This window comes from Equus quagga, chromosome 2, assembly GCF_021613505.1.
Source record: "Equus quagga isolate Etosha38 chromosome 2, UCLA_HA_Equagga_1.0, whole genome shotgun sequence".
Taxonomy (NCBI): Eukaryota; Metazoa; Chordata; class Mammalia; order Perissodactyla; family Equidae; genus Equus; species Equus quagga.
The window spans coordinates 42,103,144-42,175,232 of record NC_060268.1 but is presented as its reverse complement, the minus strand read 5'-3'; the positions used below and the strand labels follow the sequence as shown (position 1 = coordinate 42,175,232).

Here is a 72,089-nt window from a genome sequence, read left to right as displayed (position 1 = left end):
AAAGGCCTCATTCAAGAAGGTGCCCACTACTAAGGGCAGTGTTGGATTTAGAAACTGAGCTACCTCAGCTAAAACACCAAGCAGCTCGCTGTTTAAAAGGAGGCTGATGAGTTACATCCAACCCAACTTCCCCACCCTCACAGGCCTAGAATGTGACTCTACTGTCGTCTGCTTCCAAGTACAAAACCCAAAAAAGACTCCGCAGGCAAAGGCTCGGAAGAAACACCTCAGGGTCATTTTCACAGCCTGTGGGCCTAATTCCAAAGTACGGCCCGGCACATGATCCAGCTTACGGCGAATGCTACATTTGAGCACAGAACGGCTGACCTTCCGTTTAGGGTCAGAAATCGGCTAATCTGTTTCTCAGACCAGCTCCACAGAAGCCGAGCAGATAGATCAAATTTAACTAAAAAGATGCCAGGCGCCGTCCCTTCTCCAAACGGAAATCTTGAAGACACGCTGACCACCGCGCACCGAGGACACAGCGCCACCTGCAGCACCCGTGGTGCAGTTCATCACAGCCCTCGTCCAAGGCAGCCTCGGAAAAGCGGAAACCAAGCGGGAGAGCACGCACAGGGCGGAAAGCATCTAACCTCAGCTTTAAACTTGGCAGATAGTATGTTTATTTGGGGGTGGAAAGAAAGAAAAGCCCTATAACAGGGAGGTGGTTGGGCTGATTGGTTATAGGCGTGTCTGTTTTCTTTCTTGCTTGCATTAGGCTACCACCATTGAATTCTGACATGATTTTTTTCTCCAATATTTGTTGCAAGAACTCACCAAGGAGTAAAATCAATCAGAAATAACTGTCAAGAGCAGTTGACATTGAAATCTGACGTGAAACAGTCAGTCGATCATCTGCCATCTCTGAAATTTGGAAAATGAAACCCTAGCAGAAGGGGCTCCAGAAGCTGGCACTGGGTGTGATCCCACTGAGGGTTCTGGAAGGGCTGCTGCAGCCTTCTTCTGCTAACTCCTGAAAGTCCACCGTCTTACCTCTCTCTTGAGTCCATCTTCACTGGTTCTTTTATTTATGTTTTAATTTGAACTGATCAAGCATCTACCATGTGGTACAAGCAGAGAAAAGATAGAAGGGGAGAAACAAAAATAAAGACGAGATTAGCCCTTAACCTCAAAAACTTGGGCCATGTATAATGCCTAGCATTATTTTATCACTTTAATATAATGTGCTGTTATCTACAGATCCATGTTTTCTACTGAGTTTTATTTGTTCAGAGAAGGAAAGGATCACTGGGTCTCGGGAAATCAAGGAGGACTTCATGAGAAGGAGAAAAAATCTTACTTCTTCAAATTCAAGCTCAAATGTCAACAGGGAATGGCATGTCAAACAGAAGGAATGACATGAGCGAAGGCATGGAGGTAGGAAAGTGCTAGATGTTCCCTACGTAAAATAGCACACACAACTACACACACACACACACACACACACTCACACAAAACCCCACTCTGTCTCCTTATCCTGCTCTGTTCTTTCTCACAACATTTATTATCACCTGATTGCTATGTATTCCTGTAATTACTTTCAGTCTCTCCCCATGACAAGCCACAAGACAGCAAGAACTTTGTTTCATTCATTGCTGTATTCTCGGTGCCTAGTTCAGTGTCTGACACGTTGTAGCTTCTAGATAAGTAAGGAGGCAGGGAAGGAGGGGAGAAAGGAAGGGAAGGAGAGAGAGAGGAAAGGAGGGAAGGAGGAAGGGAGGGAGGAGAGGCAGTGCTGAGGGCATCTACTGAGAAACAAATGAGGGAGTCACAGGAAACTAGACGGCCAGGGAGGAAGAGTGTGGGTGTCTTGAATGCCAGCTGAGAAGCTTGGATTTTGTCCTGCTTCTTCAAAGCTACCAGCTTGATCAAAAGATAATGACAGTAGCTAAACTAAGATTTTAAGAGGTTAATCTGGTGAAAGTACAGGAGGAATTTGAGGGGAGAGAGATTGGAGGTGAAAGAAGCAGCTACATTAAAATAAATAATGCTAGTGATGGGTTAAAACCATTAGATAAAATGAGAAGTTATGAGACCTTAAAGATATAAATAAAGTAATGAATAAATAAGTGGGGAAGAAGAGAAAGCTCTTCCTTAAAGTAGAATGCTAACTAATAAGTGTAAATGGAATGATGGAATAGAAAATCACCATTTGATGTCCACCACGGAGGGAGTCATCAATAATTGCTAAGACTGGTGAGTCGAGGTTCGATGAGGAACAGGATATTGGTGTAATTTCAGAATATCTCCCCACAACATACTTACTAATCACAATGGGGAAAATGGTGGCTTTATGATGGAGAAATCTGACAGAAACCAACTTGACACAGTGATCGAGGTTATAACCAGTGGTGGGAAGAATTATCATCAGGTGACTGCTAATGTGACCGTACAAGAAAAGGACAGCTTCATATCTGTGGGATTTCTGCCAAGAATGCAGGGCGGGAGTGTGGTCATGAGGACACACTGGACAGACCCAGGTTGAAGATCAGCCTTCAGAATGAGAAGTCAGTACTCTGCAAATCTTTCTAGGTCATGCAAGACCGGGAGATACTGAGGAACTGTTTCAGACTGAGGAGACTAAGGAGCCATGACAACTAAATTCAGTGTGATCCTGGGCTAGACCCTAGACCAGAAACGAAAACATAGTGGTGTTGGGACAGTTGGAAAAACTTGGATGGAAATGTATCAATATTGATTTTTCTCATTTGGAGGATTGTATGGTGGTTATTTGGGAGAGTAGTTTTTGCGGGGGAAAGACCCACTGTAATATCTGGAGGTGTTGAGGAATCATATCTACAGCTTGCTCTTAAATAGTTAAGGGAAAACAGACTGGGGCTAGCCCAGTGGCACAGCGGTTAAGTTCACACACTCCTTTAGGCAGCCCGGGATTTACTGGTTCGGATCCCAGGCACAGACCTATGCACTGCCTCTTAAGCCATGCTGTGGCAGCCGTCCCACATATAAAGTAGAGGGAGATGGGCATGGTTGTTAGCTCAGGGCTAATATTCCTCAAAAAAAAAACCAAATAAAACATAATAATAATGACTGCTTATAATAACAAGGTTTCCATTTCAATTACCTCAGATGGTAAATGTAAAGCCCCTGGCACATGGTGAATCCTCATTACAAGCTAATTGTCTCTCCCAAGAAAGGGAGGAAGTGTTAAGGGTGTGTCTACGCGCTCTGTCCAAAATAAAGACTGACATCACAGAAACTCTCTCTTCAGCGTCTGAGGCAAGGCCACACAACAAGAGCAGTGAAAATACCAGGTATACAGCAATGTGCCAGAATAAGGAGAGATCTTTTTGGATTACAAAGCACTTTTGAGTTCATTATCTCATTTTATCCTCACAGTACCCCAGGGAGACAGGCAATTATCATTATTGTTGCTGTATTTTATATATTATTATTACAGTTACTATTATGAAGAAATTGCAGTTCAGAGACCTCAGAGTAGGGATAAATAAATAATAATTAAAATGATGGTTTACCTTTTCAGGGAGAGAAGCAAGATTGTACTCGTAATTTGCATGCACACACATACACAACCACAAGCCTAATATTCTCTGGACCCCAGAGGCATCTCTCAGGACCCAAAGGAAAATGCTATGATTGTGTACTTGGCCTCACTGTGGAGCCGGTCCAGCCTGACCTTCATGTTCCTGAGAATGGGTTCTAGGATCCTATATATCTATAGCTCCACATCTCTCTGGTTTCTACCTCTGCACCTTCGCTCACACCATCCCTCTGCGCAGACCCTTCTCCAACACAGCTGCTCGTTCAAGGCCTTTAGTCCTGAGCTGAGGTTGGGAGAATGCGTCTACAGAGACCAGAAGGGGCACAAATAAAAGAATCAAGAAAATTGTCAGACACTGTATGATATCACTTCTATGTGGAATCTAAAAAAACAGAACTCATAGAAACAAAGAGTAGAATGGTGGTTACCAGGGGCTGGGAGGTGGGGGAAAAGGAAAGACGTTGCCCAAAGGGGACAGACTTCCAGTTAGAAGATAAACCGGTCCTTGGGATTTAACGTACAGCATGGTGATTACAGTTAACAATACTGTATTATAGATTTGAAAGTTGCTAAGAGAATAGGTCTTAAATATTCTCACCACAAAAATGAAATAATAATTATGTGAGGTGACACAGGTGTTAGCTAAAGCGATGGTGGTGACATTTCACAACACATAAGTGTATCAAATCAACACAGTTGTACACCTTGAACTTACACAATGTTATATGTCAATTATATCACAATAAAGCTGGAAAAAAAAGTCAATGTTACAAAAGACAAAGAAAGGCTGTGGAAATGTTCTAGATTAAAGAAAGCTAAAGAGACATGACAACTAAATGCAATACCTGACCCTAGACTGGATCCTGTCCTAGAGGGGAAAATGCTATAGAGGACATCATTAGAGCAACTGATAAAATTGGAATATGGACGGTAGGTTAGATAAAATATTGCATCAGTGTAAATTTGCAAGGTTGACAACTGTACTGTGGTTATGGAACAGACGATCCCTCTTGCAGTATTTAGCACACCTACTATCGTAGTTTAGTATTTAGCATAATGTGGTATTTAGGGTTAAAGGCCATGGTGCCTGTAACTTAGTGTTAAAGTATTCAGGAAAAACTGTACATACACACATATATATAATATTTATAAATATATGTGTATATATACATGTATATAAATGTACATATGTCTATATAAATATGTATGTACAAATATTCCAATATTTCTCCCATTTAGAGAGAGAGGAAGAAAGACAAAGATCATGAACGATAAAGTAAAGGGAGTAAAATGCTCCAATAGGTGAATCTCAGCAAAGGGGATACAGCTGCTACTTGCATTATTTTATGTTTGCAACTTTTTGTAAGTTTGAAGTTATTTCCAAATAAAAATTGGGGGAAAGAAAAAGAAAAAAATTGGTAGTGCTGGCTCCCACTGCCCGGTTCTGGAAGAGCAAACGGACAGGAAGAATTCGGGTGTGTCCTTGGCACCTTTTCTGTACCCCACCTTTGTGAACAATGACAATAATTTACACTAAAAGAGCCGATGCTCCTGTGCTTCTCAGGCACGGTTTTACACACCTTACATATATTAACACATTTTCTAATGACTCACATACGATTATCCCATTTGATATCATGAGCCCAATATTATAAATGAGAGAAGAGTATAAACAAGCAAGCCAGTAACTCTCCATGAGGAAGGGGAGTCACCTCGGGCAAGTCGTGGAGCCAGGGCTCATGCCTGCCTCCTTCTGCTCTATGTTCCATCCTCTTTCCACCCTCCCAAACCTGGCAGAGCACTCAACTTACCTCAAGAGCTTTTGAGCTTTCTTGCAGAACCCTGCGACAGACCAAGAGTTGGGAGCAAGGGGAAACTAGGGAGGAAAATGGAAAAAGAGGAAGACCGGTGCCTTTAGATTATCTTAGGCAAAGGAGAGCAGCTGCTCCAGACTTTAATCCTAAGTGTTATCAGGGTAAGAGAGGAAGCTCTTGGTAAGTGTGCAAGCTTGCACACATACACACACGATATGGCTTGCTGTACAAAGGCCTCTCACAGCTGTCCAGTTTCACCCCATATGGTATTGATGACCAACATCCTGATTGTATAAGACTCCTAATTCAAAAATTCTGCCTCGTCACACCAGATGTAGCATAATTTCCAGTTCCAGAAATGTGCTCTTCCTACGTACAGCTTATATTCCCAATGCCGCCTGTCTCTTCAAAAAAATACATACATGCATGCATGCATGCATAAGGTGTTTATGTGGCTTTTTACAATTGTCAAAATACAGCCTGAGTTTTCCCCAAAGGAAAGCCTGGCCCACATGACAATATAGAAAAGGGAGGAGCGCCCTCTTGTGGCTCTGGACCGACTTTGTCTCCTCCTAGCCACGCGAGCTGAGCAAGTTGCTTCTCTTTAAGCTGCAGTAACAGGAAAATGCCCTCCCATACGGTAATCGTGAAGATTAAATAAGAAATTGGATACAAAGTGCCTAGCCAGGTGTCTGCCTCCAAGAACTCAAAGTTGTAGGAATTAATATGATTTTGATTATGATTGTGTTTATGATTATGATTATGGCTGAGCAGATTCGCCTTGCAGGAAATGGGAAGGCGAGGGAGCGCGGCGCGGTCCCGGTGTGGCGTGGGGTGGCGGGGAAGGTGGCTGGAGAGAGGCCCGGGGCTCCCCGGGGCGCGGAGTTGGGGGCTCCTTTACTGAGCGCTTAGGCGCTGCCAGTTAATCAGGCGCAGGCGGTAAACACGCACAGCCTAGCATTACTTCAAACCAAGGTTTCTAGGAAGAGCCCGTAAATGATCAGGGAGGTCTGGGACCCAGCAGGGACCCGGCAGGTTTCCGCGGCGCGCCGGCCCTCCAGTTCTCCTGCAGGGGGCGCCCGCAGCACCGAGTTCAAGAAAGAGCCAGGCGCGCTCCTCTACGGGCTCCCCCTCCGCAGGCGGTCACTTCGTTGCTTCTGTCACAGAGCCCAATGACAGACTCTGTGAAGCTGAAAAGGCTGTTGTTGGCAGGTGCTGGCAGGTATCCCTGGTGTCAGCAGGCATCCTGGAGAAGCTGCAGTTCCCCTTCCTACGCAGGATGCTTTGCAACTGTCCAAGAGGCCCCTCCTGAGAATTCAAGCTCCCTTTGACTCTAAGCTCTTCTAAGGCTGGAACCCACCTTACTCGCCTGAGGACGCCCAGCAGCCGGCCAGGCCCGGTGCATACATACTTGTAGAATGAATAAGTAGATTAATGTTAATAGTGGAGAAGACAGGGTGTGTCCACCTTCCTATCCTTGTAGTAAAAATAGGTTTTTAACCCCAACATCTCATTGGAGAATCACCAGCCCCCCACTCTCAGTCCATGTGGCTCACTTAGGGCTGACCCAATCCTCTCCCCCAAGAGTGGGCACGTGATTGGTTCAAGAAAAGTCACAAATCCAGCTTGGACCATCAGTTCTCTTCCCAGATTTCTACCATTTTAACAATCAGAAAAGAGGGAATGTGGGCTCTAAGGACCAGGTAAGCCTAACCCTGCCTAGGGCCACTTTGTCAACTCGTGAGGTAGTGTACCTGAGGAAGAAACCAACACAGAGAAAAGCAGATCAAAACCAAAGAGAAAGAAATTAAGCCTCTGGATCCAACTATGCCTGATCTCCTTCCCAGACTTCCAGATACATAAGCCAAGATATTGCTTTTTTGCTACTTGGAAAAAATGAGACAATTTGGACTAATACATTCCTCCTTTTTCTCCAGAGCAGAAACACCACAGCACTGAACTGAAGGTAGCCTTCCAAAGTAATCCTGATGTCAATAGTTTTTCCACAACACTATGAGAACAGACTGAGGTTCAAATCCTTGTTCTGCTTCTCATTGCTACGTGATCTTGAAAATCTTTCATGGCTTTTGACAGTGAACATATAGTTCCCACTCACAAATGATGGCCCTTTTCTAGATTTATAAATTGGATTCTAGAAAAGTTTCATTTTAACCACAATCATTTAAATTACTGTATTGTTTTTACAGTTATTAATGTTTAAGTACCTACAGTATTGTATTCACACATAAAAACCATAAGAAGGCATTCCTTGCTTAGAAGACAACTACTAATTAGTCAGACATAAGGTGGATTAGCAGGATGTAAGGATGGATTTACAAGCAGGACTGTTACCAATTTGGAAGAAGTAAGCTAATAAAATCAGCTTTGCTGGAGTGAAAAGGCACACGACCAAGGTCTTTGAGTCTCATTGTCTCTCTTTGTTCAAATAAGGAAAGTGTCAGGTATGGGAGAGTTTTCTGCCACCATCTTGTTAAATTTCAGGGCATGGTCCCCAGTCTGCGGTAGGGCATCTACTGTGGGAGGAAGGGCCCTTACAGACCGCTGAGACAGTAAACAAGGTAGGGAAGGAGGCCTCGGGCTGGTCAGCAGTTGTCTCAATGCCCTTTCCTCACATCCTCCCATTGCCCTGGTACAGGATTAGGTGACCTCTCCTCTTCTTAATGAGGCCCGTCCCCAGGTGCACCCCTTTCTCTCCTCTCTCCACTCTGCCTCTCACCACCTCTCCCTCCAGTCTGCTCTCCTCGCTTCATTGCTTTCCTCCAGGGATCTCTCTGCCATTCCCAGGACAATGCATGCCAGCAGGGCTCTTGGGCCAAAGTGATTGCCAACGTTTTCCAATTCGTGGAAGGTCTCCTTTAAACCCACCAAAGGAGGATTTACACCTGCTTTAGCCTGCTTTAGCTGATATCCACCAGCCATGCAGAGATCTGTTCATCCCAGGCTTGGAATACCAATTTTTTTATGTCAAAAGTACTTGATGGTTTTACTCCAAGAATATCACGGAGTGAAGGAGTCTGAGTAAAACCTCATGGGGGCAGATGGCTGCGACTCCACAGTCCGCAGGGGTTTGGGAATCTAACCTCCTGGCAGTGCCTCTCTTCCTGTCCAGAATCTTCTCTCCTGCTCCTCTCCCTCTCCATAAGTGGCACTGTCATCCATCACCGTCACCCAAGCCTAGGAGTCAACCCAGCTTCCACGTCCCTCACCACTTACGAGTCATCCCAAAGCCCTGGGCTTGTGTATCTCTGTCCCTTCTCTACTTACCTCTGTATCGAGGAGGAAAGCTGAGAAAAAACGACCAGTTTCCTTTAGAGTCTGCCAGTGAGGGAAGGGCTCTTGCCCCGGATTGAAGGCAGAAGAGAAGCAGCGGTCCTTTCCGCTCTGGCAGCAGGGGTCACACATGTCTGCAGACGCGAGCTGGCAGAGGCTTGCAGGCAAACACCTACTTGGATGTGGCAGGCAGCTGAGATCCATGGGCCAGTCTTCCTGCAGTTTCTGCAGCATCCTGATCTCCTGAAAACCAGCACTAGCTTTCCATGATGTCAATCTCCCCAGCGTTCCTAGAGTTCTAGCCGTACCCACTCCCCAAACTTCCAGGAGTCAGCAGACTTACTTCGTAAAGGGCCAGCTAGGGAATGTTTTAGGCTTTGAGGGCCATGTGCAGTCTCTGTCACAACGGCTCAACTCTGCCATCGCAGTGCAAAAGCAGCCCTGAAAAATACGTAAACGGAGGAGCGTGGCTGTGTGCCAATAAAACTTTATTAATTAAAACAGCCAGTGGGCTGATTTGGCTCACAGGTCATGGTTTGCTGACCTCTACAATATTTAATTCCTTTTTAATCAAATAAATTAGATATATCTAAATAAAATCTAATCTAAATATGTATATTAAAATATATATGTGTGAAATATATATATAAAATATATATATTTTTTTATGGTGGGCCGGGTCAGAGGACCCGCAGGCACAGAGCCGGCCATCGGGGTTGGGAGCCCTGGAGCTGTTTGCACCCTGCGGCGCACCGGGGTGGGAGCAGGCAGCGGTCGTCAGAGCCCTAAGGAGACGACGTGCGGAGTGGGGCTCCACCAACCATCTGTGCTGAAGGGCCCTGTTGGGGGGTTTTGTTTTCATTTTGTTTGATTTTTTTTTTTGGAAATCTAATTCTTCTCAGACTAGTACTTTTGTAAAATACAATAAAAAATTATTAGAAAAAAATGAAATTTGAAAACACACACATAATACAAGCCCAAGTTTTTTTTTATTAGATTCAACAGATATAAAATATCTGTCACACTGCTATGAAAGTGCATAAACTCTTACTCTCCATTTCTGTTCTTATCTCATCATGTAGCCAAGACAGCCCTGCAGGGAGGGAGCCAGAGGAGTTAAAGGCCCCACCTTTCTCCTTCCTCTCTCCCATCTCCTACTAACAGCCTCCACTGGCCAGACCCAACCAGAAACCAGAAAGGAAGAGAAATGATTCACACCACCCACGCCGGTCAGCTTCCCAGGGCAGAGCACAGGGTACAGAAGGTGGAAGGCGGACCTGGAGGAACAAAGAGCAACGTAAGAAATCCCAACCCACAATCCTCCGTAAGCCCCTTTCCTACCCTGTCTTGCTGTGGTCCAATATTCTATCCATACCAAATTACCCATAGTTCCAGCATCTTCCCACCTCCGTCCCTTTGCACATACTGTTCCCTATGCCTAGAAAGCTTCCATTCTTCTGCTCCTGGCCAAGTCTTGCTCGTGTTTCAGGACCACAGAGGTAATAATGGTTTGGGCTGCTCAGAACATTTTTCTACCAATCTCCTTCTTTTGGTACAAACCCCACTCCCCCAGATATGAAATGGGCATATGGCCAAAATTTAGCTGGTTAGTTCCGTTAACAAATATTCACTGAGAACTCACTATGTGCTGTTCTAGATTACACGTGCTGTTCTAGGTACTACTAATACAGCACTGAACAAAAGAAGACCAATCCCTGTGCTCATTCAGACCAGGGACTCACATTTATTTGTATACTGGGTGATAATCATAATCCTCCCCAGAACTGGTCTATGGACATTTAGAAAGCAAAGTTCTTTTTTTTCTTCCAGGGAGGCCAAGCCAGGAGGACATGCAGGGAGCCCTCTCCCCAGGCCATAGTGAGAAAGCCTGTCTGTCATAGAAGAGTGACTCAGAGGGAAAAGAATTGAGACTGAGATGAAAAGAGAGAGCATCTTGATTATATTATTTGACTCCTAGATCTAGCCAAGCCTGAAGTCTACCCCCAAATTTCCCAGTCACAGGAGTCAGTAAGTTCTCCTTTTCTGCTCAGGCTTATTAGGGTTAAATTTCTGTCGCTTGGAACCAAATGAGTCCTGGGTAATACAGGGACTCAACTCGAACTTTACCTTCTTCTAGATGTTTTCCCTGAATGCCTGGTGTAAGTCAGTGGCATATTCTGAATGCTACAACCACACAGAGGTGGCACATCTATCGTGAGACTTCACATAAGTAATCGAACAGAGCTCACTGAGGACAGGGGCTTGCCTCTCTGAATCCCCAGGGCCTTGTGTATATTAGATGCCCTAAAAATGTTTGTGGGAGCAATTGATATGGAATTCTTACAGTCATTGGGCCCCTATAACCAATAGTATATCCAAAGTATGTGTCTATCATATGTATTTATATACCCTGGAGAGAGAGAGATTGATTGAGATCAAGAAAGCTTGACTACAAGGGGCCTTCTGTGATCTCAACTAACCAGAATCCACACACCTTGGGTCAGACCAGCTGCCCACAGGACCCCTCCCATAAAGGAGCCCCTCGGTTTCTATGAGATACTTCATTACAAGTTAACAAGGAAGCAGCCAGTCGATTTTCAATTGACTTGGGCAATTAATTTTAGCTTATACTTAGAACAATGCTTGGTATTCAGTGGGCACTAGGTAAGAACCCTCACAATAACCCACTAAGGTAAACATTATTATAATCTCAATTTTATAGATAAGAAAGCAGGGACCCAGAGAGTTTCAGTGACTTCCCCTAGGTCACACAGCCAGCGAGAGGCAGATCTGAGATTCTAGCCCAGGCAGGCTGGATCCAGATCCGGACTCTTAGCCACTACCCCACATTGGTTAATCTGTAATGCTGGCAGTTTCCCAAGTCTCCAAGTCTGTTGAAATGAGGCAGGAAGATGGGGTGGGACCAAGTAATAGAATCCACATGCCTTCCAGTTAGAACAAGCATGTTGGAGGCTCCTGTCGTGACCCCATTTCTCCCAGACAGGCAGGAATTTCTTGTCTAAGGAGAAGTTGTATTTTCTGAGTGCTTCATTCGACTGCTGGAGTTAACAACAACAATGATAGCTACAGGCTAGGTGCCAAACTGCTAAAAGCTGTACCTCGTTTCATTTAAAGCTTACATCGACTCCGTGGCATAGGTATTATTACCCACTCTACAGGGAGAAAGTGGTGATGAAAATGCTTGAGTTGGATGGTATGAGGCGCTGTCGGTGGGAGAGCCAGGACCCGAATCCAGGTCTGTGGCTCCACATCCTGTGTTCCGTTGGGCTGTCCCTCAAGAGGATCCAAACCCAGCTCATGCCAGCATGGCGCCAGAGTTCCTGCCTTTCGGCACCTCTGTCCCCCTGTGGGTGTGGGAATGGCCCCGAATTGTACCTGAGGGATGCAATCGCAGGAGCTCTACTGTGTGCCAATATGGAAAGTCATAGCTTAATTCAGGGTTCTTCACAGCACGCTCTACTCCGAGGAAGGTACTTTTTAAAAATCAATATTGGGGGAGAAAACTCTTCCGTATTTCACCATCTGTCTTTCTCAACTGTCTCTTGTGACCTTTCTCCCTGTCTGCTCAAAGTGTTAACCTTGACTTTCTGCAGCAGGGGGAAAAGCAATCTCCTTAGCTAGTTGGCAGTTAACCTAACCAGAGAGCCCTGGTTTTTATCATTCCATTCAGAAAGCCTCATCTTACCCAAAGCATGTCTCCTGTTCCTTCCCTGCCAGAAACGATCGCAAGGAGCCCATCCCGAATAGAAGCTCCATCTGTGCTCTCGGTGTGAAGAGAGGATTTTGTTTTAAAATGAGACTGGAGTTATCCAGAGCACTGAAACAATCAGAGGAGCTACTCTTAAACGTTGCATTACAAAAAGACACCTTCCTCAAAAAGAATAAGATTCCACGTCTTTGATAATTTTAGTCATAGGATCACTGTAGGATTATGTGAGAAAAGCATCCGGTGCCAACCGTATCCCAATAACCGACTAGGCACATGGCACACATTTGTTACATTAATTAATTAGTGGTCTGCGCTCCTTGAGTAATTACTCACCCATCTCCTTCTCCTCTCTACGACCAACCACCGTGTCTTCAACACATATTAAGTATAAACCACAAAACACGACTTACAGTATGATCTTATTTGTTTTCAGGAACTTTACATGTAATAATGTTGGGTCGATAGAGAAAGAGACACCAAGATGTTTTAGTTGTTATAACTCGGTGATGGATTTGGAGTGATTTGTATTCCTTTTGTTTATCTCTGTTCTCTAAATTTTCTACAAAAGTTAGACATTAAAAAAACACACTAAAAATGTTTTCAATACCAAAAAAAATCTGCTAACTCTGAAACCCAGTGTTCCCCCTGCTGACTTAAGCCTCACTTCTCTCCCTGTACCCCAGTGTCCCTAAGCTGCCACGCCAACTCTGTTATTACACCCCCCAGCTCACCCAGGGCTGACACCAAGGCAGGATGTCAATTTCTGGGAAGCAGCTCAGAGGACAAGGGGCGGGGACTGGGGAGGGATTTCCCAAGTCAGCAGTCCTAGCCCAGTGTCACTTCTGGACTCTGAAGGCATCAGCCTCCAAGTCTGAGCCCTCCGCAGGGTGGGACCCACAGCTTCACCCACCCCGAGGCTCCACCCTTGGAGAAACCACCCACCCTTGTCCCTATCCTGGTTTACCCCCTCTTCCTGCTGCCAGCTCCTAATAAGGAGGCAGTCCCAAGGGAAGACCTCTCCCTTGGCCAACCTCACATTTGTGGTTAAGGGGATAAGCTTCAAAAGCCAAGCTTTTCTGGAATTCCAGCACATTTCTGATCTTCCCCAGCTCAGAGGAATGAAAGCTGGAGACCAATGTACTGGCCAATAGTGGTTACTGCTCCCTCCAGCCTTGGCAATCAATTCTGCCCAGCGTCACGTGAACCCAGAAGCGATTCCCTGATGCTTGAAGTTTTGTTCAGAATGCATGATCATAAACAGACCCAGGAGGCTCTGGTTCACCCCATGAGGGATTTTAAAGTCTCGACCCGGAGCCTCAGCTATTCCCAGAATCACAGCCCCATTCTCTGAAAATGCAGAAACCCACCTTGTGGGCACTTTTGTCCACATCTACGGAGAGATTCATGGCTAGTTATTCCCAGGACTTCTTGGACCTTGCAGAGGAAGATCAATGGGGCAAATAGCCCCTAGCTCTCCCTGACTCACATGCCTGTGAGAGTGAGCAGCCCACCAGGAGCCAGGCTACAGTGGCTCAGACAGGAACTCGGTAAAGGCAGAGGGACCCAGAGAACAGGGCGGAATCATCCCACCTCTGCTTGTTTCATGAGCATCGCAGGAAAGCAAACAAGATGATGAGCAGCTTTTGTAGCACTGCTCTCCCATTCTAGGACTGGGGAGGGGGGAGGGGGGTGAGTGTGATCGCTAGAGTGGTCAGTATCATCTATTTTCCAAAGAGGGCATTTCGGAGAGTGAAAGGGGGCGCTATTAATAGCTATGCCACGATAACCGATGTTAAATAGGAATATCCCCGACAAACCAGGATATATGGTCACCTGGAAAACATCTTCCACTCCTATTGCCAGGTTAGGGGCGTGCTGCTAGGGTGGTACCCTGTTCTTTCCCAGAATGTATGCCACTAAAGAAACTCTACTTTCCAAATCAAACCAAGGCCTGCTCCAGCAAGCTCCCTGGCATCCCAGGAAAAGAAGGAGAGGAAATGATCCCAGGAACCACAAAACGTGGGCAGGTCCTTGTCTGTCTGGTTCACCACGGCACCTCCTGGTTCAGGATAGTTCTTGGAAGGTAGTAAGTATGTGTTGAATTAATGAATGAACGCCTGAGCAGAGTCTCTCAAGTCATCAGAACTCCAGGAAACCAGAGAATTGGTTTCTTGGCAAGAAGAAACTTGGCAAGACTTGGCAATCCTAGGCAACACTGTTACCTAAACTCCATAACAATTTAGGTTTCTTGAACTCCAAACCGTTATAAAAATTGAAGGCATTGCGTAGACTGCCATCCATTTCCCTTTGGTGGAGTTTATAAATTGACATGAAATGTATGAAGCTTTAAAACACCAGATTGAACTGAAACTGTAAGCTTCTACAAATAAGCTGATTGGGAACAAATGATTTCGAAGCCACTGCTGAACTTCAAATAAATGGAAACTATTTTCTGCAATATTTCCAGTGTGAACTCATTCAAAATGTTATTGGCCAAAATTGGGACTGAATCAAGCAAACGTTTGCCACATATATCAGAATTCCTCTAACCCCATTCTCACCGTATGTTTGTCCTCTGAGAAGCAGGTGCAATGAGAGAATTAGATTTGCAAGAGATTTAGTGGGGGAAATGTCTGTGAAGGCTGAAGAAGAAGGAACAGGAGAAGGCAGGGAGCGCTTCAGACCAGATGCAGGTGAGACACCTGGGAAAGGAGGAGGGGGGAGGAGGGAGGAGCTGGGAGAAGGGAGGCTTGGGGAAAGAGAACCTCAGAGGTGACGCAGTTCTAAGAGAGTTTCAGCCAGGCTGATGGGGAATCCTGGAGCCAGTCGCTGGATAGAGGAGTCCCACATCCTACAGGAGTGGGCCAGCACTAGCACCCCACTGCGTCATCACTGATTGGAGAAAGCACGAGCTCAGCACAAACACAGTGGTGGAGCAGAGGGCCAGCAGCGGGATCTCAGTCTGTGGTACCTCCCCAGCAGGAGCTCTAAGCAGTGTGTGCTCAGGGCTCTCACACACTGTTTGAAATAATATTCTCCCTGGAATGACTCTTGTTTTCTGTGAATCCAAGCAGGCTCTGGTGAAATTATGCCAGCTATCACTTGAATACTTATAGGAGGTAATAGGCACACTATCCCACTGCCACCATCTTTTCCCCCCCAAGTGCTGTAACTTTTCATTCCACTAGTCAAGATAAAGTTTTCTCATAGACTCTCAATCAATGACAAGTTTTTATTTAAAAAATAGAAGTCCATCCTTTCATTTGGATATTTCTGAAGAACCGAGCTCATCCTGGGCAACCCGCAGGGTGGCTATCCAGGTACTCAAAAGGGAGGCATTTGGTCACCATGATCCAGCAGTAAACTCTTCATGGGTTAGGTTTTGAGTTCTTAATGCTGCTCCTGGTCAATCAGTGACTGTGATTTTTATCCAGACGCCATCCAAGGAGAGCAAGCGTTGAACCATGCTTAACTCATACCCAGATGGAACAACTTCCGCAGGAAGGCTGGTCCTCCCCAGTAACCCCTGCAAGAAATGACATGGAAAAGAGATTTGCCTCAGAAAAGGTGGGGGTGACTTCAGCCAGCAGGATGTTGAAAGGGAAGGCAGACTGCTCACAGAGCATGATTATTAGCACATAAAGCAAGATTTCTTTAGTGAGGTAGAAAGATCCCGTGACAAGGAAGGGACATCCTGCTTTGGGTCCTGGCTTTGACACTGACTTGATATGTGAGCCTGGATAAGCTGACTCAGTTCAAAAACCTGTATGAAGCCTCTAATACATGCAAACTGCAATCTTCTCTACGCTCATTTGCTCAGAAGTTAAGTATATGTCAGGGTTTCTCAACCTCAGCTCTACTGACAATTTGGACTAGATATTTTTGTTGTAGGGACTGTCCTTGCCTTGTAGGATGTTTAGCAGCATCCCTAGCCTCTGCTCACTAGGAGCTAGTAGCATCCCCTCCAGCGTGACAACCAAATATGTCTCCAGATATTGCCAAATGCCCCCTGGGGGGCAAAATCACCCTGGTTGAAAACCAGTAGTGTAGATATCATGAATTACCTATCTCACAGGGGTTTGGAGAAGTCAAATGAGAGCTTTATTTTTTGGAACAAAGAAGAGGAATTATTAATTTTTATTACTCTATTTGCTTATTGAATGCCTACTATGTAGCTGTGTTTTATGTGTTATCTCATTAATCCCCATCCTGTGAGGTAGGCAATGTAACTTTCATTTTATAGATAATAAACCTAAGCACAGAGAGTTTAAGCAACTTGCCCTAGAACACACAGCTAGTAAATGGCAGACACATGAGTCAAACACAGGTCTGACTGCAAAGCTTATGCTTTTAATCACTGTTTTATTTTTCTTATAATAAAAACAAAAGTAAGGTAGCAGATGAAAAAGTATGTGACATGTGAAAGTGATTTACTATGATTATTATTATTATTTATCCAGTAGCTAGAGAGAGCCAGAACATGGAAGACAAAAGGCATGGTCACTGCCAATAATGTAGAGAAGAGGCCGCGTCCCCTGTGGGTGGTAGATGTGCCACAGCCCTTCCCTCACCCAGGCAGCCTCTTCCCACCAAGTCTGGCTGAGGCTTCAGAATCCTTCGCAGGCTGCCCTTACTAATCCGTGAGAAATGGGACAGCAAGGTGGATCCCGTTTGTCAGTCCTGCTTTGGGTCATGGTTTCTCCCAAAGCTGGAAGGCGCCCTCAAAACAACCACCCTGCACAAGTGGGTGCAATATGCTAAAAGGCATCCTCTACCCCAGGCGATGCACTTACCTTAGCATCATGTTCCAGTACAGGAATGGCATCATGTCGGCCTTCATGAAGTACATGGTAAGTCGCTCTTTGCTCTGGTCAAAGGGAAAGGTTTCCAGTGGCTGACCGTTGTAATCAAACTCAGCAAGAATCACACGGTTGTAGCCAGTCACGAGGGGACACGATGTGTAGCCATCATACTAAAATTGTAATGGGACTGAGTTAGAAAGTGGCTTTTTTCATAGTATCATATAGACACTTTAGAACTTATTATTTACTCTGAGAAGTTGCAAGTTTTTTCTTTTTGCATATTCTAATATTTTGTACAATGAAAAATGGAAATTATATAACAAAAAATATACTAATGGCAAAAATCACTGCCTGTAGTACAGAAACTAAGAAAGTGGCAAAACCCTGTTTCCATGCAGAATGGAAGACAATAATTAGCACAGTGATTCTTCCAAGGCACACAAACCTTCTTCCTTGGGGTTTGATTCTTCATAATCAGAGAAATTGTTCTGTCAAGTATTCCTGACTGGGCAGCTATAAGAGAAATGGAAAAGTCAGAAAAATATAAGCATCCAGATTTTCCATGAAAACTAATTTGCAAATAACTTTCACAGGAACCAGTTAAGAAAGCTCCATTCCCCATCCCTTTAGATTTAACTAGACCATGACCCTTCTTACCACTCAAAGTTCTGGCTGCCCGAAGGGGTTCTTCAGTACACCAAAGGCCCTCACAGATGTCTCCTTAAGTTTGAAACTGAAAAGCCAGCTCCCTCTGGCAATTTTGAACGAGGGGACTAGAAGGGTGGTCCTCCCCAACCCTACCCTGCCTCCTCCTAGGGGTCGATGGTGTCAGCTTGGACTGTGTGCCCAGCATGCCCTAGCCATCTGGGATGTCCCTGTGTCCCTATTCAGACAGCCTAGCTTGGTAGCCCCAGGTATATCCAATTAGGCAACACACTGAGCTTTCCTCTCTACTGGACTGCTCTGTCTGAGGCTGGACCAGATATAGACAGACGGACAGATGGATGTTTTTAGTCTTTGATGGCAAGAGTGGGAGACTGCCTTTTTCCTTATGAAAATTTTCAAACTCTGCAGTTCTTGTTTCATCTATCCCATCATACATGAGTTTTCTTTTTTCTTAGAGTATTTTTAGAGCAAATCATAACAATTCACCCATAAATATGTCTGCGTATATCTCTAACAGATGAGGAATTTTTTAGACACAAACACTATAGCATTTTTACATGCAAAATACTACAATAATTCCTTAATATCATCTAATCCTAGGCTGTGCTCAATTTTGAATACTTAAACCTGCCCTTTTACAAATACAAGCAGTTTGTGTCTCCAGAGGTGGAAGACTGGATTTACTTTTGAGGAAAAATAGGTTACCTTTATACTGTAAAATGATCAGTAAAGTGGTTATTTTGCAATCCCTGAAATCAGAGGTCAGCAAATTTTTTCTGTAAAGAAAAATTTAGACCTTGCAGGCCGAGAGGCAAAAATCAAAGATATTATGTAACAAGAGAGAAAATAAAAAATTATATTAACAAAAATTCAAAATATAATAATTTTTGTAATACAGGTCTACTAATGAGAAGAATGGACTTCTTTTTCTTAGGATAAGAAAAGGAGTTATTGTTTCCTACCATCAAATCGATTATAAATGTTCATTGGTAGAAAACGTCCTCAGCCAGCTGTACAAAAGCAGGCAGCAGGTGCATCTGCCCAGCAGGCTGTGGTTTTCTCACACCCAAATCAAAAGAGAAATGAATTTTTTTTTTTTGGAATGAGGGAGTTCAAAAACTGAGGAGTAAATAACTCTGTTTAAAAATATAACTAGTTGTCTTCACTGTGGCCCAGGTAATATGCCCTAATGATCATATTTTCCTTTTGGAAAACTTTGTTCCTCTTTGAGGACCATAAAGAGTTTGGAATCTGGACTCAGAAGACCCCAGGGGCCGCTGCAGCAGGGCATCAAGGCCCACAGAAAAGGAGAGAAGTTGGCCAGTGGGTGCCACCTGCTTCCGAGAGGTTAGGCACTCACACTGCCCAGGCTGAAGGCGTGCGTGTGTGGAGGCGTATGTGAGTTGGTTTTGTTTCTGTTTTAATCCCCTTCTGTTATGCCCAAGCCTTCGTCAACTTTTGTTAAATGCCACATCCTGGTCTTGGCTGTGCTGTGGGGAATGAAGGCAGAATCTCAGGGCAGGGAAAAGCAGAGGAAGAGGCATGAGCTGCAGAAAAGTCTGATTCAGTGTGGTAAGATGCGGTCTGGCTCACAAAAGCATAGTGGTCCGGATTGAGGTAAGACACCTGGCTGGTGGCAAGTAAGGATGGATTTGTGGAACAAATGCAAGCATGGCCTTGGGATACTCGGGGGACTTGGGGAGAAGAACCTAGTGAGAAATGCAGATCCACTTGGCTTGGGGAGAGCCAGGACTATTGTTCTGTAGACACTACAGAGAAGAGCAAAGAGACTTTCACACCTGTGAAATGACATACAAGGAAGAGCATTCACTGCAGGACTGTTGGAAATAAAAATGAGTTGGAAACAGCACAAATATAAATTAAGTGTGGACTTCTTAATAAATTCTGGAGCAACCATATAACAGAATACAAATTGTAAAAAAAAAAAAAACATGTAAAAACAACAAAGACACTCTCCACATGGTCAGGGGGAATGTAGGAGCTGAGCAGACGGAAGGCAGGCTGGGAGCAAGACTTTTCACCCACAACTTTTTGTTACCATATTTAATATTATCCATTTGGAACATTGAACTAAATGTATGTTTATTTGAAGTAGGCCAAAAGCTGGGTAATCTGGGCCTCACGCACATCACAGGAATTATATATTTTCCACACATAAAATCAGCAGACTCACATTAAGAGAAATGTAAATTCAAAGGGTCACCCCACCGGCTACCCATAAATCACAAAGAGAAAAGACATTTGTACAGTGGAGAGAACCACGGGGCACATATGACCTGAACCTAATCTTAAGGAAACAACTAGATGATTCTAAATTGTGAAATATTCTACAACATAACTGGCCTGGACTCTTCAAAAATTCCAATGTTATGAAAATAAAGTAACAAATGTCAGAAGGTCTGTTCTAGATTAAAGGAAACCAAAGAAACACAACATCCAATACAGTGTGTGGCCCTTGACCAGCTCATGGATTTAAGGGGAGTGTAGGGAGCAGAAGGGAGATAAAAGGATATTTTTAGGAAAACTGGAGAAATTTGAACTGGATTGTATATGAGATGATTTTATAATACAATGTTCAATTTCTTGGGCATGATAATGGTGTTGTGGACAGAGAGGAGAAAGTCCTTTTTCTTAGGAGATGCAGGTTGAAGTATTTGAGGGTAAAGTATCACAATGTCAAAACTTACTTTCAAATGACTCAGCAAGAAAACGTACATAGAGTGATAAAGCAAATGTCACAAAATATTAATAACTGGTTAATATGTGGAGGGTATATGGGTATTGATTGTACTTTCTTTCAAATTTTTCATAGGTTTGACATTTTCGAGATTAAAAGCTTAGGGATAATTACCACTAATAATGAGAAAGATGTTCAGTGGATTTCCTAGAAAGTCTTTCTCGGGTTGACATAGTCAGTGAAAGTAACACATGTTCTGCAGGTGTTTAATTCACACAAAACACCACCACTCCCATCAGCAGGGAGGTCTATGTTTTATAGCAGCTAGAGAAGACAGTTCCTATCTACCGAGGCCAGAATCTAAAAGGCAGTTCTCCCCATCACTGCTGGTGCAGAACATCGAAGTGAAGAATTTAGTTTTCCAGGCTGAGGCCTTAAACCAATCAGGGCACGCTCCACTGTATTTGTCCTAACAGAACAATTTTCTGGTCTGCAAGCTTTCATTGACTTGCATGTGTTTTCTGGGGAAACAAATGCTTCCCCAGCTCTGCGATGTTTCAAGCAGAAGAAAAATTGCCAACTTGTCTGGTGTAAAGGGCAAAGAAGGCCAGAGATGCAAGCGCGGCAGTATGAGAAGTAACAGAATTCCAGAGAGCTGGAAAAGTGGTACCCTCTCTCTAATGCCTCCTCCCCTGTAAACAGCCTCTCTGACCTAGAAAAGGCAGATGAGGTCATGTATTCTGGTGCAAAGCACTCAACAGATACTTTCTTCTTCACACAACACTAGGTTCATTGACAACTTGCATCTGTGTCGGGGGGTCAAAGTCATTTTTAGGCCACAGAAGTGTCCTCATTATTAATGCAATGCTGTTTGTGCCAAACTTTTGTTTTGGTTATGATGGTGACTTAGGGTGACATAACCTTGAATGGGAAAGAAACATAGCTGTCATCTTACCTACTGCAGCAGCTGTCTTTGATGTCGGAAGATTGGTGCAGTCCCCAATCCCGAACACATTTGGGTATCTCCTGTGCTGCAGAGTTTCTTTATCTACATCCACCCAGCCAGCAGCATCAGCCACAGGACTCGTCTTGAGGACATCTGGTGAGCTCATGGGTGGTGTAACATGAAGCATTTCATACTAAAAAAGAGAAGAACTTCCAAATTTGTGTTTTTTTCCATATTTCTACAGCCCCACAAGCTCTCCTGCCATCTCCCTTACGCTGTACTATGGCTGCACAGAGCACTATACAATTAGTGCTGATACTGATCCGCACTCTCTCCAAGATCTTACGTGCTCCCATGCAGTGTGGTGACAAAACAACCATTCTCTCGGTTGACATGGTCTCCATGTGATCCCTTTGGCAGTAAGCATGGGGGAATCTGAAATACTGGTAATCCAAAATACCTCACTAACATTCTGAAAGAATCCATCGATGTTCTACTATTACTAAAACAAAGGGGGTGCTGTAACTCAGCCGCTCTCTCCCTGACTCTCAGCTGTCGCCTCGTGAAGTCGGGTACTTCAGTTTTATTCTGCAAAGAGGTGCTCAGAGTCCCTGAAATTTGGAAAGGCCACGTTAGGAGCTGGTAAATGAGCATCATTCCAAAATAGGGTCAACTCTCAAAACACATAAGGAAAACCATCGAAACACCAATTTAAGATGGAATAAAGGGTGGTGAGAATATTGGCTAGCACTTTGGAGAAGGAGAGAGGGGTCTGATTGAATACTGGTTTACTGAACAGTGTAGTGGGCAGAGTGGATTTTTTCCCAAATATCTATACCAAGGTTACCCTTGGCAATAGTGCACTGACCCATCCTGATTGATTTTGATGGCTCATTTAACTTTTTTGTTTATGAAATATTCTTTTTTGTTTATGTAATATTTTTGCATTTTTATTCTTTTTATTTAGTTTTAATAAACTCCATATAACAATTTCAAATTGATTTAAACGTGCACAGAACATTTCATTATGGTGAAAACTTTAGCATCTTAAGATAGTCCCAACCTTGTGATAGTCAATAGCCCCTGGTTTCCATAAGGAGGTCCATGCCTTCATCAGGGCTTGGCAATCATTGATGGCAGGGGGAGTTAGGAAGTGACCTCTATTTATTCCCACTCTCAGATAATTATAAGCTTAATTAACCTTCAGGTAGAAAATGTGCTGCAAATGGTCAGTGCTCCTCTGCAAGGTAATATTTACGGGCATGGGTCCCTGAAGCTGGGTCTGTTAACGAACATGGAGACTGAGCACATGTCTGCAAAATAATGGATGGACTGGTCAACAACCATCATCCGCTAAATTATTAAGGCCATGTCTGTAATTCTGCAGTTAACTAGAACCACTTTTTTAGTTGAGAGCTAAATCTTGTTAGAGTCATCTCTATCTGAGTTAATTGGCTTGAGTTACACAAGTACACATGAGTTCCATAGATCTTTTCTAGAAGGAAAGTTAAATATTTCCACATCATCATCGTGGAGACATGAAGTTTTACTTGAGCTAATATTCTACACAAGAGAAATACTAGAGTCTGCTTTATAGATTTATTGAAAATTAACATTGAGCATTTAGTTGTATGTTGTTCTTTATCCATTCTTTCCATAAACTGTATAAGATAAATAACGGTTTTCCTTCATTAACGTAAATAATCTATTCAGAGTAGTGGTTTTCAAACTTTAATGTTTATAAGCAGCATTTGGAAGACTTGTGGAAAATGCAGGCTGCTGGGCCCCACCCCCCCGAGCTGCCAATCCAGCAGGTCTGGGTACAGTACAGGAATCTGCACTTTAACAAAATCCTGTAGTGATTCTGACACATGGAACCTGTAGATGACAGTCTTAGAAGCTCTGGTTGAAGGAACAGGTTCATTTACAATGAAAAATAGAATGCTATTACTCGGACAAATGACTTCATCTTGCACTTGCTTGTCTATAAAGAAAGGCATTCTACCAGATAATCTCCAGAATCCCTTCTCGTTCTAGGACTCCACGATATAAAACAGGCCTAGATTTTTACAAATCTAGGAGATTTGGAGCCGTTCACAAGCTGTCTACAAGTGATCACCGGGTGCATTTAATTCTTTTACAGTGGTGATTCTCAATCCTGGTTGTACATGAGAATCAATAGCGGAACTTTTGAAACTCTCAATTCTCAGTCCACATCCCAGTCTAATGAATCAGAATTTCTGGGGGTTAGACCCAAGTATCAGCATAATTAAAGCTCCTCAGGTGATTCCAATGTGCAGCCAGGGCTGAGACCTACTGCTTTTAAGCCTTTTCATAGATTTTTTGAAATTCATATTTTAAGAGTGAAATTGGGTCCAGAAAGAAAATCTCATCTGAAATCTTATAATTCCAAGGAGGCACAAATATATTCTTTCCTTATAACCCTTTAGGAAAACAATAATCATTTATTTATCTCAGTCCCTGTCTGCAACCTCAGCTATCCACAGCACAGCAGGAACCGAAGTAAAAAAGACTAAATAACAAAATTAAGCTCATGCACTCAAGCTCATACACTTTGCTCATAAAAGACCAAATCTGGGACAGTTACAGCACCAAAATAATTAAGGATGGTAATGAATTATAAACCATTGAGGGGAAAAAAGGAATTCATGAGTTCATACCAATAATTAATTAATTAAGAGAGAAGGGAGGGCTTTTGCTAACAGAATGCCAAGAAGCCTACCAGTAAAGGCAGAAGGAATGCCGGATTGGAAAATCTTCATTTTGCAACCACCACAGTAAAGACTGGTTTAGGCAAAAATCATCAATGGATGCTAAATCTAGTGGGAAACTTTAATGAGTAGGGAGTAGGGTGTTTGCATGGTCAACAGTGTCTCCCCACAGACTTCTTATTAGTAACAAGGGAGAAAAAGAATAATAATTATACAGTGGAGAAACTAGACCATATCTTGACAGGTGATCAAAATGAACATAATCAATGAGGGGCAGATGAACATAGTGTGCTTTCAAATGTGGTACCCAAGAAAGACACAACGTCACTTATGCAGTATTTCAGTCTAAAAAGCATAGCCTGAAACTAGTCATAAGAAAACATAGACGAACCCAAAATGAGGAACATTCAATGAAAAGATAAAAGCGGTGGGACGGGGGCTGTATTATTCCAAAATGTCAGCGTCATAGAAGACAAAGAAAGGCTGTGGGGATGTTCCAGATTAAAGGAGGCTACAGAGAGACATCAATTAAATCCAACACCCGACTGTATGTAGACTGGGTCTTGTCCTGGAGGGGGAAATACAGTCGTGCGTCACTTACCGCCAGGGATACATTCTGAGAAACGCATCGTTAGGCGATTCTGTCACTGTGCGAACACCACAGAGTGCACTTACACAAATCTAGATGGTACAGCCTGCTACACACCTAGGCTAATCTTAGGGACCACCGTCGTATATACAGTCTGTCACTAACTAAAACATCATTATGTGGCACATGACTGTGCTATAAATGCTATTGAGTCAACCAACAAAACTGGAGTACAAATGGTAGATTAAAATATTGTATCCATGCTAAATTTACTGAATTACCTATGCTGTGGTTATGTAAGAGAATATCCATAACTCTTAGGAAATTTATTGAAGTTTTTCAGGATAAAAGACCATGATGTATGATGGACATAACTTATCTGTAAAGCTTTGGCAAAATTATATTAAATTATATTATATTATATTATATTATATACACAAAGAGAAAGAGAAAGAGATCAAATGATAAAGCAAATGGGATAAAACTCTGTAATAAGTGAATCTAAGCAAAGGTTACATACAGTTTTCTTTGCACTATTTTTATTTTTGCAACTTTCTCTAAGTTTGAGATTACTTCCAAATAAAAGTTTTAAAAAATTATGACTTTGAGTCATCAGAGACATTTTAAATGATAATTAATACACACCATTTAAGAAAGGAACGATGTATGTAATACATTTTAGAAAGAGCTTGCACTAAAAAGCTTAAAATGTGAAGTTTTAATATTTGGAAGATTAATCTTTGGCTCACCTCAAAATTTCTTTTTATGGAATCCTTCATCCTTCTAAAAAATGCTAAATGAATAAAATGTGACTGTGCAGTTTTCTCATTGCTAACATCTTTCCAGAATGACATAAACAAATGACTCTTCCATGTGTGCATCTCCAGATGCCTTTACAGCTTGTTCTTAATCCTCATACACCTCTACAAAAGTACTATTCCCACTTCCCAGAAGAAACAGACATAGAGGCCAAGCCCATACACAAAGGCTAGCTCTTTCCACGTAGGGTGTGTCTCCACCAGATCTTCAAGGATTTTAAGTGCTTCCTTTTAGGCTCAGGTGAAAGATGTTTAAAGACAGCCTCTTCCACAGGTAGAAGACACCCCTGTCATTCTTGAACTACCCACAGCAGGGCTATTTCTCACGTAAGGTGAGACAGTCACCAAATCCTGCATTTAAGGAAGCGCTTCCTGAACGCTGGGTAATCATGAAGTTGTGAAATATTTTTTGGCTGCTTCAAGTGACTCAATGCCAAGAAAAGTAGAGACACAAAATAGGATAAAAATTCCCTAAATACCCCTAGATAAACCCTCCTCACCTCCCATGGACACAGCCTCTTACCTCTCTCTCTTCTCCACCCATTTTGGTCCACCTTCCCCCCCATCACTGCCCTAAGATGCTCATTGTTACCAGCCTCCTGCAGCACATGATGATGGCAGACAGGAAGGTGGGAGCCATGGTGTCACCTGCGTCGATGGCATTGTTCAGCTGACCGCTTAACCTCGCCACTCACTGAAATCACTTGGGTCTCTCCAGGTTTGTCCAGATTCTCAAAAACAGCCTCTTGTTTATCAGCTCGGACTTCAATGAGGTTTTGCTTGTAGTTAACGGCGAGGTTCCTCTCCTGGATGATCTCCTTCAGGGCATCTGCATACTTCTTAACCCCAAAAATTGTTCCCAGAGAAGTGTTGAAAATGATATTGGCCTTGGATCGCTTCCCTGTCTGGGAAAAAGGAAAGAATAGAAACAACCAACACCAAAGCATTGCTCCAGCTACCTTTTTTTAACCTAGACAAAAACTGAAACCCTCAGAAGAGAACTTATTGGCTTTCTCTGTCACTATTTACTGGCAGGGTGAGGTGTGGACCAATCCACTGCCTCCTCCTTATTTTCTGTCAGCGACACAGCAACTAAGTGTACACTGGAACCAGGGGTTGAGGTGGACACTGTTCAGTTAAGGGCCAGAGATGAAGGTCAAGTCCAGGGAAAGTTGGAGCTGAATTGTTTATTCATATACTCATTTGTTCATTCACTCAGTAAATATTCAATGAGGTCCCAGGGTTGGCCAGGTCCTGTTCTAGGTGCTGAGGAGGCAACAGTGAACAACACAAAGTTCCATCCCCTTGGCTCGTACGCTACAGGACTGTTCACATGTTTCAGAGAGGCTAGTATTCTCCTGAAGGCCTAAGATCTTATGGCAGCTGGAAGGGAAACTTCCTCTCGGGCCATCCAAGACTTGGGAGAAAAGAGTTATGCACAGAGTATTCTGGGAGGGAAGAAAGAGCTAGTCTCTTCCTCTTCTCCTCTGTTCAGCTCCTTTCAGGATTTGCTCACCTGGATCACACTATTTGAAAGAAGTTAGGTGGGTAAGAACCTCAAAAAAACTCCAGGTTGTGCCAACCCAGAGTTCTCATGAGCCAGAATGGCCTCTCTTAGAAACAGAAACGATGACTGGAACTGTTCCTTCATTCTGCACCCCACAGGGTTGGTGCAGGTTTACAGAACTCAGGTGAGGGCTTCCCAGTGCTGGTTCCAGGCACACATGCAACACCTCTTCAGTCCCATCTTCCCTCCCCTTCTCCCCACCTGTGCCTTTACAGAACCACAGGCTGCTTTGAATCCTGCCACCATCTCGAGTCAAATCACACTTTGGTAAACCAAATGTGAGATCTCACACAAAGGCAGGAGGGCGAGAGCAGATTCCCCACAGCTTCACACCAGGTGTACTGGAGCTGCAGACACTGGCTCTGACACAGGGTGTTTGAAGAATGCTGAGAAAGCAGCCCAACCAAATATCTCTTTTGACTAAGTTTTGTTTCTTTTTTTTTTTTTTTTTTTGACAAGAAAGATTGGCCCTGAGCTAAGATCCACTGCCAATCTTCCTCTTATTTGCTTGAGGAAGATTTGCCCTGAGCTAACATCTGCGCCAATCTTCCTCTATTTCATACGTGGGTCACCACCACAGCATGGCCACCCATGAGTAGTGTATGTTTGCAACCGAGAACCAAACCTGGGCCACCAAAGTGGAAAGCACCAAACTTAACCACTAGGCCACAAGGCGGCCCCATCCACTAAGGTTTGAAGTTCTACATGAACTTTTTATTGCCTTTAGAATTGGCATTTTGCCTATTATATTTCCAAAAATATATATCAAGAGCCAGAAAATATTCATAACCTTGAACTTAAGGTGGAGCAGTTGAGGTCATTATGTATAAAACTAAACAATATGCAACTAATTGTCTAACTATATGGAAATATTTAAACAATCTTTAACATATTGCTCCAGTAGACTTCTATATACACAATAAAAAGTATGTTACAAAGACTATTTAATAACATGCAGTACACCTAAATTTGTATACATAGTATGCTTGTAACCATGTTAAAAAAAAAAAAAACAGGTATAGGGAAATAATGGAAGGACATGTCAAATTGATGACAGCAGCTATATTAAAGCAATTGGATTATGAGTGATTTCTTCCATTTTCCATTTTATAAAACTTCCAGTTATATAATTTTGTACATATATAATAAAAGTTTAGAAAAGGTAATTTGACACGAATAAAAATGGAATTTTGGCAGTCATTGAATTAGCACCGTCTGCCTCCTTGCCTCTGTCCCTGGGAAGGAAGCATACCTTCCTGAAATAGGCTTCCGATAAATACATGATCTTCTGTGGGGCTCCAGCACACTTGACCGGAGTATTTGGGAAGGTGAAGATGGCATTGCCCTCCTCGAAGTCCTGCAGGGCTTTCCATGTCTTCTCTACTGTCCTAACTGAATAATTGGACCCTATTTTGGGATGGTCAAAACCTTCAGGTAGGCCTTTAATCTGCAACAAAGCACACGAAGAAATTATTTTTTAACAAAAGTGCAAATGGAGTTCTTGTTTATAGGCCTTGTTCTCGGCCATTTCTACAAGCTCTCAAGTATTGTACCATGTCTCAGTACAGTTATTAGCCCCCAGTACTCACACACAATGGAGCAGGCAGGGGGGTGGGAAATCTGCTAAGACCAGAGCTGTGGTGCCTGGAGTCACCTGTCAAGCTGCAGAAAGGGCTTGGCCCAGGGGAACCCCTCTGCCTCCCTGGCCTTAAGACCATGATTGAACATATCTCTTTCCACCACGAGAGTGAGGACAAGAAGCCAGCCATACCTCCTTTTTGGAGAACCAGCTGCCTTACTGGGAAGAAGCAGCATGATAAGCAGAACCGAGAGCCACGTTGTCTGTAATTGCAAACTTAAATTCCCCTTTATTAGGTTGGACAAGATCAAACTCTTGGTAAAGGCAGGTAATTAAAAATACGGACTTGTGAACCCCCAGACCTTGCTTGAGTTCTGGATTTTCCACTTATGAGCATTGTGACCTAACGCTAATACCTAATGCAAATTACCTTATATCTCTAAACCAGTGGGTCACAATGTGGTCCCCAGACCAGTACCACCTGGGAACTTGTTAGAAATGCAAATTATCAGGCCCCACCACAGACCTACTGAATCAGAAAGGTGGAGGCAAGCCCAGAAATGTTTTAAGAGGCTCTCCATGTGATTCTGACACACATGAGAAGCTTTTGTTCATCATCTGTGAAATGGGGATAGGAGTAACTGCTGCATAGGGCTGTTGCCAGGAATAAATGAGACCATGCATGTAAAGTGCTTAGAAAAATGACATGCACATGGTAAGAGCTCCATGAGTGTTAGTGCACTCCTGCCAGGAAGATTAACTGGACACTTGTCTTAAATGTTAGAAGGTTCACAGAGTGCAGTGAAGATGGCACAGATTGAGTTAAGAGACTTGAGCACCAGTTCTTCCAGCAAGAGCAGGGAACCATCAAAACTCAGTCATCAAGACAGGCTGGTCCTTCAGAACCTCCCAGGCTGTTCTCCAGACTTCAGACTGACCATCTCTGGAGTCATGGACACCTATCCCTCAGGTCCCAAGGAAACAGAGTCCTGTGATCGTGTCTGTAACATTCAACGTTAAGAGCAACTATCCCCCTGATTACTGATCATATCTCCCACTAAGTTCAAGTAATTATATTAGCAACCTCAACAACAATTATTTATTATTATAAAATCACCTTGCCTTTTAATGTTTCTGCAGTTTCACACCTATGATAACTTGGATATTCACTATGCTCCTATGAATGGGGTAGGGAAATATTATCAGCCCATAGACATAGATGAGGAAACTGAAATAAAGCAAGTTTGAGAGACCCACCTAGAATCTTATAGAACTAGATGCCAGATGCCCCGATCTCCACCTAGGGCTCTTCCCACAGGACCTCCATATCTCCTCACTATTCAACTCACTATTCAAAAGATAAATAAACAGCTGATCTCTTATGGCCTTCATTGTTTTTCTCTAGTTTGAAGAAGTCATTGCTAAGGGAAAAGGTGCCATAAAGTAGTAACCAAGTCATTTTAGGGACAGCTGGTCATAAAGGGCAGTTTATGGGCCCTCATCCAAAGCAAGTGGCCTCCTGGGGAACTCTGAAGCAGAAGGAGGCAGTGAGGGTCAGAGAAAGAGATGAGATCTGCCTCCCCCTTTGCTGAGCAGGCAGCGAGCAGGTCATCATGCTGCAGAGACTCCATGGAGCCAGTGGAACAGACAGACAGAGACAGGTGGGCAGAGAGGCTGCCTGGGGTCCAAGAGAACTCAGATCGGAAATCCAGCCCTTCTGGAGGCCCATCTACACTCCTACCCTGGAGATCCAGACACCTTGGTATCCCCATCAAATAAATCCCCCTTTTTGTACACTAGCCTGAGTAGTACTTTAGGATCTGCAGTCAAAGAGCACCAAGTAATACAGTAGCCCTGGTAACATTACCTACATCCTCTTAGCCTCAGTTTCCTCATCTGTGGAGTGGAAATAAGAACATCTACCTCACAAGCAGTTGTGAGGAATCAATATTAGATTCCTAGCATGGTCTCTGGCACGCAGTAGAGACTCCATAATAATAGCTACTTTTAAATATTGTTGTTTCTTGGTTTGCTGCAAGAGGTTGCAAATAATTCTCAGCACTGGTCTCTTCCAACAGGCCTCCTCACATGGTACTGGGGCTGCGGGGAGACAGTACCATGGAGATGCGCTGTCTTTGCTGAGGCAACCCTGGTGGGGCTTTTCTTAGAGGCATGGATCTCCCAGAAGTTGTAACTGGCACCTTTCTCTATATTGCCTACTCCACAGTTGGTCGTTCTGTGAGATTCATGACCCATGGCACCAAGACTCAACCTCATCACAATGTTCACACCAATGAATGGCTTCTTTGAACATTCACAGAACACATACCAGGACATTTTTACCACCCTCACCCTGCACATGGCATGATTAGAGTTTTTTAGACAGAAATACACTTCAAGGACCCTTACTGAGCCAGCTCCCCTGGGGCCCTTGCCTGGACCACAGTCCTGCAGTTTGTGACCTGGGTACCACTACACTTTACGTGCTCCAACTGTTTGTGTTATCCACAGTGCCCAACAAGCTTCTGGAAATTGTAATTACTGACTTACTCTGTGATATTTTAGAAAAATAAATTTGAATCTCACAATTGTCTGATAGCATCCAACTTCCTAGCTCAGTGAAAAGGGAGAGCTAAGGAACTTCTAAGGTAGCTTTATATGGCATCGAGCATTGCATCAGTCACTTTGTACCAAAAAACCCAGCTTCTACACAACAAAACCCAGACGTCCTCCCAGTCCCTGATGAACGAACGGCTGGTTTTCTACCCTCAAAGTCTGCTTAAGCTTTCACAATCGAAATCTTACTTTCAAAGGAGAATCTCATCTGTAATACAGCCAACTCAGCCCTACATAGAAAAGCAGTTTTCTTGTAAGTGTGGAAAAGGCTGCTGTTTTGCAAGAATCTCTATGAGGGCATGGACATGCTGAACTCTGACTGAAGCTTAGAGCTAAAACATATTATCATTGACAGAATATTAGAGAAGATTTTTTTTTAAACCATAAAAAGACTGCTGAGAAATAAAACTAGAAGAGGGTTTCTTAGGACTCTTTTCTTGTCAAAATGAATATAAAGCAGCTTAATGCAGTGTTTGATCTTGGCCTAAGTAGGCCAGTGTAATAGAGAAGTAGTTTAAAATGGTACCTTCTCATAGTCCAGCTGGATTCCGAGAGCAATGATAAGATATTTGTAGGAGATCTGCAACACAAAACAATGTGATTTTAGACCAAGATCCCAAAAGTGGCCACCCAAGGGTTGACTCAGGCCCCAGACATGTGCGGCCACCACCATGTTTCCATTTCTGAATGTGAATGGCGTGGGGCTGTGGGTGGAGGGCAGGGTGGGAGGGAGGAATGCATGGTCTAGTTTGCCATCGTGCCCACCATTCTCTGTTGCCTCACATCGCACTGCTTTCCAAATATTGTATAACGTGCGTGGCCCCTGAGAGCTTGAGCCTCCTGTGCTTTTACACAGTGGAGAGCGATAGCAAAGAAAGCGCAATTATTTGTGTGGTGCTTGTGTTAACACTTTTTCATCTTGAAGCGTGGGAGAATGACTTCCTAACCTTAAAAGACAATCAACTTTCTTTAAAATGTATGGGGCCATGTGTGAATCCCAAGCAAATCTGACCTGTCATATGGACTGGATCAATATCATAACTGAGAAACTGCTCCTTTGAGGGTTATTGAAAAGGATGTGACATAATGTACCTGACCTTATTTAATGATCTGTTTGGAACTTAAAATTTCCCTCTTTAAATATGGGTATTGTGATTATTCATGCTGAGGGCAAAAGCACCCGTATTTATCATGATGGAAATGTGGGTTTAGGATCAGAAGGAAGACAAGTTGAGGTCAGAAAGCGTAAGCAAGAAGGATGTGAATGAGAAGGACTTGCCTAGAAAACTGGAGGTGGAGAATGATTGTGGTGAAGGTCAGGAGCTCAGAAAGAAGCAACAGGTGGTGACTGCCACAATCTTGTACTAAATGGAGCAGCAGGCTGAGCAGATCACAGTTGAAGAGTGAGGACTCCAAGACCCAAGAGTGCTTGGCTCAGGCTGGGGGGCTAAGGGGAGCAAGCTACTGGAGAGGTCCTGTCCTGGGATCCAGGAGACCAGCTCCAAAGTCACCTCCTCAGTGAGGCCGTCCTATGACTCTATCCCCCTCCCTGCTGGGCCTTCCCAGGAGCTCCCTCAGCACAGTGTACTTGATGCTCTATAGCACTTGTCTATAGGAGTAATGTCTTCCGCACTACATTGAACACTCCAGAGGATGGAGGTTAGGTCTTATTCCTCATATCCCTAGAATCTAACGCAGTCACTAAATTAAAGGGAGGAACTCAGTAATGTTTGTTGGATGGATGGATGGATGGATGGATGCTTTCAGTTGTTTGTGAAATACACCATTTATCAAAGTGGATAGGTAACATACACATCTTCCTCTGTGGGATTTGCCTATCCATAGAGAGCTGGTGCCCTGAAATTCCTTATTCTGCGGGAAATTGTATTGGGCCCATTAAATGGCTGACTGAACTGTGCTGGGTCTTCAAGGTATGTGAGGTCAGAGGTGGCATGGGGTCTGGGGGTGATGATCCACAGGCAAACATATGAACACTGTCAATGAAAAACGCCTTTGGTTTGTTCGTGCCTTGAATGTTTTATTAGAGCACAATATTGATTATTTTTAAGGACTAGTAACAGACAAGTTTAAGATTATGAAAACAATCATGAAGGGAGAATAAACCCTAAGGTAGCAAAGAACAAAAAGAAAGCCTCAAGCTTCTTGAATGAGCTCCAGTTTCCAGGCCAGATGATCTAAACTCTAAGGAATTGCAAAAGCTTGTAGACAAGCCTCTTGAGCAATTTGAGCAAAACAGAGAACAGTGCAGACCTTGCCAGAAGGCTAAATATGGGCAAGTATTCCCATTTTATACAGGGCATGGGGGAGGTAAATTCTGACACTAACAACTTAGTAAATGGGATGTTCCTCTATTGCAAAATTCTAGTCTCATCTAGTAAATAGATGTCTCTTAGTAATTTAGGAAAAGAAGAACACCAATATGTGTTCACAGACTGCAAACCTGCTTTCAGTCAGTCAGCAGTCAAGAACTATGCTGGCTCACAGTGGGTCCTCTCCCTTTTTTCATATCTTCTTTTAAAGGTAATAACAGCAACATTTCTTGAGTTTTCACCTTGTTCAAGGCACTGCTCTAAGTGCTTTACATGTTTTAATTCATTTAATCCTCACAACAACCTAAGGAGGTAGGTATTATTACTAATCCCATTTTCCAGATAAAGAAACTGAGACACAATTTGCTCACAAATATTTACTGAGCACTTCTATGTGACAGATATTATGCTAGGTCATGGACATACAACATCAAAGGAAGACACAATTCCTACCCCTTCAGGAACTCAGTCTAGTGGGCGAGATGGGCATTACCAGATAACCACACAAATAGTTACTAAATCACAGAATGCTGTGATAGCATGTCTAGGGGGAACCTGACCTAGTCTAGGAGGACAGGGGAGGCTTGCCTGAAGGAGTCACATCTAAGCTAAAGATGAGTAGGGGTTAGCTAGGGGAAGAGGTGAGCACAGCACGTAAAAATGTCCTGGGGAAGAAGGAGCCTGAGGCATTGGAGGAAATAAGAGGAAAGTGTGCTGGAGCAGGAACAAGGGAGAGAGCAGATCCAGATCAGGTCTGGAGAAGGAGCAAGGACCAGTCTCCACAGAGCCTATGGGACACATGCTAGACATATCTCTGGGTCAGGGAAGAGGCATAAACATACTAAAGTCTGGATTCAGCAGTACCTTCAACTTAGTCTTTCACCTTGTGAATAGGATAGAAAAGTGTAAACTAAGAATGGAATGATTTGGTCAATTTAAAAATATTTGCTAAAGAATGTTGATTTATGTAAGCTAGGAAAAGCTCTCTAGGGATGTGTTACAGAATTAAAACCTAGAACTTAAATGAAACCATCCTGAATAATGGATAGGGGAAAAAAGCTAACTGGATGACAGAATTGTGAATCCAAAAGATCCAGGCAAGTTGGGAGGAGGAACTAAAACCAACAAGATGATATCTCCCACGAGATGTTATACGCAGACTTCTGATATCTGTCTGTGGAATAATTTCACTTAAAAAATCTTGGAAGAGAGTCCCACCAGCTCACACCGACTTCTTCCCCAAGCCTAAAACAAGACACTACACCTTTCCCAAGGGTCTAAGCCCTAGCTGTCTAAACAGGGCTCAGAAGTGAGAACACCCAGCAGTGCCTCTCACCTTGAGAGATAAGACAAGTTTATGCTCCTTAAGACGAGCAGGAACTCAACCACAGAGGGTCTGAGCTATTCCTGCCATGCAAAAGGGTCTAATCAAGGAGGCAGGCCCTGCAGTACCAAAGGGGGGATGGGTGTCATAAGGCACAAGGCTCCTGGCCCCCTGAGCCGGCAGCACACCAGCAAGGGAAATGAGCCACGAAGCTCAATCTTGTGAATTGAGAACAATCTTGTGTTTAATTCAGTCTGCTCTCCTGGGTACGCTGGGGAAAATAAGGAAGCTCACCAACAGGAGGGAAATAATATATAAAATTTTTTATTTAATTAAAATAACTAAATATGTATGTATGTATGTATTTTAGGATGAAAGAAGTCTGACTTGACAGTGGATCATGTGAAAAAAAAGCCCCCGAGGTTTGAACTGACCTCAAGCCCAGCACGAATCAGCACTGTGGTACATGCTAACTTCACTATATCCCACGGTGGGAGAGAACGGTCCCACTCTCTTCTGGGCTGTTCTGTAGAGTTGCCTACTCTTCCAGGGCCTCTTTCATGGGGGCACTAACAAGCCAGATGACATCTAAAGCAGGGCAGTGAGGGGACTGGAGACCATGAAATATGAGGAAGAGTTGAGGAAAGTGGGGACAGGGGGACAATCTACCTGAAGAATAGATTTACACAGACGATAAGAGCCATCTTCAAATAGCTGAAGGGTTTCTCCACGGAAAAGAGAGAAGACATTCTCTCCTACACCAGAGGAAGGACAAGGAATAAGAAAGGTATTAGGGCCACTAACGCCCTGGGGCCCAAGAGAGAACAAGAAAGAGACTACAGGAAGGTGGGTTCTGACTCGGCAGAGGCGGAACTGCCATATAACCTGTCTGTCTAAAAAAAATCCAGAGGAATCATGTTGTCTGAGACCTCCTGGACTGGGGATGTGTGAATACCAATCCATCTTAAACTGAATACCAATCCATCTTAAACTCCACTCTCGACGCCCATGTGCCCCAATCCTAATTACTCAGCTCTATTTTTTTCTCTTTAATATATATCACCTTCTAACACACTATATAATTTACTTACGATGTCTATTGTTTATTGTATGTCCTCCTCCACTAGAACATAAAACCCAGCATGGTAAGGATTTTTGTCTGTTTTTGCTCACTCATATATCCCTAAAACTGTACCTAGCTTACAGTTGATGCTTAATAAATATTTGTAGAAAAGAGGAAGGAAGGAAGGTAATCTTGATCAGGGTTCAGGGACAGACTACAAACAGTCACTGAACTCCTTGAAATTAGATGCAAAATGTGGTACATGTATGCATTTTTCTAGAGCGGTTTTTATCGGGTGCTCAGAAAGAGCCGTGACCCAAGGAAAGGTTGAGAATGCCCACAGCCAATGAGTCCCTGCCTTGAGGAAGGAGCTGGCCTTGAAAACCTTTCAGATTTCCACCAACTCTCAGATTCTAAAATTCTGTGAAGATGCCAGAGTGCCCAATTTGGAGAGAGAGGAGGAAGGGTATTAAGGTTAATAACACCCTGGAGGCCCAAGAACCACGAGAGCCTGGAACAGGCCAGGTGTTGCATGATGGCTGCGCTGCGGGCCACTGTCCTGGGCTCAGCAGCCGCTGAGGAGGCAGGACGTGGCAGATGGCTTCTAAGCCTGTCTCACCATCCTGCTCTCATCCCCTCAGTCAAACACAAGAGGCAGCAGTTGCTGAAAAACTTTGATCCCTGAGTGGTGATTGTGGGAGGAGACTTCTAGAGGGTGCTGAGCAATTATGAGCCTCCAGCTCCGGCAGCAGCAATTCTCAGCCCTGGCACAAACCTGAGAGTCACTCGGTTCCCTTACAACTCTGGCAGAGTGCCCCCTAGTGTGACTGGGGTGGATATTTTCCAACAGCCCCTTCAGGTAGAGAAGCTTGACTGCTTCAAAGGAAAAAGGAAAGAGATGCCTGCTATTTGAACATGTAGCAGTAGTATTTGTTTAATAAACATTCAGGTGCAAGACACTGTACCTCAAGCAATAGGGCAGATGGTGGGTGTTCAACCACAACTTCCTAGTCGTTCATTTATTAATTCAACATCACTCAGTCCTTCCATCTATCCCATCCTCCATCCACCACACACCCTCCCGTCCCATGTGGTATTCAACATGCACACACACACATATATACCACCCTCCCACCATGAAGCTGTCCAGTTTGATAACCACTGTGCATTTAATACAAGCCCTCAGATTAACAGAACCCAAAGGAACCTGGTGTTACCTCCTTGCCGTTGTCTGTGTGGATGCAGTTCTTGTCTGGGTTCAGCTCAACCACTCTAGCTTTGATCCATTCTACACCGGATGGAATCACACTCACGGTGGGACGGAAGGATGAGGACAACTGTTTGGCACCAGCACCCACCAGCGTCCAGATTGGCTGGTAGAAATGTCTCTGAGAATCAAAGTATTTGGAGATTCATTTCAATTTGATGCTGATCAAAAGGGTCATAGCTAAAGCTTCATGAGCTAGACTCTCAATTACTACCTCCTACCTCTTGGCGCATTGCACAGCAAAGTCTCCAGGTTAGCCCTCCCCAACTCCCTCCCATCCCCCGCCCAGTGATGTCTCCTACTGCGTTAAGCTCTGAAGGGCAGTCACCGACACAAGAATTTTGCCGAGATCATCCAAAAAAGCCATAAACTATCCTTAGTAACCATTGTATTATTTATTGCTGAAAGTTGACTTAGTGTTTAACGTGTACATATTATACATATACACACACATTACGGATACGTTTATGTCCACAGATATAAAGAAAAATTAAGCCCAGCAGCCTAAATATGGTTCCTCAGAAGTTTGTGGGACTATGGTAAGTCTGAAAAATTTACAGCCACTTCTGGGGATCCTTGAGACTTCACTAACTTCCAGCTGGGTTTCCCAGGCCCACGGCAGACCGCGGGCACTCCCTATCAATGCTACCAGGCCCTCTTCTCCATTCTCGGAGCTTTTACATCCAAAGCCAGTGGGCACCATATCCTATCCCATAATGCAACAAATGTCCAAACCTCCACTATTTTCTGGAGTTCTCTTGCTTCAGATGGGCCACTCTTGATCTAAGTTAGTTGTGAAAGTTCTAGACTCAAGAGCAAAAACTAGATTGGTTTAATGGCCTCTGCGAATTCCAGTTGACTCATGGAGTAGACTGCGGGACCAAGAGCTCTCAACATTGCCAAAACGCCTCGAATCAGCTGGACAGAATTGCCAATACCCACAGAGAGGTGAAGAGAACAGAGGAATGGCCTTGCAATGTCCCTAGAGCCAGTGATGGATGTGCTCAAAGAGGAGAGGGGGCAGAGGTCTCCAGTTGTGAGAGCTCAATGATTTCAAGTCCATCTTGAACAGAAAAAGGAATGAAAATACAGGCGAGGATTTTTTCAGACTACGAACAAGCATCAGCTCCAGCAATCGCTAAACCAGACGCAGGAGGGAAAATGCCAAATGCCTGAGCCACTGGCAGTTCCTTCAAGATTCCTGTCCTGCATCTCCTCATGGGGCAGGACAAATGGGATTCTGGCCTCCTGAGTTAAATCCAGTGCCTCAGAGGAGCTCTCGTCTGATGACAAAGAGTAGCCCCTCTGGGAGACCTCCCCATGGGTTAGCTACAACACACCACAGGCCTCCTGATACAGCTCTCAGACCATTGTCGTTTAAAATGTCCCTGAATTAAAGTCACTTTAAAAAGGAAAGTGAGAGAGAGAGCCCTCTACTGTCCTCTCAGATCACAGCATAACAATCAGAGATTGCAACATAGCCCTGGGCAGCCTCATTTGGTACTGGGGAGACTTCTGGAAAAGGATTGTGCCTTTCTTGCCCTCTCCTCCCCACCAAACAGGCACCAGGTCCATTTTACTTTTCCCTCCCAAGGATACAACTCCCAGCTGGTGCACATCTGGTTCCTCGGGAAACATTAGGCAACCCACCAAAGATCTTGAATATTTTTCTGAAGCTTTTGGATAATCCTAAAATGTTTTTCATGAAATAGTGCCTTACCAACACTTCCCAACTTCCCCCCAGGTGTCTGCTGCCTTTTTCTTCCTTATAATCTGTTTATAATCCCCTGTACTTAAATTTCTCAAACCCACTGACACTTTTCCAGAGGCCTCCTCAATGCATCATCCTTTCTCCAGACTGGGACAGCCATAGGAAAGTACAATGGCCACTGATTTTTCTCTGGACATGAGGTGGGAGGTAGAGGATTTTGTGAGTTGAATTGTCTCTCCCCAAAAAGAAATGTTGAAGTCCTAACCCCAGTACCTGTGAATGTGACTTTATTTGGAAGTAGGGTCCTTGCAGATGTAATCAAGTTAAAACGAGGTCATGCTCATTTTACTCATACTCTTGCTCAAAATGAGGATCAGATGAGCCCTACACCCAATGACTGGCGTCCTTATAAGAAGGTCACCTGAAGATACTAGAAACACACAGAGAGAACAGCATGTCAAGATGGAGGCAGACATTGGAGTGATGCCACTCCAAGCCACGGAACCTCAAGGACTGCCCACAACCACAAGAAGCTCGAAGAGAGGCACGAGACAGATTCCCCCTCCCCTCCACCATGGCCCTGCTGACTCCTTGGTTTTGGACTTCTCGCCTCCATAACTGTGAGAGAATGAAAATCTATCTTAAACCACCCAGTTTCTGGTAATTTGTTATGGCAGCCCTAAGAAACTAATCCAGAGAAGAACAGAGAAAGCCAAGAGATCTGTCCTCTCTCTCCCTCCCTCTACCCTCCCCCAATCCCTTTGAGGGCCTGTTTTTTGTGCCCAGAAGGAGAAGCACTAACCTGGGAACATGACAGCACACCCCTAACACAGACACACACATGCGCACACACTCATACACTCAAAAAGAGGAGACTTACCTCACTGGGCTCAACGATGGCCACGTTGTCTGCACCCACTCTCCTCTTCATGCGGGCAGCCATGGAGATCCCACCGCTGCCGCCACCCAGCACCAGCACCTCATAGTAGTTCTTGGCTGCCAGACTGGCTCCTGTGTGCAGCTGAAGTGAGCTGGCCTGCTGAGTGCCCAGCCTGAGGAAGCAAGCAAAGAGCCGAGCACGGGGGCCTGACACCACAGAGACCAGGGGGGTCATCTTCAGGCTGGATCAGACTAGAAAGGAACAGATAAGGCTATGAGTCAGGAAGGGACCACTATGAGACCAAAGCATTTTCTTTTTGGGAGGAAGGGGAGGCTGGCATCTGGCCAGCTCCAGTTGGTGCCCACCATCTCACTTCAAGACCACCTTCCCATCTGGCTGTGGTTCCAAAGTGTCCTGAGAGTGTTCAGTTGATAACTAACAATCGGCTAAGCTCTCCCTTTCTCCATTTCTCCCTTTCCGCCTTTCAGGACATCTAGGACTTTCTTTGAACGAAGTAAGCCTTACTTTTTAAGTTCTTTCTATTTATTTCTCTATACCATCCTTGTCCACCCAAAAACTCTAGGGCATCATGTGGTTGTATCCAGCTGTCACCCATTCTCCTCTCAGGCACACTCTATCTTTGGCTTTTCAATCCATCAAAGATGTACGAGTCTGCAGATAGAGACCTGTACAATCTCTTGCCATCAAGGGCTCCTAAGACTTTGCTGAAACAGAAATAGTCCAGCAAGAAACCCACATTCTGCAACCCAGAGTTCAGACCAAGGTAATCAGGGCCCAGAGTCTCCTAGCTTTGCTTGCCCAGGGACACTCAATTTGATCAAATCACTGGTGACAGAAATACAAGCAAAGGCCCTCCACACCTTTGACAATTTCAACCAGATGATAAAAAAGCCATAAAAGGAGCCCTACCTGGTATCATTAAGTTATATTTTATGTAAAGAATATGCACATGCTGCTAACCAGTCTTTTATTATATCCAATTCAGTAAACAATCTTCCCTTAATAGTTCCTCTGAGAGAGACACTTTACCTCTAGGAAAACGGGTTTCTGCTCTGAGCACTCAGTGCTTTGGCAATGAGGAAATAAAGGCTTCTCAGAAACTGGCCTTGGCTCACCCCATCCATAGAACTGGCTTTATATCTTGGATATACCATCTACTTGCATAATTTGGAGGGCCCAGATGCAAAATATCTCCCTCTCTGGGTATTACAGCGTCCAGATTCCACCATCAAGTTCAGTCCTTTGGGTTCAACAAAGCTCCAGCAACCCTTTATTGAAATGCAAGTACCCAGCTGAAGGATAACACTTCTTGCTGCTAAGGTCACTCACTTCTTAACAGGAATGATTTAATTACATGCATTTCCCCCTACTAGAGGAGAGGAAGCCTACATGAGGGGATTAGAGGAAGCTGAGAGGGGAAAAAGGCTATGAAAGGAAGAAGGAAAGGTCCTGGGGGAGGGAGAAATGACTGGGAGGAGGAGGAGGAGCCAGAGTGCTGATTTCAATCAGGATTAACTCTATTCCAGTGTTTTGGCACCCCGACAACCTCCTCAATATTTCAGATCTGAGAAGCGACCCTGAACTGTGGGGAGGGAACATGGGGGCCCCCAGTAAGCAGGACAAGCTTGTACATTGTTGCCACAAGTTTAAAATCAATATGAATCTTCTAGAAAAGAACATTTCTCATCCTTTGACCCTGCATTTCCACTTCTGGGACTCTTGTCTTTTAAGACTCAAGAAGACAAACCTTTGCAAAGATATTTCTCATATATTCAGTCATAATATAGTCAGCCCTCAGCTAACTGGTTTGAGGATTGGATCTGATTACAGCCTGGTTACAGAAAAATGTAGGCTCCACACTGGCCAAGGAAGGCTCAAGTTCCAGAGTGTTTTAACCAAGCTTAATTTATGATTACTTCAACTGAATATTGGGGGAGGGGCAGAGATAGCAGTCTGAATGTTGAAACTTTGGGGAAAGGTTAAGTAAAATATGGTTACACAAAATTATATAAAGACTATTGTAGGGGCACTAGGCAGCATGCCCCCCTTTAAAACCATGTGTCCTTGAGGCTCCTTGTCTGGGCTACGTGCCAGCACTCAGGATAATAGTCCTGGGGTTGGTTAACCCAGCCACTTTCTTGTGGGCTAGTTAGCACAAAGATCCTCATGGTCTGAGGGAACATGGAGGCCCTCCAGGGGGGCTCTGGTCCTTGGAATGCAGGTGAGACAGGGACAGTCTCCCTTGGCAAGCGGGCAGCCTTTGTTCCTCTGCCTACTTAAGCCAGCTTCTCTCAGAGGGCAGTAGCAGGTGCACATTTCCTGTCCAGCTGGCCACCACTGGATCTTCCCTGTAAGTAACTCCCAATAAACCCATATGTCTCATTTGCTGTCTCTGGGTCTTTTCTTTGGTCTCTCAGCAACCTATTGTGCACTGCTCACCCAGCTGGGCATGTGGCAGAACAACTATATAAAAGACTATATAAGTCTTTTAAAATTATGTTTACAAAAAGCCTATAAATTTTTTGTGTTATGATCACTAAATACAATATGAACTCAACTATGTCAGAGAAAATGCATTTAAAAACAGATAGCAAAATGCTGACACTGGGTACGTGGTTTTCTCTGGGTTTTAGAATAAGAGGTGATCTTGATTTCTTCTGCTTTTCTGTATTTTATTAAATTTCTACTATATACATATATATTAATATTATAATAAAATCTATTTTGATCATAATCACTAACATATATTAAGTCTTTTACATAGTATTTAATTTGCAAGTTGGCTGCCATTATCATTCCCATTTTACAGACAATAAAACCAAGGCAAGGAGCAGTCAAATGACTCCCTCAAGGTCATACATCCTGTAAGCTGTAGACTGATTTGAACCCAGGCATTCTGGTGCCAGAGGCTCTATATTAAACCACTACACTCTACTATCTCTGTGATCTTTATCAACAACAGAACAATGCTAATATGTTAATGTTAAATGGAAAATATATATTCTTTTTCTCCACACTTCCCAGAAAAGGGAAACCATTTTTCATGGTACTAACACTTAAATATTAGCAATGTTTTGCTATAACTATAATTGATTTTTTTCCTCTTCTTTGTGTGTGCTTTTCTCAAGTTTTCTTTAATGAATTCTACATTTTAAATTTTAAAAACCACTCAGTTTGATTTTTTTTGTTTTTTTTTTATGGTTGAGGAGCAGAGGAAATCACCAAGCAGGATGGTAGGGAAGGAAGAAGATATTTTATGGTGGATAGAAAGCCATCACATCCTGCCTTTCTAAACGTCCACAGAATGACAGAATCACAGCAAAACTCCTCACTTCCCAGAAAAGGGAGCCCACTTTTTCATGGTCCCGACACTACATCTTAAGCCCATGGAAAGAGTTAAAAAACAAGGATCTAGAAGGAGGCCTGGCTAAGCTTCCGGTTTCCTGCCACTCCATCGAGTCTACTTCACCCCTGAGTTCCCTTTCAGCCTAAGACCCCATGATCCCTCTCTTGAAAGAGGAAGCATTGGGGCTGGCCTTGTGGCATAATAGTTATGTTCACATGCTCTACTTCAGTGGCCTGTGGTTTGCGGGTTCGGATCCCATGCGCAGACGTAACCACTGCTCATCAAGCCATGCTGTGGCAGGCGTCCCATATATAAAATAGAGGAAGATGGGCACAGGTGTTATCAGGGCTAATCTTCCTCAAAAAAAATAAATAATAAAAATAAAAAATAGTTAATAAATAAAAAGAAAGAGGAAGAATTTTTGCAAATATTTCCCACATTCAGCCAAGGAGGTTAGTTCTGTTTGCTTCAGGCCTATTTCTGGATTCAATATTTACAAACACAAAGTCCTTTGAATCAGTTTCATCAACTTCATTAATAACAGTCATCAAGCAGAATGTCTTGCCCTTGGAGTCGTCAGCTGTGAACTATAAACAATAATTTCAAAAACACAAAAGACTGTTAGAAGAAAAGTTCCAAGTGTCAAAACACCTGAAAATCTCAATGACACTCTCATTCTAACAATGTAACAGCATCTAAACATCCAGATCAGAAAAAACCAGAACCATAATCTAATGCTATTTGTGGAGAAGGTGGGGCATGATACAAAGCCAAAGATAGAAACAAGCCAGGGCAATAATGCATAATCATAATTTTGTAATATCCCACTTTGGAACTGCAGTACAATAAAATACATATATAGAGAGAGAAATTTGGTCTTTGTCCCCTGCTCCTAGCACAAAGCTCTCTGTAATACCTTTGGAATTTCCTAAATGATAGGAGTTATTTGTTATTCAATAACATATAATAATTTTGAGCCCCGTTCAACCATACTGGAGTTTATGTTAATGAAGTGACTCAGAGTGGGACCCTAGATAGCTTCAGGATGGAGACTGGTCACCAGAAAGACCAAACATGTGATTAGAGGGTTGGAACTTTCAGCCTTACTGGAGATTGAATTCTATAAAAACTCTTGAACAGCAAGATTCTGAAAACTTCCGAGTTGGTGAGCACACTGAAGTGCTGGGAGGGTGGCACCGCATACTCACCAAGGGCATGAAAGTTCTGTGCCACCTCACCCCTCATACACCGCTCTATGTGTCTCTTCCATTTGGCAGTTCCTGATCCTTTATAACAAACTGTTATAGCAAAGTGTTTTCCTGAGTTCTATGAGTCATTCTAGCAAATTATCAGACCTGAGGGAGAATCCTAGGAACCCCCAAATTTGCAGTCAACCAGACAGAAATATGGGTCACCTGGGACCCGATTTGCAGCTGGCATCTGAAGTGGAGGCATTCTTGTGTGTCTGAGCACTTAATCTGTGGGGTCTAGTTACTGCTGGGGGTTATCGTCAGTATTAAATTGAATTATTGGTCATCCAGTTGGTGTCGGAGAACTGGTTGTGTCGGAAAAATCATACATTTGGTGACACGAGTAGTATCAGAAAATATCACTCAAGGAACCAATCAGAATTTCTGACACTGACCTAAATCAAGTCTATAGCAACAACCGAAAAAACAGACAAATTGAAGGAAGCAACGGTCACACAATCTGAACCACAAGACGAAAAGAAAGAAAACAAAGGCCAAACTTGACCCTGCAGTCAGCAGATTAGAACAGAAAACCAACAAAATAACTAAGGAGTATAAATCTAATATGACTTTGTAGTTTCCCTAGAAGCTAGCCTGAAACATATGTACTTGATAGGTTAAGAAAGAAGAATTAACTATCAATAATTCCAAAGAAGGCAGCCACTTTCTCTCCACATTCTTACAAGGTGAAACACACATACTTTTAAAATCAATAAATAAGGCAAATTTAACTTTCATTTAACAAGTGGCCATGCAATACATTTTATAATTACATAATACTATGCCCCTAAATTGGATGAAAAGTCCTCAATTAATCCTAAATCAATTGAGTGCCTCCTTCAAAGGATCAAAACAAATGCTTTGCTCTCCCTGTGATCTAACTGGAGAAGTAAAATCCATGCTGACTGAAAGATAAGACAGCCTCCCAGGCATCTCCTACTCACATCACTGGCTGCTGGCTCCAGGCCCTGGTCCAGACAAGTCTTAGAGGCCCCACACTTTCCCACAGCAGGCTCTTCCTGGACAGGCAGTCCAGATCGCCCGTGTCAAAATCTCCTTAATCTTGGGTAATGTGACATGCTACTCACTGGGTGTCAGCTAGGACACCTGGCAGAGTTCAAAGAGAGCTGGCCCATAAGCAAGGATTATTCAGAGCATTTTTAATGAAAGATCCATCAGGCCAGCAAGACCTGTAGTCAACCTCTCAGCTATTTTGCTCTTGAGGAAACAGTGGGCCTTTGTATGGTTCGCAGTTGTTTTCTCTCAAGCCTACACCAGGCAGGGCCCTCTTTGCTTTCGGTTTCAATAACCACAAAGCCAACTTTTAACATATTACCTTCGTAGAACACTTCCAACATCAAAGAGGAAAACAGACAACCAAGAGCCTCCAGCTCTCACCACCCACTCCCTTCCTCCTACCTAACCTCTCTGCCTCCCGTTTCCCTGGACCAAGGTTACTCTGAGCTGTTCTGTCTTGATGGTCTGGATCCCTGTGGGCTCCAACCTCAGAGACACAAGTGAGTCTTGACTACACAGTACAGGCTGGGCTTTCACCTAGTGCCCAGGTGGTGAGACTGCTGGAAGGCCCCTCCACTAGCTCCTCCCCTTTCTGGGCCTATTAAATTAAATCAGGTGTAAGGCTTCATCAGTTACAGCTCTCAGCCAAATTACCAGAAGGCAGAACTTGATAGGAAAAAGTAGGGAGAACCTGTCATAATAATAATAGCTAACATTTACAGAGTGTGACTCATTGTACTTTACTTATGCTGTCTCAGAGACTCCTTACAATAACTTTGTAAAAAGGGGTGTTAGTATCCCCATTGTACAGATGGGAAAATTGAGGTTTAACATAAGGTTAGAGAACTTGCCTAAGCCCACATCACTAATTTAAGCAGCAGAATTTAATTCAAACTGACTCCTCAATTGAGTTCTCACAGCATTAGACCTAAGAAATAATTCAGGAAAAATGCCTACCAGCTAAATTTTATCTACATTCCTTTTTTTTTTTTAAGATTGGCTCTCAGCTAACATCTATTGCCAATCTTTCTTTTTTTTCTTTCTCCCCAAAGCCCCCCAGTACATAGTTGTATATTCTAGTGATGGGTCCTTCTAGTTCTGCTATGTGGGACACTGCCTTGGCATGGCTTGAAGAGCAGTGCTAGGTCTGTGCCAGGATCCGAACCTGCAAAACCCTGGGCCACCAAAGCAGAGCACATAAACTTAATCACTTGGCCATGGGACTGACCCCTACATTCAAATTTAAAATAGTTTATGCCACATGGAGTGGGGTGGAAGGGTATGGTATTAAATTTTAGTTTATAAGCAAATTAAAAGAAAAGATTTTAGGTTTTTTGAGGGAGAGGCAAGGTAAAATAATAGTATTGATATACAATTTTTTCCCCTTTGGTGAGGAAGACTGGCCATAAGCTAACATCTGTGCCAATCTTCCTCTATTTTGTATGTGGGTCACCACCACAGCATGGCTTGATGAGCAGTGCAGGTCCAAGCCCAGGATCTGAACCCTCGAACTCTGGGCCACCGAAGCACAGCAAGCAAACTTAACCACTACACCACCAGGCAGCCCCAATGATATAATTTTTTAAGAACCTTTATCTTTTAGAAATGCTGGGATTCTTACAGTCGAAATGATTTGGAATTTGATTGAAAATCTTACAGGAAGTGGAGTAGGTGGGAAATGTAGATGACACAAGATTGGCCACGAGTTGATAATAATTTGAAGCCAACTGATGGATTTATATGGGCATTCCTTGTGGTAGTGTATTTTTGTATATACTGAAACGTTTCCCCAATAAAAAGTTAAAACGAATGAATGAAATGGCAAAAGAAAAAACCAAAAACCAGGGTGTCAGAGTGGGCATTGGCTTTGCTCTTCAGTCACTGAAATGTTAAGCTCTGGGCACAATTATGTCAAGTAACAGCAAGATAATAGAAGTACAAGCAACAGCAGCACAATTTCAATACTTCCCTCCCATGTGCAGAGAGCTTTACACTTAACAAGGCCCACACCTGAGCCACACTGGAGGTCTTGATACCACTTTACAAATGGGGAAACTGAGGCTCAGAGAGGCAAAGTGATCTTCCAAAGGTCACACAATGAGTCAGCAGTAGGGCCAGAGCTACAATGAGTCCTTTCTGTGAACAGCAACTTTTTCTGAATGCTCTTTGAAGCAGCAATTCAAGGAGGAAAAAATCTTCTGGTCTGGACTTTCTCCCAACTCCGCATCTCAGGACAGCCTCATTGCTAGGCTGGGCACCGCGCAAGAGTTCTGCAACCCCAAGTGGCCCCACACGTCATCTCCCAGAGGGGCAGGCCTCCAGGCAGGGGCAGATCCAGGTTTTATGAGCACTGAAGTCTATACAATTTGAGGACCCAAAATTACAAACATAAAATTAGATACAATAGTTAATATCAATTTTCAGTGAGAAAATAAATCACAGTAAATGTCTGGATCCTGAGGTCTCCTTTAGGCAGTTTATCAGAAATACAAGCACAGAATTGCTTCCTGGTCACAATCTGGCTACCCCTCCCCGCCTGGAATCCCCGCACCCACAGGGGCCTGTGCGAGAGAGGCCAGGAAGCTTAAACTTCATTTGTTTCTGGGTAAATCCCCCTTAGTGCCCTCCCACCCCTCTGGGACTTGCTGAACTTGCCGGCCCCTCCTTCTACCAGTCCTGAGCTTTGCCAATCCCCTCCATCCCTCCCCAACATAAATGGCTACTTTGGACAATCCGAAGCTGGATCCTGATCCTAACTGTAAAACTGGCTCATCGCTGCCCCACCCCAGACTCCCATGTTCCAAGCCCCGTGCTAGATGCTTCAGGTACATACCATCCCCATTTTACAACTGAAAAAAGTAAGGCTGCAAGGACACTGGTTACATCCTCAAGGCCACACTGCCAGTAAAGGACAAAACCAGGTGGAGGAGATAGAAAAAGATGAGGGAGGGAACCGAAGCAAACATCATCACTTCTCTGTTACATGGCGGACACTCCCGGGAATTGGCTCACACAGTTATGGAGGCTGACAAGTCCCGAGATCTGCAGTCAGCAAGCTGGAGACCTGGGAGAGTCAGAGGTGCAGTTTCCATGAAAGCTCAGCGGGTTCAAGACCCAGGAAGGGCTGATGTTTCAGTTCGAGTATAAAGGCAGGAGAAAACCAATGTCCCAGCTCAAGGCAGTCAGGCAGACGGATTCTCTCTCAGTCACGGGACAGTCAGGCTTTTTGTTCTGTTCAGACCTTCAACTGATGGGATGAGGCTGCCCACACTGGGGAGGGCCATCTGCTTTACCGATTCCTCTGGAAACATCCGTATAGACACACCCAGAATAATGTTTGACCAAATATCTGGGAACCTCGTGACTCAGTCACGTTGACACGTAAAATTAACCTTCACACCCTCTGCCTTAAACTATAAAAGGGCAGGTCCAAATCTGGAAAAATCTCAGGAAGGGAACTGTTACTCTGATCAGATTAGTACCACTTTGGATGCCAAGAAAATGCCAAGCCTTGCCCCATAAATGCTATGGTTCCTGAGATGATCTCATCTTAAGCTGAAGTACATGCAGGTAAAGGATGTGGTCATATTCGTGACACTTATCAATGGCACTGGATTAGACACTTCATGGAAGCTTCCTGGAGATTTTTCGAGTCCTGTTGTACTGATCATGTTTTCAGTTTTCTGATTTTATGATTTGACATTTGGGGGCTTTGTTAATCCTAAAGAGATGGCCTTTCCCAGGGTTAGCTAACTGCTAAAGATAGTAAACAACTTGTCTGAGACTATACCCTTGAAAAGTCATCCAACCAACCGAGAGCCCATACTTGAACCCCCTCCTCCTGGGGCCAGACATCAGACAACTAAGGCAGTCCTTACACCACAGAGCCCAGTAAAATTACTCAAATTGGCCAATCCCAAACCTGGTCAGCCTGTTCCCCCTACCTCATGAAACCACAATGCAGGTTTGTCACGCTTTCCCCTCAATTTTTCTGCCTCCCGACCAACCTGGGTGCTTCCCTGTGTGGCCCCACACCTTATGTTCCTGAGGAACTCAGAGTTAAACCTTCCTCCACAGGAGTCACCTCCTGATGTGCTGGCCTCACCATCCCTGATTAAAGCAAATCCCAGGCAGGTTCTAATACACCTACATTTAAAAGCATTCACCAACTGTTGAGTCAGATGGAAGATTTTACATGTTTAACAAATTTTGGCTCTGCTCCTTCTCCTTACATATCCGCTGAACTGTCAGGCGGCATTTAAAAAGCGATTTAATTACATATTACTTTCGAATGTTATAATTATGTGGGTGAGTAGTCCAAATTTTTGCAACTAAATAACATAGCTACAGTATGATTTTTTAATGCGATGATGACTCTGGAAGAATACAGCATCAGGCCTGCCTTTCCTTTGTCACACACTCTATCAGCTGCTGTACTGAAACCTGAGCTATCTTCTCCACGAAGGAAAGTTCTCACATCTCTTTTATCCATTTAACCTTGATGAAGTGGAAGTGTTGGGGCCAACCAGTGGCACAGTGGTTAAGTTCGCACCTTCTGCTTCGGCGGCCCGGGGTTCGCCGGTTCAGATCCTGGGTGGGGATCTACCCACCACTCGACAAGCCATGCTGTGGCAGGGGTCCCACATATAAAGTAGAGGAAGATGGGCACAGATGTTAGCTCAGGGCCAGTCTGCCTCAGCTAAAAGAGGAGGATTGGCGGCAGATGTTAGCTCAGGGCTAATCTTCCTCAAAAAATAAAAATAAAAAACAAAGGGGAAGTGTCCTCAGCCAGAAGTGCTCAGAAAGGTGTCTAAGGAAGAGTCTTCTACAGGCTATAAATATATGTACAAATCCAGGTGTATACTTCTTCTGAACTTGTCTCAATCATAGCATGGCTAAATATGCAGAACCAAAAATCAGGAAACATAATCAAGGTTATATTTTTATTTACAGATTTATTGCCTGCACAAAAGGTATGCAAATTAAATTACATTTAGCTATGCTAAATGTGTAAGTATATCTTTATGGAAACAATAGAGTTACATGAAATCTGCATGGTCACAATTCTGCCATATCTAAGAATGTTTCCACAAGTGTTCATTGAGTATCTGCTACATACAAAGACTGCACTGATGAACAGAAATTTCCCCACCTCAGTCCTGGTCCCAGTCCCAGTGCACTAGCTTTAGATGCTAAGAGAAGAACAGCAGAGCTTGCCAGCTACTGAAAATGTAAGCCAAGAATAAGGTGAGCCAAATTTGAGGGGAAAGTATTTTTAATGTTAGAAGGTCTCATTTAAATATCGGCATGTTAAGGGTAGTTAGAAAGTGCACATCCTTCTCTTTTGAGCTTGAGTAGGTATGTCCCAGAGCTTTGGGTTTTCCTCCAAACTCAATACAGTTTTTTTGAATGAACTAAGTTCCACTTTCATTCATTGTGTACACATCTGACATGTAAAGGTATTAAATAAATCCACTTATTTCATTAGTTCATTCTATGGTCTGAATGATTGTGTCCCCCTAAAATGCATATGTTGACATCCTAACCCCCAGTGGTGATGGTATTAGTCGGTGGGGTCTTTGGGAGATGATTAGGTCATGAGGATGGAGCCCTCCTGAATGGGATTAGTGCCCTCATAAAAGAGGGTCCAGAGAGATCCCAAGCCCCTTCTACCATGTAAGGAAACAGTGAAAAGGCATCGGCTATGAACTGGGAAAAAGGCCCTCACTCGACTATGCTGGCACCTTGATGTTGGACTTCCAGCATCCAGAACTGTGAGAAACAAACTTCTGTGGTTTGTAAGCTACCCAGTCTGTGATATTTTGTTATAGCAGCTCGAACGGACTAAGACAATTACTGAGATCCTTCATCGTGCCAGGCCCCGTGATAGGTGCTGGGAGAAAAGCAAGGAATGTGTCACATCAGGTCCTTGTGCAGACAGAGCTTCTGTTCTAGTGGGATGGAGCACATGTCAGCCCCTCGTCCTCCCATTACACCCTCCCGAAATGCCCTTTCTTTTTTCCTCATCTTACCCATGGCCCAAAGTCCAGCCCAGCTTGATTCTGCTTCCAGACTCTGGTCCCATCTGTCCCCACTGACACTCATAGAGTGTCTGGGCCCTTCTTGTCATCCCCTGGGATGGTCCAGACAGTTGGTGGCAGCAAGCAGAAAACCTCTGCAGTCTACCAAGTGTGAGCACAGCCACGTCCTCAGGAACAGTTACCAAAAAGTGAAGTATCTTTATTTTCCAACACCTATATCATCTCTGGATTAGTGGAAGGAAAGTGAAAGCTTGGTGAAACAGATAGAATCTGAGCAGGAGGTTAAAGACTGGCAGCATGTTGACAAATGGAAATGCTATGGGAAGGGACACCCAGAGGAAGAACAGCATCAGTAAATGAATCAGAGAGATGGTGGCTGCCCTCCAGATCTCTCTCCAGCCTTCTGTGCCCTGCTCTGAGTCCTGAGAGCTGACCTGTAAGAGAGGCATCAACTGGCCTCCTTTGTCCTCTGGCTTCCAGTTGGGTTCAGCCAATGGGAGGCACCAGTAGACTAGAGGATGCCTCAGCTCAGCAACGGCTGTATGCCTCAGCTGAAGGCCTTGGCTCCTGTGGGGTAGCCCTCAACCACAGTTCTTTCTCAAGGTTCTAGTAATCACTCCCTCTACTTGCTTCTTCAGGCCCCAAATCAATCTAATTGCTTCACCACTCTTACTGGCTCCCCTTAACCCCGCCCATACCTTTATAAATGGTTATTTTACTAAACCCTTCTTAATAATGCTGTTCAAATATGCCATCTGTTTCCCAGAGACCCTGACTGATAAGGTAGGAAGGCCTAGAGCGTGTCTGGGCAATGGAAAGCCAACCAGACTTGACTGATGTTGAGAAGAGACAAGGAAGAAATATGATAGCCCAATTATAAAGGGCCATGCTAGGAAACTGAGGTTTTATATTGAAAATCAAAGTTTTAAGAAGTGATAGAACAGAGGGGGCAGCTTTGAGAAAATGACTCTAGTGTCAGGAAGCAAATTAAATTGGAGGGACAAAACCAGTTGTGAAAGTCAGTTAGGAGTAGTCTAGGTGTGAGTGATAAGGGCCTGAATAGGTGCTAGCATCAAATATACTAGGAAGATTCAGATAAGACCAAGGTGGGAGGAAGAGAATAATTGGATGAGAGGTAGGAGGGGATCCTGGGAGGAAAAAATGTCAAAGCTGACATCCAGGCAGCTGAGGAGAGAGGAATTATGTGGGCAAAAACCAGGCAGTCAAGGCAAGGGCAAGTTTGGGACAGTTGGGTTTGAGGTTTGGGAAGCAGAATCTCCTAGAATGAGCATAGCCGTAACTGTGGAGAAGGAGGCAGGCAGCCTAGGGCAGATGTCCAAGGGAAGAGGGAGAGAGAAGATGGGATAGGCACATGTGCGTAAAGTTCTGGTTTGGGAGCTTAATCCTAGACAACTGTAATTCCATCCTTAGATCACAAAGTGGCAACCTGCTTGCCAAATACAGACCTGAGCTGTGTTTTATTTGACACAGTGTTTTCTTAAATTTTGAATTAGTGCCAACATTAAAAATTTGGGACATCTCACCCAAAAAATTCCAGGTGGTTGGCCTCTGACAACACTGAGTCCACGTTCTCACATGTCAAGACTTGGCTGGAGCTGAGTAGTCATTGCCCATCTAGACCCTGCATGAGGTTCCAGGTGACCCCAGCCCCACTCAGCATCTGTTAGTCATTTATGTCACCTGCTCAGCCCTGGCGTGCATTTGAGCTCGTAGTTCCCGCTAATGGAAGTGAGAGTCCTTGGAAGTTCTTAAGGAAACTGACATCTTAGAAGACCCCCTGGTGGAGGCTGAGAAGATGAAGTGGAGCAATTCAGTTGAATTCAGCATTTTTGAGTGTTTGCATGTGCCAGGCATCGGGCGAGGCATTGTGGAGACTATGCTGAATGAGAAGAGTCTGTCTATTGTAACAAGAAAGACCAGGATTATGAAGATCTGGCAAGTGGCTGTTTCAGAAATTCAGGCACCAGCGAGGGCTTGGAACAGACAATGAGAACAGAGATGAAGCAAAACACATGCTGCAGGCATTTTTGTGACAAGTCAGCTATAGAGGATAAAGAAGGAAGAACGTGAACTATGACATTGTACAGGTGGCTATGTAGAGGGTATCTAAAGATACTGTAAGTAACAGTATTGTATTACTCAAAGTGCAGTAAAGGTCCAAAGCAGGTGAGTGAGAAGGAAACCACCCCCCTTGACAACTGAATGGGTGGTGTTCTACAGAGAGATTATACGGGCTGCGCCCTTCCTTTTGGCACAGCTCCTCTTGAGTAACGGCAGCTTTATCATCGCCTGTGTGTTCAGGAACTGGATTACTATATTGTTAACAGACACAGAAAATTGAGCAATCTTCATTTAGACCTGCTGGGCCACACTGGAACTCTATTTCAGAGCTGTTATAAGGCCAAACATTTGTTTAAACATTAAGCTGGGAAGCAAGTTCTCCGATAGTGGACCAGGAGCGAATCATCGGGGAAAAAGAACAAGAGTATACAGCTCCTTGACAATTCAGGGTCTAAGCCCCATTGGGGTTCTTTAGGCTCCCAGCTCTTCAGGGGCAAACTGTAGGAATTTTCTTTAAAGAGTTACTAAGAATTACTAATGAGGACTTGGCAATAAAACAGTGGCTTCCTTTGCTGCTCAGAAATTTCCTACAAGTTTCCCCAGCCTCCACCCATTCTACAATTAGAAAGCATTATAGTGGGGAGGCAATGACAATTTCACCAAGCCATCCATTTGCCAAGCAGAAAACAAAAATTACATTTGCAGAAGGAAAACTCTTGCATTCTGACTCCAGAAAAGAAAACAATAAGTCAGTCAATTGGATTATTTCAACTGAAAGTCAAAGGTTTTGAATGAATTACACAGGGAGAAAATGCCTTGTTTTTCTGCTTCCTTTAGCCAGTGGGAGCTTGGCCACTCGGGTTTTGGTGTATAAATAATCATAATCTAGTTCCCGTTCCCCTCTATCATTCGCAGCTGGCCTCTAGTCAAGTCTATTGAAGGTCTGCTTTCCACATCTGCGTATGCCTGTGTGTGTCCATCCCCAGACTGCAGAACATGACACAGTGGAGAGGGAGGCCTGATGTGGAATTAACTTGCTCCCAGCCACACAGCAGGGATCAGCTCATGCCTTGGCCTGCAGAATCTGTTAAATGATCACAGTAAAATTACTCATTAGCCTCAGGAGCGCTGGGATTGCCACTCAGTTTCACAGACAGAAGACTCTGAAGGGTAGAGTTTCATTACAAATAGGACTGGCCAATTAGTCAGATCTATTACTGCCTGGAATCCAGCATGTGAGGTCTTAACGTATCAAGAAAGACTCTTTAATTACAAGTTATACATCTATTGTTTGAACATGATTGAAGGGACGCCAAACTCAATCCTTTAATGGTTCGGACAGAATGAGGGGTAGGATAGGTAACAGGTGTGCCAGGTTCCCTAAGCTCATGTCCTTCCTATGTCTAACCAAACGACACAGTTCCCCATCCTAGTGAAGCCTTGCCTGAGGGCGTGTCAGGAGTCAGGAGACTCAGGTCCTCATTGCAGGCTGTGCCAGGTAGGGCTCGTCCTTAACCATTCTGAGCCATGCTTTCTCCATCAATGAAACACAGGATTGGACTGGCTGTCTTCAAAGGCCCCTTCCTACATGTTCTACTAATGCCTTAGATTGATCAGAGCTGTAAATTATTGCAGCAAAGACTGACAAGGGTTTATAACCAGGACAGAGGTTGTGGAGCCATGGGCAAGTCACTTAGCCAAGTTAAGCCCATTCTTTGAGTATAAAATAAATTGACTTTAAAGGTCCTTCCTACTCTATGACTCAAAACAAACTTCGATTTGATCACCTAGACCTTGAAAGGCTCACGATCATCAAGCAAACCCAGATGGCCATAAAATGGTATGGCCTCTCCCCATCTCAAGCACCACTCACATGCTCACAGAGACACAAAACCACATTTACTAGACCCAGAACCTCCTTGGGATACTCCCACAATCTACACTATAAATGAGGTGGTTGTTAAAACATATCATTTTCCTATGGAGATATCATGGTTTGCCTTAAAGCAAACTGCCAGGGAAAGTATCATGGAATGAAAGCACTACAGGCCCCACTATTGAGGCCTCCCTTCCAGAAGTCAGGGATTGGTCCCAGGATATAAACACAGATATTCCTTCTCCACTACTGTACGTAGGGCTGGAGCTGCTGGTTCCCAGCTGGACAGAATGAAAGCTCCCTGAATGCTGGGTTAGGGCCAAAACTTGCAAATTCATTATGAATAGAAGAGAGTCACCCCGTGGTACCTAAGGATGATCATCAACACCATCACCCTATCATCCACCGTGCATTTATAAAGCACCTACTACATGTAAGGCACAACATGGCCCGGTCATTGACGAGGCCTGGTCACTTGTTGAAGATGCCAAGTTCTGCTTTTCCTAACAGTCAGAATCAGGAAGGTGAATAAGGCCGACAGGATCCCAGGGACCATACAGAGTGTCTGTAGAAAGAGAGTATGAGATTCTCCTGGGTAGGTGGGGAGAGGGGTCCCAAGAGCAAGTGACGGATATGTTGGGATCATGACTTAGAATAGAGGGTGCTGAGCTGTATTAATTTGCTACAGCTGTCATAACAAAATGCTACAGACTGGGTGGCTTAAACAACGGAATTTATTTTCTCACAGTTCTAGAGGCTGGAAGTCTAAGATCAAGGTCTCTTGGGCCTCTATGTAATTGAATCAATATAATCTTTTGATGTATTAACCAACTCTTTTCACCTCCATATTTCCAGTTACCCTGTGAACCATTTATGCATTCAAACATGAGGCATCCATTGCCTCAAGAATTGATCCCATGGAACTGCAGAACCAAAGGGTCAGATGCTTTTGTTTTCAAAAGGCAAGGTCCAGGTAGAATTAGTCTGCCTGTATTAGCATTAGGCCATCCTACAGCAAAATTGAAGCAGAAACACCAGCAGCTTGGTACAAAAAACTTATTTGGGTTGGGCTTTCCTCTTCCACCTTTTAGCATCATCATCTGCAATACACGGCCTGAAAGGTCAGTGGAGCAGAGGAAGAGAGAGAATGGGGAGCTCACACTCAATTTTAAATTCCCCAGCCTGTATATTAGTCTGCTCAGGCAGCCAAAACAAAATACCTCTGACCAGGTGGCTCAAAGAACAGAAATGTATATCTCACAGTTCTGGAGGCTGGAAGTCCAAGGTCAAGGTGTTGGCAGGTTTGGTTTCTCCTGAAGCCTCTCTCCTTGGCTCACAGGTAGCCACCTTCTTATTGTGTCCTTATACGGTTGTCCCTCTGTGTACACATGTCCCTGCTGTCTCTTCCTCTTCTTATAAGGATACCAGTCATATTGGCTTAGGGCCCCACCCTTATGATCTCATTTAACCTTAACTACCTTTTTAAAGGCTCTACCTCCAAATACATACAATGACATTCCGAGGTACTGGGGGTTCAGGCTTCAATACATGAATTTTGAGGGGACACAATTTAGTCCACAACACTAGTATTTGCCCTTCCCAAAGTTATAGGCATAGACAGCTCCAGTGTGTTCCAAATTTCCTGTTCTTTACAAAGTTCTCTCCCCATCTTCCTGCCCCAATTTAGCACTTTCACAAACTACATCAGAGGGATGGCTAGCAAGACCTACTTTTCTTCTTCCTATTACCATCCACATTTGTTGGATTATGTAGACTTCTAAGGTTGGGAATTAAGAAGCAACTAATTGACTTCAGGTCTAGTCTGGGCAGCTTCTAGCAACTTACTCCCACTGCTCCTATTTACCAAATCTTCAGAATCAGAGAGGAGTTATGTACTGGGTGGTGGGGCAAGGAAAGGTGAAAAGAAAAGAGGAAAGAGAATCTATGCCCAGAATTGCTTCATCATGGATCTGTCTTCATTCCCTATATGACATTTCCTGTGTTACAACACATCAGACTAACAAGCCTAGACACAGTCAAGATGGAGGAGACTGTTCTGCAAAGAAATCCTAGTTTCCTATCCACACTCGATTTCATTTTCTCTAGCAGAACACAAGCCACACAGACCCCCACACACACACCCATGGGCCCTGACATTTCAAGCATTCCAGCTCCAGATGTGTTTATATATTTGTTCAGTCAGTATAAAAAGCCCAAATTTTAAATAAAGTCATTTCTCAAACCACCAGTTGCCTCCTTGATGAATTTTGGTTTTCTAGACGTAATCACAAACAACCCTCTCCAATCCTCTTATTCATTCAATAAATATTTATTTAGTACATTCCATGTTCCAGGATTGGGAATACACTGGTGATGGCCAGAAGCCTGCAGCCCAGGGACAGACTGGACCAGGTGCAGTGCTGGGCACCTTAAACTCATGGGAAGGCGCAATTATCTCCCCCATACACGGAAGAGCTAAGGCACAAAGAAGTTCAAAAGCCAAGGTCATGTTGCTAGTCAACGGAAGTGTCAAGACCAGAAGCCATGTCCCTTGACCTCCTGGGCAGTGCCATTTCCACTATCAAGGGATCTTAACCTGGGGCTCATGAACTTGAATGGAAAAAAAAAAATTTACATCTTTATTTTCACTCATCTCTAACTGAAATTTAACATTTTCTTCCATTGTATACGTAGGCAATAAACCATTAGCAGGATGACTTTGTCACCAATAGAAATCACAGATATGTTCTTATACTACAGGTGTTGCCTATATCTTGAAATATTGTTTATGCTCATTACTGCTTCAAAATTATCGTATCTATTGGATCCACTGCTAGCTCTTGTTATTTAACACAATTTTTTTTTTAAGGCACATGTATGACTACAACATAAACGCTTTTAATATTTTGACACGTGTTTTGGAAACAGTTTCCTTTCTAATACTCTGCCTTTTATTTTACACCTTTAAAAACATTGTTCTGAGAGGGGTCCTTAGTCCACTCAGAACTGCCAAAGGGGTACATGGCATGAAAGTGGGTCAGAACCCTACACTATAGCAATGGGCAGCGCAGGCAAATCCAGGGGCTCTGCTCATCATGTCTTTGAGCAAGAAACTAGGTTGGGGTTTTTATAATTAAAAGAGACAGAAGAGGAAGGGCAAGGAACCCCACTGCAGTCCCACTAGAGGACCCTTTCTGCCATTTCCACCAAGTCCTGCTCCGCACGTGCCCTAAACGCTCTCCTCCGCTCGTTCCAGCCGCAGCAGACTCCTCGAGCGTCCCCCTGTCCCACGCGCAATGTCGGGGGATAAATGTGTCCCCGCTGCAGGCAGATGGGCTGACGTCAATCTCTGACCCCCGAGGCTGAGCACCCACTCGCGCCCCGGGGACGGCGCTGAGGAACACATTCAACAAGTGAAGGGCCAGAAATTCCCACACAGTAAAACGCCGAGAAATTCTCACACCCCGAGACCACGGATACTTCGGGTTTTAACCGCCCCTCGCAGTTCGACCTCTGGGCGCCCCCGAGGCCCAACACTCCTGGAAGGAAGCAAGAGTCCCAGGACCCGGGATCCGGACAAGGACCGCGCGGGCCCAGGGTGTCGCGGGCCGGGGAAGGAGAGCGTGAAGCGGGCTGGAACGCGCGGCGCCGGTCCGCCGAGTCCCAGCTGCGGGAGCAGAGTTGGACCAACAACCAGCCTCAGCGGGGACCTCTGTCCCCGCCCGGACCCCTCCCCTGATCAGCCGCCGTGTGCTTCTTACCCAGCGGCGAGCGGAGCCTCCGGCCACAGCGTTGGCGCAGCAAAAGCTGCCGCTCCCTGCCGGGCTGGCCCCCCCGCGGGAGGCTGGAGGCGGGGAGAGCGAGTCTCCCCCAGAGAGTTCCGGAAAGGTCCCGCCGCAGCCCCGCCCGGCGCCACAGCCTGGGCACCGACGCCAAGCGCAGACTGCGCCCGGCTTTGAGCCGCACAGAGGACAGGGCCGGGGACGCGGGTACAACTGGCCCGGGGCGCTGCCCGGGAGCAGACTCGCCCCTACCCCTAGCGCACTCCGGAGCGCGGCCAGCGCCCTCGTGCGCCACAGCGGAGGGCAAGGAGGCCACCTGTCACTATACCACCCCCGCCCCGTGTCCCGGCCCCTACCCTGCCCCGCCTCACCTCTTCCCCTTCCGCCCCTACCCCTACCCCTACCCCTACACCTACCCCTCCCCCTGCCCCCCCCCCCCCCCCCCCCCCGCTTTTATTTTATATCTTTAAAAGCATTGTTCTGAGAAGGTGTCCTTAGTCCTTCCAAAACTGTCAAAGGGGTACATGGCACAAAAAATGATCCCCCTCCTCTGCCCTCTCCCTTCCCCTCTCTTTTCACCCCTCCTCCGCCAGTGCCAATAGCATTGCGTAACTGGGAGGGACAAAGGTGGAGGTGGGGCTGTGGATGGCGGCCAGGGTAGTTTGGCGGGGTCCTCCAGGGCCTCCTGTGCTTCTCACCTGGTTCCCACGACTGCCCAGAGAGACAGCTGCGCCTGCGCTCATTTCACAGATGCGGCAGCAGAGGCCCAGAGAAGACCCAGGACTTGCCTTGGTGAACGCTGGAGCCGTGCTTTTCCCTCAGGGCGCAGGCCCGGGTCAGCTGGCTTCCAGCCACTGGCCTCCGCACCGTGTTCCGTCCTACTTTCATGACTAGACATTTTCAACTGGCTGCTCTTTCTAGGGGGTTGCAAAGTGTAGACGAGGGGTTCTCCACCATATCAGATTTAGTAGCTCCTTTTTAGAATAAATACGGGTGCCGTGAAAGTCTTACGCAATTTTAAGCTGTGAGACATTGAAGACTGTAAGACACTGACGAAAGAAAAGACAGAAGACACAAATAAATGGAAAGATAGTTCGTGCTCATGGATTGGAAGAATTAATATTGTTAAAATGTCCAAACTACCCAAAGCAATCTACAGATTCAATGCAATCCCTATCAAAATTCCAGTGACGTTTTTCACAGAAATAGAGCACACCATCCTAAAATTTGTATGGAACCACAAAACCCCAATAACCAAAGCTATCTCGAGAAAAAAGAACAAAGGTAGAGGCATCATGCTTCCTGATTTCAAATTATATATTACAAATCTATAGTAATCAAAACAGTATGGTATTGGCATAAAAACAAACATGTAGATGGATGGAACAGAACAGAGAGCCCAGAAATAAACCCGTTCATACATGGCCAATTAATTTATGATAAAGGAGCCAAGAATATACAATGGGGAAAGGATAGTCTCTTCAACAAATGTTGCTGGGAAAACTGGACAGCCACGCGCAAAAGAATGAAACCGGACCACTATCTTACACCACACACAAAAATTAACTCAAAATAGATTAAAGACTTGAATGTAAGACCTGAAACCATAGAACTCCTAGAAGAAAACATAGGTATAAGCTCCTTGACATTGGTCTTGGCAATGATTTTTTGGATTTGACACCAAAAGCAAAGGCAACAATAGCAAAAATAAACAAGTGGGACTCCATCAAACCAAAAGCACAGCAAGGGAAACCATTAACAAAATGAAAAAGGCAACCTACCAAATGAGCAAAAATATTAGCAAAATATAAAGTATATTTTATATACAAAATATAAAATATATTTATTTTATAAATATAAAGCAAATCATACATCTGATAAGGCGTTAATATCTAAAATATGTAAAGAACTCATATAACTCAATAGCAAACAAACAATCCAATTAAAAAATGGGCAGAGGATCTGAATAGACATTTTTCCATAGAAAGACCTACAGATGGCCAACAGGTACATGAAAAGAGACTCTACATCACTGACCATCAAGGAAATGCAAATTAAAACCACAATGGGATGTCATCTCAGACCTGATAGAATGGCTGTCATCAAAAAGACAAGAAATAACATCTGTTGGCAAGGATGTGGAGAAAAAGGAAACTTTGTGCACTGTGTAGAAATGTAAATTGGTGCAGCCACTATGGAAAACAGTATGTATGTTCCGCGAAAAATTAAAAATAGAACCACCATATGATCCAGAAATTCCACTTCTGGGTATCTAGTCAAAGAAAATGAAAACACTAACTCTAAAAGATACATGAAAGACATGTTCACTGCAGCATTATTTACAATAGGCAAGATATTGAAACAATATAAGTGTCCATCAATGGTAAATGTGGTGTATATATAGAGATATATATACACACACACAATGGAATATTATTCAGACACAAATAAAAATGAAATCTTGCCATTTGCAACAACATGGCTGGACCTTGAGGGCATTATGCTAAGTGAAATAAGACAGACACAGAAAGCTAAACACCATATGACCTCACTTACATGTGGAATCTAAAAAAAAACAAAAACAAAAAACCCAACCTCATAGATACAGAGAACAGACTGGTGGTTGCCAAAGGCAGGAGATAGAAAGGTGGGTGAAATGGATGAAGAGGGTCAAAAGGTACAAACTTCCAGTTATAAAATAAATAAATCATGGGGACATAAGGTACAGCATAGACTATAGCTAATAATACTGTATTGCATATCTGAAAGTTGCTAAGAGAGTAAATCGTAAAAGTTCTCGTTACACACAAAAAATTCTGTAACTATGAATGGTGATGGATGTTAACTAGACATTGTGGTGATCGTTTTGCAATATATATAAATATCAAATCATTATGTTGTAACCTGAAACTAATATAATGTTTTCTGTCAATTATTCCTCAATAAAAAGGGGCTCAATAATTTAGGGGCTGGCCCTGTGGCCGAGTGGTTAAGTTCGCTCGCTCCACTTTGGCAGCCCGGGGTTTCTTCAGTTCGAATCCTGGGCATGGACATGGCACCACTCATCAGGCCACGCTGAGGCGGCATCCCACATGCCACAACTAGAAGGACCCACAACTAAAAATATACAACTATGTACCAGGGGGCTTTGAGAGAAAAAGGAAAAATAAAATCTTTAAAAAAAAAGAATAATTTAGAAGCTTTAATAACTTCAGATGTATTACAAACTTTCCCTCCAAAAAAAATCCTTGAAAGTATAATTATTTATATTTTTTTACATTTATTTCATTTTGTGAATTTTAAATAATTTAAAAATTTTTTTTGTTTCAATCAACATTTTTCACCCTCAGTTAGAAGGACTGATTGCATCTCTGGTAAAATCACTGTGAACACTGCAGCTACAAAGGCAGACTGTGAACTTTTATTGGCAACTCAATTCCACCTGCAGCATTGCTTCTGTGACATGATTTGCTGAAATGGTGAACAACTGTGGTATAAAAATCTCTGAACAAAATAAGTATAATCTCAGTTTTTCCAATAGATGCATTCCTGGAAATTCCAGTGTATTAAAACCATGCAAAAATGCATGATATTTGTAATTATCTGAACTAGAACCTAATTTATTTTACCCCCAAAATAATGTAGTTTCTGCATACTTGAATGTTGAGGCAAGAGGGGACAGACACCAGAAATCACGCAGGACTTGTGACGGTTAACTGTCGGATGGCACTGCCCACACTGCACAGGATGTTGCTATCCCTGGCTCCCAGCCTCTAAATCCCAATAAATTAGGTCCAAATCATCTTGCAAATAAAAATACCCCCCCATATTTCCAAAATGCTCCACCCAACCTCTCAGCCCCAGTTAAGAAGCCGTGGTTTCGATGGGAAGGATATAGGCAGGAAAAAATCACAGGAGATGTGCTGCTTGCTGGGTGGTTCGTGGTCGGCAGGTGTGGAATCAAATTCAGAGGTAAGGAATGTGTCCTGAGCAGATCCCACATGCTGAAGGCTTGTACGTGTATTCATTCTCTCACCTAAAATTCCTCCTTGTCCTTCGAAGAAGAGCAGGGTTGTAACATCAGACAGCCAGCAAGGGGGCTGAGAGTTACTCACTCACTCATGCAGTCATGCTTTCATCTGATGGATACTCCCCAAGTCCCTGCCACCCACGTGTCAAGCAAGGCCTGTGCCTGCTCCCCGGTTGGATGACAGTGTTGATAAAATCAGACTCCATTCCTACCCACGTGGGGCTTGCAAAATAGTGAAAGTGCGCCTGGGGAGACGGGAATCTAGGAGAAGCATCATTAAAAGGGGGGCAGAGGAGGGGCTGGCACTGAGAGGAACACATCTCAATTCAAAAACATCCAAGAGAAGGAAAAGCAAACCAACGGGGCTCTGGGAACACACGCAGGCTCAAGAGCAGGAAGGGCTGGCAACAGGACTGGGCGGAAATAGGGACTGGACGAGGGAAAGGGAGCCTCTGGAGTACGGGAAAGGGCAGGTGCAGAAGGAAGAGCACGGTAGAGAGGCTGTTCCTGCAGGAATGCAGCTTTAAATAGTGGGACCCTTGGCTGTGCCGCTCAGGACACCCCACCTTCATGCCTGCTCTGTAGCAAATTCTTCCCTGGGTGAGTGAGTGGCTAGAGAAAAGGCTCACCCCTCCCTAGCTGAGAGAGCAGTTCAGCAGAGGTGACACCAGCTTCTCAGGAGCTGCTGTGAGACTGGGGGGGAGTGGGGATGAGTTCCTCCTATGTCCCCACTACAGGGATGGAGGAGCAGCACAGACACTGTTCATCCCGCCAGGCCACAGGCAGTCTCAGAAACAGAGAGGGCTAGGCAGACAAACAGAGCAGAATGACTGTGGACTGAATTATGCCAAGTTTTTAAAAGGCAGCCCCAACACCTCCCAAACATGCTTTTTTTCCCACAGCCATCCTGCATATCAAATAATAACTAATATTGCTACCAGGCTACAGGGTAGCTAGAGTTTCCTCATCTGTTACATAAAAGATCAAGTTGTTTCTCAGACCAGAAAGACTAATGTGTCTGGAGATGCTTCACAAATACAAAGAGTTCTCTCTTAATCAGCATTCTCTGTTGCAAACAAGAAACCAGCTCTGGATACCTTATGTAGAAAACAGATACTAAAGGCTCTCAGTTCACAGAACCTTCAAAATGATGGAGTAATGATGGCAGGAAAAGTGGACGGGAATCAGGACAGCTCTGTAGAATCAAAAAGCAGAAAGAATAACATTATCTTTCAGCAGAAACAGTCTGGCCACCCCAAGAATACTCCCATTGCCTTCCCAAATGACTCTGGAGTGAATGACACAAGTACCAAGGGAGTGAGAATTCAAATGCTCCGTGGGAGTGTCCATTGACCAAATCCATGTCAAAGGCCAGACGGTAGCTGTTGAAGCAGAAAGAGGGCATACTTGGCCCCTGTGACTTCCACCAGGACTTGTAGGATGGGTATTTCTCCCTTACGGAGAAAGGAGTTGATTTGGCAATGGGATAAAAAGGAAGACGTCTACTATAAACTCCATAAATATAAGATCTTATTATATATTGTTTCTACATACATAAGCAAGGTAGTACAATAGTGAAAATCTTCAGTTTTAGAGGAAAAAAGGCTTCTGCTAAATACATATATATTAGAGTGCCGTAGAACAAGGGTGTGGCTCAGGCAAGCTCAGACTCCATCAAGAGGGGTCTCCTAGGATGTAAGAAAAATACTGAATCTGGAATCCAGTCTTTCTCAGAAACTTAACCCAAAACTCAGTTTTGGACAATTCTTTTTGCCTGAATCTCCTCATGTGTAAAACAGAGATAAAATATGTCCTACTACCTCAAGGATATGCTGGAAGAATAAACACTATGTCCCTTGGGCCATGAAGACCTCAGAGTATGTGGGACTATGAAGACCAAAGGTTATATTTGTGTTTGTACACTACTACTCTCAAAAAGAGTGTATTATTATGCCTCAGTTAACTGCATCAGTAAAATGGGTATTTTTCTAAGTACCTACCTCATAGGATCCTTATGAAAATTAAATGAGTTAATACATATACACACATATAAAGTGATTGACATAGAATAAGTTTTCCGTGAATGGTAGGCAGTAAACTATAGTATCATAATTTCTGTTTTATCCAATGTTCAGGCAGATGTTATACTAGATACTGAAGAGAAAGAAGTGCAGCATGCCCACCCTAAGACAAATGGAACAGCACGAATATTGGGCCTGGTGTACGATTGTTAGACTTAGTTCCTAAAGATGGGGATTATTTGAGATGTGGAAAAGCTAACTATTTACTGCATAGGCAGATGGACTGCACTGCAAAGTGCCCCTTAAACATAACATTACACTGAGAGTGGGAGTGATGCTCCCAAGAGAGGAAGCCAGAAGTGGGGGAGGCCCAGTCCATCCTCCAGGGCAGATGAATGCTTGTGGGTGTTCCTTCTGCTGCAAGAGCAACAGCTGGTGAGCGGGAGGGGCTCCTTTGTAGCTGATGGTTGGCTCCTTGTCAGTGTCAGTTCCTTCAAGACGCTTCTTCCCAAACCTGCCTTAGTGCCAGCAGCAAGTCCCTTCCTTCCTAGTCTCCGTCCCTATGGTACTTCACGGCGTGGTTACTTACTGCTCCCTTTAATAAAGTTACGTATAGAGGGACAAACTGTGTCTCCCCAAGAAAAATAGAAACCCACTGAAAACAGGAACTGTCTTCTCCATCTTCTCATCCCCAGGGCTTAGCACTATGTCTTTTACTCAATAAGTGTGTTGGTTTCTAAGAATGGTTCCTACGTACGAGTATAAGCCCCAGAAAGAAGCTAAAACAGGCTGCCTCAAAGGTCTGCTAAAAAATCCGGTAAATTTATCACTCACATCTGATCAGCACCTGGAGGGCTAGTATTCAATGAAAACCTCAGGAGTTGGGGAGAATATGGGGGCTGAAGGCCTTCCTGACCCATGGAGCAGGTAGCAACTCTTCTACTAGTTCATCCATCTCTTTTCTAGACATGTTTTGAAAAAACAGGAAAAGTCTATCTAGAAGGGAGCTCTGGAAGGCTATGACATTGCAAAGCTGAGGTCTGGGCAGCGAGCATTTCCCTGGAGGACCTGGAGCGGAGCATTAAGAATGGAGGGAGCTTGGGCCTGCTTTGGGGTAACTCTGTTACACTTGGACAATTGACACAACCCCCAAAAAATAGCTGGGGGCCCAAAGAGAGCAGTGAGTGAAAGCAACTAGTCTCTTTCCATCAGTCAATAGCATCAGTCCTGGGCTGCCAACATGGAAGATCCAAAGGGGCCCTGCCCAGGTTCCTTCTCCAGGAAACACCACTTTAGGCCTCCTTGTTTTCTCTCAGCTGTGCTCTACTTTTCTCCTTCTGTCTTACTCCCGTTCTCTTTCCTCTCAATGATTTCTCACCATTCTCAGATATCTCTTCCTCTCCCAGGAGTTCTAACCTCTAATACAACCCCACGCCCCAAATACAGTCAGCCTTGTCAGTCAGGACACAAGTCATGATGAAAATGGGATACAAAAGTTTAACCTCTGTAGAACCAGCATGCACATTTGAAATCAGGTCATTTTACGGATAAGAAGTATCCAGCTAGGATCCAGGAGACAGGGAGTCTAAATTGTTTTTATTGTTGGGAAGAAAAACCTCAAAGTTATGTTGAAGTGTTTGTTACATACATGTGTGATAGGATCACAGGATTAAGGGGCTGCTTTAGCCTAGGCATTCTGAGAAGCAGACACCAACATAGAATTAAAGGATTTTATTTGGAAACTCTTGAGAGAGAAAATGGGGGGCGGGGGGGGGATGGAAATGGCTGGGATAGCCATCAGACTACGATGCAAGTCTGATCCTAAAAGAAGAGAGTGATGAAAGGTTGAGCGGAAGCTTCCTAGCCAGCTGTGTAGTTTAAGGAAGGTTCAGCAAAGCTGTTGGGGAGTCCTCGAGCCAAAGTCAGTCATTAGAGGAGTCCCATTGTCCCCAGGCAGAGCCTGCTTAACAGGAAAGTGACCTATAGTCACACAGGGCCCACTCTTGGTTTAATGCTCTGCTGCTGCCATCTTGAAGTTCTTAATAAAATTTGAACAAGAGGCCCTGCATTTTCATTTTGCACTGGGTCCTGAAAATTACGTAGGTAGCCCAGCTCCCAGGAAGGGGCCTGCCTTAATAACCCTGCTGAGTTCAGTCACCGGCTAGGAGCAGCCTGGGAGAAGTGTGCCTCAGCACAAATGTGACGGTGGATTTCAGAATGAAGTAGCTGGGGCCTTTGGTCAATTGGGGTCACTGCAGTGGAAGGCCAGGAGCCACGGTCTCCTGGCTGCCATAGTCCACCCCTTGTGCCGCGTAGGTCTACTTCTCCACACAAGTGCAGGGAGCAGCCCTTCCATGGGCCTTTTGGCCTTCCCCTTAAGGGGCAACTCAGAAGACGGAGCTTATTGGATGAATTAGTTTCCTGAGATCACCACAGTCAAGCCCAGGACCACAATTAGTACTCACCCTCTCCCTTCTCTACCATCCATTCTAAATTCCCTTCACCTCTCAGCTCTCACCTTGGCAGGTCTTGGTGGCTTACCTGGTGGTGTGACCCAAACCTTTATTCCTGCGGCTTTGAACAGTTGATAATCATACCCTCCTCAGCTGGGATGCTGCGCGTGTCTATTCAGCTATACAGGGGTGCAACGTGAATCACCTGAGTCCCACACAAATTCCTCCTTGTCCCCACTATGTAAAAGCAGCCTTCCTCCTCCTGATGACCAGGATCAGTTACTCCTGCCAGTATGGCAACTTCTCTCTTGCCTGCTGGTCCCTGTCAGCAGACATAACTGATAATTCAATGGAACCTTCACTGTGCCCCTGGCAAGAGTGTGCTCCCTTTGGAGACCAGGGCCTCCAACCACGCAGAGCCCAGAACTGCAAGGAAAGGAAGCCCAACATCCCTCAGTGGGTCATTAGGAATGATGGTAAATGAAGCCATTCCTGCTTTCACCCCTTGGTTTCCAGACCCTTACATCCTTCCTAATGAAAACACAGCACCACAGAGGTCTCTGATTTAACAAATACGCCGTGTCCTGAAGGATGGCACTCCATCCTTTCAGAGTGCTTTCTCAGAGCTGGCACTTAAGCTGAAACTTTAGAAGGCCATTCTAACACTCTGTAAGGCCAGTCGCTTCTGGGTAGGGCAATGGATGACACAACCAGAGGATCCCATGGTCGTGACCCACTCCCACACCTCCGCCTGAAGTAGATCCCCTGATTGGATGCACTGCTAGATGCAATTCCATACCTGTGGATCAGACATTCCTTATGCCTCCAGATAGAAGTGCTGCCTGAAGCTCTGAGGGCAAGAAAACAGACAATATTCATTTACAGTTTGCCTCGGGGTTATGTTAACTCTTCCATCTCCTATGATAGTATAGTCTGAGATATCTGAACTCTTAGCTTCCAAGAGAAAAATCACACTAATCATTTCACACAGATGATGTCCAGCTGATTGGACAGGATGAGCAAGAGGGGGCTAGTATGCTACAGGCCTCGAGGAGATGCTTGTACTTCAGGGGATGGGAAATAAACCCTATGAAGCGTCAGAAACAGGACGTTTCAATGATGTTTTTAGAAACCCAGTAGTCAGGGGTATTCTGGATATCCCCTTCTAAAATAAAAGACAAATTTCTGTATCTTACAATTCTGTCACAAAGAAGGAAGCACAGTGCCTTGTAGACCTTTGTGTTCTGGAGGCAACACATTCTACCCCAGGGATATTTCTCTGGCCCATATACTGTGTGACGCGGAGGCTGCCAACTTTGAGTGAGGCTGGAGCAGGAAAGGGTGTTGCAACAGCAAGCCACAGTGCAGGCAGCCCTGCCAGCTGACCCCCATCGGGTTGGAGGTGTCAGTGGTGGGAAAAGATGCAGTATGAGTAGATGCATCTGTGGATCCAGTGGGCCCATTGTAAGCTGGACTTTCTCCAGGACCTCATTTTTCACATGGTCCTCATAGGCTCCCATTCCCACAAGAGGGCTATGATGCTTCTCTGGGTCTTTAGGCATCAGTGTCCACACAGACCCTTTGTCCAATAGTCCTAGAAATGTCTGATTACTTCCCCTTCCCCATGTACAGTCACCCAAGTAAATGGCCACAGGTTCCTTTGAGGAAGGACTGAGGGAATCGTCACGGTATGTACTTGCCATAAGGTTGCAGGGTCCTTCCTCCAGGCACCTCTTCAGTCCGTGGGCTCTAGATCTGAAAATTGACTCAATTCTGGGAACCAAGCAAGAGATATGACTTTTTATTGGAGTGACCGCCCTCAGCCTCTTGCTCCTCCAAGTTTTCTTTTTTGTTAATAGATAAGGGATCAGCAAACAATGGCCCGTGAACCAAATCCAACCAACCACCTGTTTTCATAAATGAAGTTTTATTGAAACACAGCTACACTCATTTGTTTACGTATCATCTCTGGCTGCTTTTGTGCTACAACGGCTGAGTCGAGCAGCTGTGACAGAGAACATGTGACCTGCAAAGGCTAAAATACTTACTACCAAGCCCTTTACCTGAAAGCGTGCTGACCCCTGTTAGAGAGGCTAAGCTGCACCCTTGTCGACTGTCTGCTTATTTTGTCCCTAGGTGCAAAATTGATGCCATGCACCATTAACCATCCCCACAACCCCTGCTGGTAAAGCCCACTGACTGCCCTCCAACTTGGCCTTTCGCTGAATAAGGTGATTATGGCCTCCCGGGTGTGGACAGTTAAGTGCCGCCTCCGGCTTCTATCATCCCTCAGATGCAAACAAGCTCGGTTTGTAACCTCCTCTGCTTCCATCACCCCTGGCCTGCAGGACTTCTCACTCATGTTGGTGCCCCTCTCACCAGCATGTTTTGATGGCTGGGTGAATGGTGTGTCCTGTGTGCCTTCTCATGAGACATATCCTCTGGTGGGTCTTTTGGCCTTACATAATGGAGCCCTTCCAGCATGCCCACTTCCCTCGGCCTCTTTGTTCCTTCCTGAACTGTCTGCCAGACTGAAGAAGAGGAGAAAGGAAGGTTGGGAGGAAGCATCCTAAACTGCCAAGCAGAGCTTCAGTAAAGCCAATGGAGAGTCTTTGAGCCACAGCTGACCATCAGAGAAGTCCCATGTCTCCCAGGAGCAGACATTGGCTAGGAGCAGCCTGTAGAAAGCGTGCCTTGGTGCAGATGCAGGTAGGTCTCAGAGCACAGCAGCTGCGGCCCTTGGTCAGCTGTGGTCCCTGCAGTTAGAGGTGTGTGAGGCATGTTCCCATGACCAGATAGGAGCCCAGAACGAAGATTTGGGTGGGTGTGACACAGCCTGCTTTAAATGCCAGTCTGCATCTTTAACAGGTCTGACTTGTAAGGTAGCACAAGCTGCTGCTCAGGATGACGCTTCTCTGGGGGAGAGGAGGCTGAGTCAGGAGAAGGCGGCTCCAGGGCAGACCGCCAAGGGGCAAGGTGACTCACATGTGCCTCACCGCCTCTCTCCTTGCCATTATTCTTCCAATCCAGACAGGAAAGAACACCTGCCCTCATTCAGAAGCAACCTCTTCCCTGCTCCCCCATTCTGAGAGGGTAAATTCACAGACCTCAGGATTTGTCTGAGGCCAGGCTGTGAGGGAAAGGCCAGAAGCATCTCAACTGAGGTGAGTGCATTTGACTGGATCCTGCCACTGCACCAAGCAGAAGGTTTGGTGCTATCATTAAGTGAAAATAAGAGCCCATAAGTCAACTCTTCTTGGGAGCCAGGGGACACAAGGTGTCTCAGAATGTTAGTGCTGGCAGAGTATTAGGGGTCACCTCCTGTGTGCATATTTACCCCTGAGGGAAACTGAATTGCTCAGGGCCCTCCAGTGAGAAAACCTGGCTTCTAACCCTAGCCATGCTCTTCCCTCAAAACCATAAGGGTGCAAAAGAGATGGAGCTGAGTGGTAGGCTGGAGATTCAGAAATGTTGGCCCAGTAGGGCCACATCAAAGATAGCTTTCTCAAGGCGGTGACGTTGGCGGTGAAATGTCTCAAAATAGCCATGATGGGCATGTCTTGGCCGTTCTGGAGTTGCCCATTTCTCCTGGCAGCTTCGCCCTTCTTCTGTCTATTACAGCATCAGTATCATCTCAAGGGATAGCTCCTGAGCCACATCTGACCCAGTTCGTCTCACTGTTGCTTCTTCCTATCACAGAGGTGTGAAGCTTCAGGGTCAGTCTAGAATTAAAACAGCCTTGCAGGAGAATCAAAGAAGAGTTCTGTGTATTCTTACCACTAGGCTCTCCCTAAGGGGGAAATTCACGCCTCCTCCACATCTGTTCTTCCAATATTATCAGACCGGACTAAGAGAATTAGCAGATGAAATTGTGTATCCATATAATTCCCCATCATCACTATAGTTTTATCAAAAGATTTAAAGTAAACTCCAGAAATCTATTTCTATCTCTGTTTCTAGGATCTCCAGCAGGAGACAATTCCCCTGCAATGCAGTAGCTTTGGGGTTTTTCCAGAATCAAATCCCAGCTCCACCACTTACAGCTGTGTGATCCTGTGCAGTTACTCAGACTCAATGAATCTCAGCTGTCCTCATCTGCAAAATCTCCTCATCTGCAAAACGGTGATAACAATACTGTGGTATGGTGATAACCTCCAAAGGCTGTTGTTCCGAATTAACATGTGTCAAGCCCTTGGCATATATCAGACACTCAAGAGAGCTGGGGCT

At 44.4% G+C, this 72,089-nt stretch overlaps 1 protein-coding gene across 1 annotated transcript; it reads right to left on the bottom strand.

Annotated features, from left to right (window-relative positions):
- Window positions 1–15,567: 15,567 nt before the first annotated feature.
- On the bottom strand, window positions 15,568–59,487 carry SQOR (sulfide quinone oxidoreductase). The gene is made up of 10 exons (XM_046654107.1): window positions 59,338–59,487; window positions 39,944–40,194; window positions 37,303–37,473; window positions 31,895–31,948; window positions 28,426–28,620; window positions 26,302–26,511; window positions 21,477–21,660; window positions 17,603–17,670; window positions 17,149–17,327; window positions 15,568–15,881 (listed from the first exon to the last, which is right to left on the bottom strand). The coding sequence occupies exons 2-10, from the start codon at window positions 40,175–40,177 to the stop codon at window positions 15,824–15,826; spliced, it is 1,353 nt and encodes a 450-aa protein (XP_046510063.1). The 5' UTR covers window positions 40,178–40,194; window positions 59,338–59,487; the 3' UTR covers window positions 15,568–15,823.
- Window positions 59,488–72,089: the final 12,602 nt, after the last annotated feature.

Excerpts from the sequence above, each read along its gene's own strand:
- SQOR (XM_046654107.1), bottom strand. The coding sequence starts at position 40,177 with ATGACCCCCCTGGTCTCTGTGGTGTCAGGCCCCCGTGCTCGGCTCTTT. Across the intron at positions 31,949-37,302 it reads ACACAGACAACGGCAAGGAG|ATCTCCTACAAATATCTTAT; the intron begins GTAACACCAGGT and ends TTTGTGTTGCAG. Across the intron at positions 17,671-21,476 it reads AAAGACAGCTGCTGCAGTAG|CTGCCCAGTCAGGAATACTT; the intron begins GTAAGATGACAG and ends TTTCTCTTATAG.